The sequence below is a fragment of the Nannobrachium achirus genome (genome assembly GCF_963921795.1).
Source record: "Nannobrachium achirus genome assembly, chromosome: 22".
Classification (NCBI taxonomy): domain Eukaryota; kingdom Metazoa; phylum Chordata; class Actinopteri; order Myctophiformes; family Myctophidae; genus Nannobrachium; species Nannobrachium achirus.
Window position 1 is genome coordinate 2,784,272 of NC_137829.1, and position 72,089 is coordinate 2,856,360.

The 72,089-nt window shown below is 42.9% G+C and overlaps 4 protein-coding genes across 4 annotated transcripts in view; 3 read left to right on the forward strand and 1 right to left on the reverse strand.

The window, feature by feature from the left end:
* The window catches only part of LOC308308149 (DNA excision repair protein ERCC-6-like), a gene marked incomplete at its 3' end in the record, with an annotated part of 10,556 nt that extends 5,792 nt beyond the window's left edge, over nucleotides 1–4,764 (forward strand). The window contains exons 7-9 of the mRNA XM_080753514.1: nucleotides 339–682; nucleotides 1,856–2,068; nucleotides 2,955–4,764. Coding sequence (XP_080609640.1) covers nucleotides 339–682; nucleotides 1,856–2,068; nucleotides 2,955–4,764 — 2,367 coding nt within the window. The remainder of the gene's footprint in view (nucleotides 1–338; nucleotides 683–1,855; nucleotides 2,069–2,954) is intronic.
* Nucleotides 4,765–9,036: 4,272 nt separating this feature from the next.
* On the forward strand, nucleotides 9,037–51,777 carry trappc10 (trafficking protein particle complex subunit 10). Its single transcript, XM_080752447.1, has 23 exons — nucleotides 9,037–9,202; nucleotides 13,200–13,281; nucleotides 15,201–15,336; nucleotides 19,550–19,749; nucleotides 21,377–21,572; nucleotides 22,470–22,581; nucleotides 23,187–23,434; nucleotides 24,957–25,103; nucleotides 26,365–26,479; nucleotides 27,844–27,920; nucleotides 28,085–28,176; nucleotides 28,952–29,092; nucleotides 30,107–30,216; nucleotides 30,309–30,844; nucleotides 31,905–32,046; nucleotides 33,214–33,372; nucleotides 36,565–36,794; nucleotides 38,006–38,106; nucleotides 39,544–39,667; nucleotides 39,856–40,020; nucleotides 45,651–45,831; nucleotides 47,051–47,245; nucleotides 50,103–51,777. The coding sequence occupies exons 1-23, from the start codon at nucleotides 9,142–9,144 to the stop codon at nucleotides 50,363–50,365; spliced, it is 3,813 nt and encodes a 1,270-aa protein (XP_080608573.1). The 5' UTR covers nucleotides 9,037–9,141; the 3' UTR covers nucleotides 50,366–51,777.
* Nucleotides 51,778–57,913: 6,136 nt separating this feature from the next.
* On the forward strand, nucleotides 57,914–62,415 carry gdf3 (growth differentiation factor 3; the record flags this gene model as incomplete). The annotated part of the gene is made up of 3 exons (XM_080753515.1): nucleotides 57,914–57,924; nucleotides 59,199–59,437; nucleotides 61,559–62,415. The coding sequence occupies 3 exons, from the start codon at nucleotides 57,914–57,916 to the stop codon at nucleotides 62,413–62,415; spliced, it is 1,107 nt and encodes a 368-aa protein (XP_080609641.1).
* A 2,124-nt stretch (nucleotides 62,416–64,539) lies between these two features.
* On the reverse strand, nucleotides 64,540–68,830 carry cnga4 (cyclic nucleotide gated channel subunit alpha 4; the record flags this gene model as incomplete). The annotated part of the gene is made up of 7 exons (XM_080753517.1): nucleotides 64,540–65,315; nucleotides 65,725–65,890; nucleotides 66,446–66,691; nucleotides 66,957–67,540; nucleotides 67,858–67,964; nucleotides 68,116–68,217; nucleotides 68,682–68,830. The coding sequence occupies 7 exons, from the start codon at nucleotides 68,828–68,830 to the stop codon at nucleotides 64,540–64,542; spliced, it is 2,130 nt and encodes a 709-aa protein (XP_080609643.1).
* Nucleotides 68,831–72,089: the final 3,259 nt, after the last annotated feature.

Here is a 72,089-nt window from a genome sequence, read left to right on the forward strand (position 1 = left end):
ATCTCTATTTTAACACCCGTCCTTGGTATCCTCTAAAATTGTAACTTCAATCTCTATTTTAACACCTGTCCTTGGTATCTGGGTTCTAAATGTCAAGGTCTGCCCACGTTATACAGTCGATACACATGGGACCAAGTGGACCTGTTAATTGTAGGTCCATTTGGTTCCATTTGTATGCTGTCAGAGTTGCAGATTATTCCCCGAAAGTCCCTGGAACGCACTTTGAGAACCACTTCTCTAAATTATAATGGCAAAATTAAACTGTTGCCCTTTTTGTTGGGGTCCCCATCCCCGACTTTGCCAACCACTAATCACTCAACCGTTTCCCCTCTTTTCAGGTCATGAGGTTGGATGGCACCATCAACAAGATGGCTGAGAGGGAGGGGCTCATCCAGAAGTTCCAGAAAGACGGACGCTACACGGTCTTCCTGCTGACCACCCAGGTGGGCGGCGTCGGCATCACCCTCACTGCTGCCAACCGTGTTGTGATCTATGACCCCAGCTGGAACCCTGCCACCGACGCTCAGGCCGTGGACCGCGCGTACCGCATAGGCCAGACCAAGAATGTGGTCGTCTACCGCCTCATTACCTGTGGCACAGTGGAGGAGAAGATCTACCGACGTCAGGTCTTCAAGGACTCACTGATTAGACAGACCACCGGAGACAAGAAGAACCCTTTCCGGTATGCTGTGGAATACATTTTTATTCCATTACATTTTATTTAGTGCCAAACCATTTGTCTCAAAACGATTTACATTGATGCAGTCGGGACAGAAACCTTGCGTCTCCATTTTTCTGCGCAACTTTTTTTAATGCCTAATCTAGATGGGCTGTGAAGTACAAAAGCTTGTAGTGGGAGAAATATGTGAAAAAGGTGTTCACTTCCGGCAGAAAGCGTGAAAATTTGCACCTAGGGGTATTTTTGTGCGCTGAATTCAAAAATTGACGGTCCCAAGCACTTTTCTCAAATTCACTTTTCTCTAATTCACTTACCTTAGGGTTAGGAAAAAAAGACCCCCCAAAAATCTTCTTTAAGTAGCATGTGAGGGGTCTTTCTAGGGGGTTTTCATGATTCTGAATCCATTCCAAGCATTTGTTTTGCACAAAAACATTCCTTGGGCAAGAAATGGACCCCACAAAACTATGGTTTAGTGATGAGTCGTCACTTTTCACAGTTGTGCAGGGTCCATTTCTTGCCCAAGGAATGTTTTTCGTGCAAAACAAATGCTTGCAATGGATTCAGAATCATGAAAACCCCCTAGATAGACCCCTCACATGCTATTTAAAGAAGATTTTTTGGGGGGTCTTTTTTCCCTAGTATGGTAAGAGCCACCAGATCCCATGGGAAAAGTGATTGGGACCGTCAATTTTTGAATTCGGCGCACAAAAATACCACTAGGTGCACATTTTCACGCTTTCTGCCGGAAGTGAACACATTAGCCTATTTTTGTTACATATTTCTTCCACTATTGTGACAAAATCCCATTTCCTGTGAAGTAACAGTTTTGGACATGTTTCTAACCGACTGCAACGATATTGAGTAAGACCTGACGTATGACCAGTTAAGTTTTAATTGCACAGTAGGATGATCACTGTCCTGATTCTGGCCCTGTTACAGATGTTGTCCAAAAATCATGCAGATCGGTACACAGTATCTCTGTAGCCGTTAAATGGAACGGGTATTTCTTACATTGATGCTCCTACATATTAGCATGCAAGCACCAGTTAAAGTTACTTTCCATCCCTCATATACTGTGTGCACAGTGCACATCCCATAACCCACACACTGCACATCATTTCGGAGCTCATATCTTTGAACGGTTAAGGGCTAGTTCAATATTATTTCTCTTCACAGGTATTTCAGTAAGCAGGATCTGAAAGAGCTCTTCAGCCTGCAGGAGACGCGCTCCTCCAATACCCAGCTTCAGCTGCAGGCTCTCCACTCCCAGCACCGCAGGACAGACCCTGAGCTGGATGAACACATAGCGCACCTGCACTCCATGGAGATGTTCGGCATCTCCGATCACGACCTGATGTTCTCACAGGTAGTTATTCCTCTGAAGCAGGGGTGGGCAACTTTGATGATGGCGAGGGCCACTATATTTCCACCTTCACTCCAGAGGGCCACATTGCATATTGCTACGTCCTACTTTGTCATTCTAGTATCTCATACAAAGAAGCTTTTTTTTTTTATTGGAATCTGGAATAATCTTTTTTTTTTAATTGGAATCCTGAAATGTAACATTTTGATTTAATTTCAAACTCATTTAGTTATATACTCATGTTAACTTCATGAACCTAAATACAAATACATTGGACATAAAAAATACATTTTAATACTACTCTACTAGTCATTAAGCTACTAATATAGACTGATGGAATTAAAGCAGGTCATGGTTGGAATTTTTAACAGCTGAAATCAATAATATATCAGTATTCCAGTATTAACCTGTGGGCTGCATTAAGTGAAGGTGGGGGCTGCGATGTGGCCCCCGGGCCGCCAGTTGCCCATGTATGCTCTAAAGGTTGCTCAAACCGATATTGCACTGTCGACACCAGTATAATGTAAAGTGTAGCCATACATGGTCATTCCTTATTGCACTGTATTTATTCATGCTTATGTTGAAATGGACCATATTCACACTGTGGCCATCTTGGATCACATGACCACATGGGGTGGCAACGCAGCCAATCCGAAGCTGTTGGGTACGGCAAGACCCGCCCGTGGAAGCTTCTGATTGGCTGCGTTGAAACCCCATGAGGTCATGTGATCCAAGATGGCTGCAGTGTGAATATGGTCTATTGCTGCCAACATTGAGCTTTAATATGTTGTTGCACAGTATTTAGTCAACCACAACACTGCAAGATTTTTGGACCACTTTAATTTTGCTGCTTGAACCGGTTTTGGGATGTGACAATGAACCTTCATCTTCATTCTTTGAGGTGGTGGTCAGCGACGAGGAGGAGGACGAGGAGTCTCAGCGCTACATCGAGACCAGAGTCCAGAAGGCTCAGGAGCTGATGAGGGTGGAGTCAGAGCTGCAGGCTCAGCTGGCAGAGAGCATGGGCTCGAGCACAGAGCCAGCCTGGCTGAGGCAGGATGGAGCAGCAGGGTCCACTAGAAAACGAGAGAGGCCAAGGGATCCCATCACCTCCCATGACTATCCGCAGCCTGATGACAACACAAACTCTCCTGTGATGGTGGACCTTGACCCGTCTGGATCTGAGGAAGATGACACCAAAAATGATCCTGTGGTGGTGGACCTCGACCCGTCTGGATCTGAGGAAGATGCTGCACAAAGTGGGAGCATACAGATGGTCGACGAAAGTGTTGTAGAGAGCCAGGCTGGAACAACGGAAGAGCAACAGTCACCCAGAGATGTGGCGTTCCAGTCCGATCCTGTACAAAGTGGGAGCGTACAGATGATCGATGAAAGCGCACAGATGGTCGACAGTGTTATAGAGAGCCAGGCTGGAACAACGGAAGAGCAACAGTCACCCAGAGATGTGGCGTTCCAGTCCGATCCTGTACAAAGTGGGAGCGTACAGATGATCGATGAAAGCGCACAGATGGTCGACAGTGTTATAGAGAGCCAGGCTGGAACAACGGAAGAGCAACAGTCACCCAGAGATGTGGCGTTCCAGTCCGATCCTGTTGAGGATGAACACGATGCCGGGCAGAATACAAGCACACCGATGATCGACCTCACTTGGGACGTTGGTGTTGCAGAGAACCAGCCTGAAGTAAAACATGACTTGCCCAATGATGTATCCATGAATGGGGTTCTGTGTGGGGACGAGGCCGCCAATGTCTCAGAATCCATTTGTGAGGAAGTCATGGACTCTGCAAAAAAGGACGCCAGCCTCGCCCTGCCGAGAGACACTAGCATGTCTATAAAAAATGAGTCTGTCCTGCAGATGCCTTCTGCTTCAAGTATGAATGAAGAGGGTGAAATAAACGTGAGCCACAATTCCCCCCAACAAGGTGGCTTTGCTCTTGAACTGGAGTCCAGCGATGATGACATGTTCACAGGCGACGACGTGGACGACCAGAAAGTTGAAGCCCAGCAGTCAAAGTTGCTCTCCCGTCTCCAGTTGGAGGGCACTTTTGATGTGGACAAGTCACTCGCCAGTGTCCATGACTCCAGTTTTCCTGCCGATGACCCATTGGCAGGCTCGTTTATAATGGGCAAGAAGAAGAAGGCAGCTGTGATCTATGACAGTGACGAGGAGGAAGATGACCACATGCAGCAGCCAATTGTTAGCCCGTTAGAGGGACCGTTTGCTCCACAACTGGTAACTTCCAGTTCCACTCCTCTCAGATCCACCCCTCTCAACTCCACCCCACTCCACTCGAGGAAGAGCAGGGCAGGCAACATCTCTGTGGCCTCCAAGCACTCTCTTGTCAAGTCCTTTATCGAAGACCTGGAAGATGGCAGCTCAGGAGAACACGAGGAAGGGAGTGGAGAGGAAGACCTTGAGGAACAGGACAGTGAAATGAACGAAGGCTCCGAGGAGGAGCTTGAGAATGAGGAAGGCTCGGACGAGGAAGAGGAGGGTGAGGAAGGCTCGGAAGAGGAGGGTGAGGAAGAAGAGTATGAGGAAGGCTCTGAGGAGGTTGAGGAAGAAGAGGGTGAGGAAGGCTCAGAGGAGGAAGAGGAGGAGGAAGGCTCTGAAGAGGAGGGTGAGGAAACCGAGGAAGGCTCCAATGATAGGCTCGACACCAGTGAGGCACAATCGGTTGGAAATGACGGCATACATTAACATACCTGTACATCTGCTAATTACAACAACAACATTTGTAATTAAATTATTTAAAAAAGTTGCAGTTTGGACAAGCATTGAAGTTAGAAATTGGTGTTTCTTTTATATTTGTTTTAAAAAATAAAATCTACTTTTGCATTATGCCCTAGTCTGTCATTTCCTTTTTGCTTTATGGAAAGTGGTTTGTTTTTGCACATGTAGGCTTAAGTTTTAGAAAGACTAAGATAATTAGGGTAACCATCCTTAAATTTGAAAGAACTTTGAGTCAATGACTCTGCAAGATAGTCTTATTCTCAGACTACAGTTATTTAATTCAAAATCGATCGTTCTGAAAAAGAAAAACAATGCTCCCCAGCTAAAAAAAATGGCACATGTATTATCTGAGTGTTGTGACTGTCTGCTATAAGCGTTAACTTCCAACATGGCTGCTTAAAAGTAACACTTTAATTTCTCTGTAGTGGTAGAGCAGGTCAAACACTGGATATTTTAAGCATTGCTGTTGTGACTTATTACTACTTCCTGATTTAGACAGCATATGCATTGCCAGCCTCTTTAGCTGCGTACACAATTTTTATGCCAGTGGAATACCAAAGATGCAATGAAGTTATGCATTACTATGCTCACTGATAGTAAATTGAACTCGTGTGTAAGAGTATAACAAACCAGGAGTGTTTGCACACACTTTGGTAACAGGCCAACAGGAGGCTATTCAAAATATCAAGAGATACTGGTGTGTGTTGACACATTTTCTAACATGAAAATAAACACTTCATTTTGATCAATAAACATAAGTTAGTTAGACCATGAACCACACTTCTTCAAAACATCCAAATATACTAGTTTATATCTTTCTGGTTTTACAAGCTCTAGTACTTTCTGATATGGAAACACCTAAACTCAATGAAGAACATGGAAATAAAATATTACCAATTCCAACCAGTGAACCATGAAGTGTGCTACCAAAACACTCAAGCACCTACAGTAGCTCAGCACAATTTCAGCACTTAACCTCTGAGAGGCGCTAAAGATCCATGGGAGGAAAGACCAAAGGCCTCAACAGAAACTTCTTACAGAATACCACTTTGCCAGATGAGTTTGGTGTAGGCTCTGAACCTACACTATAATTGCGACCGAAGGCAGTTTACTATGAGAAACGGCACAGCATGTCTGTGTCTGTCTGTCTGTGTATGCTTTTTTACAGTCTATGGGTTTACTGCTCTGACATAACGCTGACTCTCACGCTCTCTCTCACTGTGAAGTCAGGGGAACCAAATCCTGCGTTCTCTGTGTAGAAATCCATGCCGTACACCATTAATCTCCAGTATTGCAGTGATGTTACTAGGTTTTCAATGTAATGGGTCCCGGGACCCACAGGTGGCCATTCAAATGGGTCCCAGAAAAGTTTTATGAGTCCTCAATACAATGTTTTCGAGCGCTGTGAGCTTGTAGATCGGCTATTTTCAAAATGTTTGCCTATTTTTCTTATATTTATTTTACAATTTGGCTAATGTTTGAACTTAGAACTACTAAAACTACTAAAACATGTGCCCCTAATGAATTCGGGTGCGCAAAATGGCTTCGGACGTTGGTGGAATCAAAACATTGGCGTTTCTATCGCCTGTTTAAGACTTTCTACGTGGATTTTATTTGTGTTAACGTAGGGTAAAGTAGGATGCTTTCACCCATGAACAATGGCGGTGTCTGTGGAATTTTAAAATGTTTTTCTTTTACCGCGACCCGGTAAATTATTTTAACATGGACTCCAATGGAGGCGCATCCCCGGGACCCCAGGACCATGACATGAATGAGTCCCTGGGCGACTTGAATGAGTTTTTGATGCGGGATGTGCACGTAATGACATCACTGAATAGTATTGACTTGATTGTTTAGTTCAGTGTGGTATCAAGCACCGAAAATAGCTGCCCAGGTATTTTCACCAAAAGGCCCTTTTAGAGAATTTAGCCCCTGCCTCTCTACCATTCTCTACATGTCCCTGAGCAACATAGTCCAATAACCGAACAAGTACTATTTCCAGTTTTGGAATGGCTTGGCGAAAACAAGACATTTTCGAGAGGGCTGAAAAATGCTAAGGGTTTAAGTGGTTAAGGCTCAACTTGTCTCTAAACTGAGAGATGAAGAGAATACCTGCCGGCGGCTTCCATCTTGTTGACAGATCTATTCTTAAGCATAATTGGCTTTTGTCCAATCTTCCAGACGATTGCACCTGACCTACTCCCCTTCATAACCGCCATCATCAACAGTTCTGTAACTTCAGGCTGTGTCCCAGCTGCCTTCAAGGCAGCCAGAGTATCACCACTCCTCAAGAAATCAACTCTTGACCCCTCGGACGTCAAGAACTACAGACCGGTATCCCTCCTATCCTTTCTTTCAAAAACCCTTGAACGTGTGGTCTCTAACCAGCTTTCTCTCCATCTCTCACAGAACAACCTGCTGGATCCCAACCAGTCAGGTTTTAAACCGGCCCATTCCACAGAAACGGCACTCCTAGCTGTCACAGAAGCACTCCATGCTGCCCAGGCTGCCTCCCACTCTGCAGTCCTGATACTTCTGGATCTATCAGCAGCATTCGACACAGTGAACCATCAGCTGCTCCTGGACACCCTTGCTGACCTAGGCATCACCGTGCACTTAAACCTCTCCAACTGATCCAAAATGCCGCGGCACGACTGGTCTTCAACCAGCCTAAGTTCTCACATGTCTCTCCCCTTCTCCGCAGCCTCCACTGGCTTCAGGTTGGAATACAAAAACTGAATACAAAACTCTGATGCTGACCTTCAAAGCAGCCAAAGGTATGGCTCCTCCATACCTCCAAAACCTGATCAACCCCTACACCTGCCCTGGTAGTCAAGGGCCCCTATGCACTGGCTTCATAGACCTGGTCCATAATCCGTCCATGCTTCCCACGCATGAGAGCTGGGTTCAAATCCTGGCGGGACATTTAATTTACACTAGCAGACTTTTCCCATTTCTGAATGTCATTTAACAGCCTTTAATTGCTGACACTGTGCAGAATGATAAAGATGTTTTTCATTTACTACAAGGACCACAAAAAAGTCTTGAAACGTGTTTTTATTATCCTTGATGTGGAAGCCATGTAATTGTCTTCATTAAAGTGAAAAGTCCAATTGTAACAAAACAAAAAAACAAAAGTTAACCCACAAGGTGATGGTTGAACTGTCCATAGCTAAATTCTGTTGGCAGTGGTGGAAAACGTACTCACAATTCTTACTTAAAGTAAAAGTAGGCTACCAATACTGCAAAATGTTACAAGTAAAAGTCCGGAATTGTACTTAAAATACAAAAGTATTTGCATCAAAATGTACTTAAAGTATCAAATGTAAAAGTAGGCCTACTCATTGTGCAGAATGTCCCATTTCAAGTTTTCAAATGTATAAAAAATCTTTTGAAAAAAGCAGATCTACAAGCTCAATGCATTGCATGATGCATTGTGAGTTTGTAGATTGGATTGAATGTTTGACAGCTGCTGAAAGTTTGGGCCCATCCACTTACTATACACTATACTAGTATAAAGGTAAATAATACCCACACAAAATCTGCTTAATGTAGCATGTGAGGGGTCAAACTAGGGGTTTTTAATTATTCTGAATCCAATCATTAATTTGCATGAAAAACATTCCCTGGGTTAAAAAAAAAAAGGCCCCCACAAGACTGTGAAAAGTGATGACTCATCACTAAACCATAGTTTTGTTGGGGGCGTTTTTAGCCAAATTAATGTTTTTTGTGCAAAATAAATGTTTGCAATGGATTCAGAATCATGAAAAACCCATATTTAGACCCCTCACATATACTTAAAGCAGATTTTTTTTTTTGGGGGGGTATTTTTTCCTTTATAGTATAGTGGATGGGCCCCAACTTTCAGCAGCTGTCAAAAATCCCCCTTTGCAAATGGATTTTCTGATTTGTTACTCTGAAGTTTCCAAACATGTATAGTTTTACAAATCCCCCGAAAATGTGAACAAACCTTCATGTTTGGACATATTGAACTGGACTAATAAGTAAAATGTACTTATAGTTACCTTTGGGGGTCCCCGGCCGGGTCGTTTCAGAAGCAGGCAGCCCACGGTCCCTTTAATGACGCAGGGTTAACGTCACGTGCTCGCTGCGAAGGAGGTGTTCCAGGAAGCACACGCCTGACGCACACGCACGCGCGCGCGCACACACACACACACACACACACACACACACACACACACACACAGACAGCAGGCCCCATCCATCCATCGATTCATCACAAGCTGCACACACAAGCACTTCTGGGGCTACTTAGTACTTACTAATAAACAAGCTGATATTCCGTGTTGGACACTTTGATGGGGGGCTACCGCTGATCCACCCATGGAGCCTCAGGAGGAAAAGCCCATCATTTATACCATGGAAAACAAGCCGATCGTGACATGTGAGTTGTTGTTTCTGTTGTGTCTCTTAGTCTTATGTTTTACAGCCCTTGACAAGCAGCAGCTATATAGCTAAAGCTTTAGCTCGGGCTAACGTGACACTTGGGAGCTATACCCGGGGATGGGGTTCTGTCTGATCGGGGTGACCCCCCCCCGGGTGCCCGGTCCCGGGGTTTATTGGTGTCTGTATAGCTGGTCATGTCGGGCTTGTTTGGACGCCGATCGGTGCTTATCGCCACCATCGTTATTATGGTGTGGTGGTGGTGGTGGTAGGCTAACGTGCTAAGTCGGCTAACAGGGGCCTTGCGTTGCGATCGTCTGTTCCTTGTACGTCACACGGCCGGTTGCAGCAGTTGGAGCAGCAGGCAGGCTATATAACGTTACCTGCTGCTGCTGTCACTGTCACCAAGCAGGACCTTGCTCTGAACATAGACAGTCAGACTGACACACACCGCGCAGAGCAGAGCAGACCAGACCAGACCGACGGCTGTCTGTCTCTCTTGGAGCAGGGGCTGATCTGACTGACTGACAGTCCGCCATTCTGATGATCATCATCTGTCACTGTGAAATTATCATGTAACCACTTGGAACATCTCTGACTCTCCGAGTGTTTCCAAATGTAACCGAACGGATCAACGCCGGGTGCGTTAGGTTGGTTACATTTGTACACACACACTCAAGGGTTCCGAATGGATACATTATTTTGTTACATCTCATTAATAGCCTGCCATTATACACCAGTGGTTCTCAAACCTTGACATTTTAAGGTCTGCCCTTAACTCTGACAGTGTACAAATGGAACCAAAACCAAATGGACCCTGACAGGTCCATTTGGTTCCATTTGTACACTGTCAGAGTTACAGACTCGTGAGGGTCAATTTAGACACCCATAAAGGAACCTAGAGAGTCCCTAAAATCCACTTTGTTTGAGAACCAGTCCACTGCCTTACACTCTACAAATGAATACATCATAAAGTTAACACTGAGGATTCTACCTTGTGGCCACTCTCATGCAAGCTGATTATTATAAGATGGGTTATTTTAGGAATTGACCCGGCTGGTGCGGCCATGCAGCTGCGAATTCACACTGGGCGCTGTAGGCTGCTCCATTTTTAGGATTGAACACTTTTACGGGAGTCTATGGAAGGAAGGCTCTGGAGTCTGGGTTTGTTGTCAAATAGGATTGTGACTCATGTAATGTAACGCCCAACATGATTGCTAAATGGGTCTATTGCTATGCAGTTACATTGTAGTAGGCTACCGCAATAACATGCCTCAAAACTCATATGCTGAATAGTTTCAGGCCAAAGAAGTCTGAGTTTTGTGGTGTTAAGCTTTCAGATGTGTGACTTGTGGGGTTACAGTGCTAGCCGCAAATTGCAACACTAGATTTTTTCAATCTGATGAATCTAGGGTTACAATACCTCCCATTGGGACTCAATGCATCAAAACTTTTTTATTTATTATTATTTTTGTGGCTATCTGATTGTATTAAACATCGTCAAACTCACCAATATTGCTGCTCTATGGAAAGCTTGAATTATGCTCTTTCTATATGCAAATTGTTTGTTTCAGAAAATCCACCATAGACATGTTATGAGTTACTTTCTGTCAAGAAATGTGAGCAGTCATGTTTTTTTTTTCTTTTTGAACTTTGGAAGCACTTGTCTTCAATACCGCAACGTCCTGCTGCCTCCTGCATTATGTGACATTTAGAACCAGGTGGTACACTGGACCCTTGAGTGATTTCCCACGAGCGCTTCCAAACTCCAATACTTGGAAAAAGTATCACCTGAACTGAATTTCTTGACAGAAAGTAACTCATAACATGTCTACGGTGGATTTTTCTGAAACAAACACTTTGCAGATAGAAAGAGCATAATTCAAGCTTTCCATAGGGCCGCAATATTGGTGAGTTTGACGTTGTTTAATACAATCAGATAGCAAAACGTGTTGATGCATTGAAAAAAAAATCTAGTGTTGCAATTTGCAGCTATTACGGTGCTATACTGTATATTATTTTAAGTGCCATTTTTGAATGGAGACCTGTTGGTGCTTAATTCCATTTGACAGAGACAAATGCACAGCAGCCCCAGGTAACCTTGCTCTTTAGTATACCAGTGATTCTGTAGGATAGCAAATGGGCTATTTACACTATTATGACACATTTATCAATGCCTGCCTGTGTGTCTCTGCTTTCACAGTTTACCTTGACTCAGCGTGCCTTGTGCTAATCTTGTGCATCCTTACTGTCATTACCCCCATTGGGGAACTTTGGGTAGTGGGATTGAGGGCAAATAGCTATACCCATGATGAAGTGTGTGTGTGTGTGTGTGTTTCATAGAAGTGGACATGAACTTGAGTCTGGGAAAGGCCTGAGGAGGAAGGAATTCCAGTCTGTCAGTCAGCAATGGTTGTGATGACGGATGAGACCAAAAGTAGACAGCTGTGAGGGGACAGGCAGTACCTAGTTCTACTGCCTGTCCGTCAGGCAGAAAAAGTTAGAAGGAGAGTAGACGCAAGTTGGCACCTCGACAGAGTGCAGCCTAGGTTTGAATTTGTATGCTGAAAAGTGACTGTTTCACTTCCATTCGTGGTGCCGGCAGTGTCTCAGGAGTTAGAGCAGGTTGTCCAATGATCCGTGGGTCGGCGGTTAGAATCCCGGCTCCTCCTGTCCACACGTCCAAGTGTCCTCCTTGGGCAAGACACTTGAACCCCACATTGCCTCCAATGAGTTGGCCGGTGCAAGCTTGCCAGTTGCCACCATTGGTGTGTGAATGTGGGAAGTGGAGGACGCTGGTGTCGAATGTTCGCTGCTTCACCTCCCAATGTATGAAGGAATGAACCATTGCAAAGCGCTTTGAGCACTTGGAAAAGTGCATAAAATGCAATTAATTATTTATAAAATTATTAAATTTCAATTCAAGAAATATGAATGAAGCAAGCGTGTCTACAAAACATGGACTGGAGCAGCATGCACATGACACTTGGTGCTGATCAGTCCAGTGGTTTGCGAGAATAACTCCTGACAAACAGACACACTAACAGCAGACCCATTTCTAGAAGTCTCAACTCTAGTCTAGAGCCACGCAGTAAAATCAGTTGCATGCTCACAGGGCACAAGTTGTAACCCGAGTCTCGAAGCTGTCATTTTGGTTTTATGCCACGCCACCTAATAAATAAATCCAACCACTTAGTATCTCTGCCAGGCCGAACGCAAACAGGGAGATTGTGTTTTCGTACCTGTCTATTATGTTTGTCTGTCTGGTTTGTCTCCAGTGCTACAAAATGTTGGACTGATCAGTGCTACTGCTGCATTTCTCTCTTGTACACTGGCAGTAGGCCAAGCATATACCCGAGTGCACACATGTTCTTTTCACATAAGTATCATATTGCTTAAATAATGTACATTTATTCTATAATGATGTAAGAAGTCGGATCGTGCAAGAACCTCTCTAGTCAGATAGAGTATTAGTCAGATATGAAAATAAAACACTTTACAAAAGTGGAGCAGGAGGGGAGCAGTAGTTTAAAGAAAGTTCCGTCCTGCACATTGCAGGCTGGTAGGCAAGTGGTTTTCAAACTGAGGCGCACCAAAAGCAAAGTCACAATCTCGAGGCACACAGTTTTCATAATCCATGCTGCCTCTATGTTATCGCTCTGATTACTATGTAAATATTTATTTGTATTTACTAATGCCAAATAATTCTTTTAATAATATATTTGTGGGGGGATTAATTCGCCTCTGTGTTGGGAAATGAGTGAGGGCAAACTGCTTATATACTATATACTGTATATATTTCAGTAATAAAGCGTGGTTGTTACAAAATCCCAAGGCACACCTGGCCTTGTCTCACAGCACACCAGTGTGCCTCGGCAGTGTGAGTCGGCACACGGTTTGTTAACCACTGCAGTAGGCTATATCATGCAGCGCTGTTGAAGGTTGTGTGTTATTGGATATCAGTAGATCATGATCCCCCCCCTCTTCGTTCCTCACAGGTGCAGGAGATCAGGGCTTGTTCACGTCCCTCTACACCCCACTGGCTCAGCAGCTTCCCAGAGAGCCAATGGAATGGAGGAGGTGAGCTTGGAACAATGTTCTTTTGGGACGTACAGTATACACTGCAAAATCATGACTGTTAATTGAAGAGTGTAAATATGGGCTCATAATGGTTTGCAGTGTAGGATAGTTAAAGCTGTAAGTTGCTCAACTAGTGGTCTGTAGCAGTTTTTTCGCCGTGGACCGGGCCTTCAGACCACCGCGTCCGCCTCGCCTCGCCGAGACGCATCCATAGAGGGGTCTCGTGTCCCTCTACGAGCAGCGGTTGGGGAGTTACATGCTAGACTTCTAGACCAGCGTAAACAAAGCTGTTGAAGCAAGCTATTTCCTGAAAAGACGCAAGATGCACTGTGATTGGTGTATCATGTGTGTATGATCCGCAATGTGATTGGCCAACGTATACACAACGTATACGGATGATGCAGATGACGTCATTTTTCCGCGAAATCCGGACCCCGGCCAGGATCATAGAAAACATATAAAGAGAAGGCTTTAGAAGCTGAAAATAACGGAGTGGGTGTTCTCAAACTTTAGCGATTTAACAGTTAGGACAATTTTAAGATTTGTTTTATAAAAAAAGTTACATGGTATAACTTTAAGTTGGCCAATGGCCTAATCATCATCTTCATACTATTAAGCCACCAGGTCTGTCCGCAAATTGCTTTTTTGCATAGTTTAACTAGCGATAGAGCAAATGGTCCCAGATTTGGGTGAGCTAAGCTTCAGATAGATAACCCCTTAGTTGAACGTGCCAAAAGGAGGTGTCAGGCTCTAGGCTTCTCTGCTAGGTCTATCAGACTCCTTGAGACATTTTCGCGTGACATTCGTGCCATATCGTCAACAAGGGTAACAGCGAATGAAAAAGAAGGGAAGAGGCTTAATTTGAAGAGGGGAGAGGCTGGCCCGGTGCCCAGAGGTCCTAGTGTCCTTAATGTAGCAGTATCATATCTGTATATCTTCTTAATTAATACGTTTGTGAAAGATACAGTATATTCCATGCATGTCCTCTTTTTATTGTTGTAGTTGAATTAGGACTGGGGGATATGAAAAAGAAAGAAGACCAATATACTTTACCAAATACTAATATTGATACTGGGACTTGAATATCTATTGTGACAAGATAATAAAATAAAAAAAGTCAAACATTAAAAAAAAAAAAAGCTAAAATATCAGATCCACAAGCACATCATGATGTGATTGCTTATATAGGGTTTAAGTGATCGAACTCCAAGTTGTTTGGACAGGAATCCACATACTGCCCGAGCACCTACTGTATTTTCAATGTATCTGCTTCAAGAGCAACCTTTTTTTTGACCACTAGCTTATTTTCAAACTATTCCCAAGGACCACACCACCCCATAACACAGTGCATAACAGTTATTTCTATGCAATACATTTTTTGTTGTTAATATCTAACATTGCTGATCTTAAACCTGAATTTATACTTGGTTGTGCACCGGAAATAGGATATGTACAAGCTCACAATGTGTCACAGCGGTGTGTGCTTATAGATAGGCTATTATGAGTGCACAACACAGCATGCAGCAAAGTTTGTCAAGCACTTAACAATCAATATTTCCCCACACTACACCTGTTAGTTTTCCTAAATTGGCGGAGTTGTGAAAAAAGTTGTAAAGATATTTTTGATACATTTAACCAAGGTAACAGTATATTTTCTTAATATAAAAAAAAACATTTTCCCATGAACCACTAGCAATCCATCGACCACTAGTTGAGAAACAGTTGTTGCATTGTCCCATTAAAATGAATGAATTCACACATCTTGTGTGTGATATACTATACACTGTGTACGCTGTCAATTTATCCATTTGTAAACAGTAACTCAGAGAGTGTACAAATGGACCCCATGCGAGTCTATTTTGTTTACATTTGTACACTCTGAGTCAAGGAGACTTAGTTTGCGTGTCTTCAATCCACAGGACGTATGGTCGCGCACCGAAAATGATCCACCTTGAGGCTAATTTTGTGCAATTTAAAGAGGAGCTCCTCCCCAAAGAGGGCAACAAAGCTCTGCTCACCTTCCCCTTCCTCCACATCTACTGGACGGACTGCTGTGTGAGTACACACGCACACGCACACGCACACACACACACACACACACACACACACACACACACACACACACACACACACACACACACACACACACACACACACACTCGTATACACTTTGCCAAACATCTCCAATCAATCAAGTCAGTGGATGCTTAGATGAATTGTGTTGTGCTTGTTGCTTTGTGCACTAGAGGCATTATTGTACCGTATACAAAGCTGTCAGGACAGAGAAGGTCGTATTAAGCTTGGTGAGGCTGATGTTACTAGCAAAGTTATGTCGGGTGTTGTCAAGTGGTAATCATGAGGTTTTATGACAGTCAATGTCATATTTCTAATGTAAAGTGAAAGTACACAATGAGATAAGTTTCCAGATGATTTAAATACGGCTCCTCTAAAACCAACATGATACTGTTGCAACAGCTAACCACCATAAATCTTAGGATTCACAGTGGTGTCGTATTTATCATACATACATGATCCATGATGCATCACAATTTCAGTGGTGTAGTTCATATCGTGTCCTCTTGTGCTTAGACGGACAAATGCATGCTTTGTTTCACATTTCCTCCTGTGCATAGATTTTGGTTATTGTGACTTTGTTTTATATTGAGACAAAGCAGGTACATTTACAAAACAGCACTGACCAGAGGCAAGGCATAACTAATAGTTAGCATACAAGTTAACCTATAACCCCAGTGTTAACTGACCCAACCACCTAGCATCCCTATTCTGGAAGGAACATGCTGAAAATAGCCAATCTACAAGCTCACAACGTGTCGCAATGCCAGAAAGACTAGTAAAATGGATGTTACACGGATGGACTTTAACTACTCTACTAAGGGCAGTAAAAGATACCAGCTGGCTTGGAACGGGAGGACTCAAAAGTGCTGATGGGGTTACTTTGGCATGGGAAGCTCCAAGATAGTAGTTAGTTTAAGGATGTTGGGAGTCGGCGTCTCGTGACCAACAACAGTGACATTTCAAAGCGGACACAACTCTTGTGAGCATGCGAGCTGGCCCTGCCTGTATTGCTGCTGGGCAATATATGGATAACATTTTAAAGCAATTGATATATCAATGCCATGCCTAAATAGTGTAATCTTTGCAGTGTTCTGTAAAATTTGGTAAATTACAAACTCTACCCGGGGAAACTCCAAGCGTCTTGGACTACTCATGCTTAGAAGAAGGAAGCATGAGGTCAGTCCGTTTCTCTCCCCAGGTTGGCAGAGGGAGTGTAGCGCCCAGGATTACATTAGATTGGCACTGGGTGAAAAATGGGTTGCAAAATCGTGGGATAAAAACTATATATATATTAAAAAAAATACAAACTCTACCTCGATATTGTTGCATGTCTTTTAATTACTACTAGAATCAAACTGCTTTTTAATACACAGTAAGTGGGAAGCAGCAGAGGAGCAGGAGATTATTCTGGCAATTTAACACTGTTGGAAGGTGTAGATCAAATCTTCATAGTGATGAGCTTGTTAACCCAGGAGATTAATAGCTCATTAACGGGGTGTTGATGTTAAAACCCATCGAAAGACTGTCAGTGATCTGTAGAATCCATGGCATGCATTCAGTACATTTGAACCCTGAACCTCCAGGTTCAAGATTGTGATATATGAACAGCCACACACATTGAATATGAGTTGTAGCCTATGTATGTACAATAGTTATTGCTGCAGGTTGTGCAGGAGTAGTTTGTGCTACTGTGTGTGTCTGTGTGCGTGCATGCTTGTGTGTTTGTAATATGCGTGTGTAACAGGAGAGCAGTTGTGTGATGTGACAAGGCTACTAGATGTTGGCTATCACTGGTGTGGGGAGGCTATTTTCGGCTACTATCAGGAATATATCTTTTGAACGAAGGGAAGTGAAAGTTAAAAAAGAGACTGGCTCGGCAGACTAGGAATAAATAGACACGTCTCATTGCATTGACATACAGTAGAGCTGGGTTTGGAATCCCGCTGTAAATTGATCCTGTGGCTGCTTAAAATATACATCTCTGTGTCTGCCTGGTACAACTTTCTTAACAGAATTAAAAGATACTGTATTTTATAATTTATTGAGCCTAGTTTGTTTCCTTTGTTACTTTGTTTCTCTTAAAACGACGATATACTTTATTCATTAATTAATGAATGTACATGCTGTATTAACGGCTTCAGCCCTTATACATTTCGACCATTTGAAAATAGCCAATCTACAAGCTCACAATCAAGCTCACAATCTACAATCTTTATTTTCTAAAGATTTGTATACATTGGAAAACGTCAAATGGGACATTCTGCACTATTACTTTGGGTACTTTAAGTACATTTTGATGTCAATACTTTTGCACGTTTTGTTTTTGAATTCCGGACTTTTATTTGTAACAGAGTATTCCCATGTTGAAGTATTGATACTATTACTTGAGTGAGTTTGAGTACTTTTCCCACCACTGGCTGTAATAGCAAAGCATAATGAACCATTAAGGCTCAGGCATTGGTTATGTATATTGAATATTATGTCTACGGTACCATGTAGCCTGTGTTACACAAATGTCAACTCAACTTCCACTTGATAGAATGTCCTGCTGTAGTCCAAGAAACAGATCTGATACAGTCGATTCTAGACTAGGCTGGTCTGTTTGGCTTATAGCTCTAGAGTAACATACATTTGCAAGTGGGCCCAGTTTGTAATTAGCAGCCCATTATTATTATTACAAAGTAAACATGCTTTCATTCATCTCCCACCACCAGAACTATAATATGTAACATGCCACGTTCCCAGACAGAGATATATTGTTCTATTAGGTTGTTTGCGCTAAAGCTTAGACCAGTTCCATATTACATCATTTCAGCAAGCATGAACAAACATGTCGTCGCTGTCGGGCAGAAACCTTGTATCTCCAAGTTTCAAATTTGTAAATTTTTTCGCAAAGTAAAGCACTGCTTCATCAAACAAGGCCATCGCACAAAAGTAGTGAAAACAGCTGATCTACAAGCACGCAACGCCTCGCGGTGCGAGGCGTTGTGTGCTTGTAGATCAGCTGTTTTTCACTAGTTTAAATCATTTAAAAAATGATGAATACAAAACAAATGGTTTTGGACATACAAGGTTTCCACCCGACAACGACGATGTGTTGCATTAGCTCATTAGGAAAGTGCTGAGGAAAAAAGAAGAGCATAATTTCTCAGTGCAGGACACGGCATCGAATATGGATACAGCGTGAATTGTAATTGCCCTGCACATTACAGATCTGCATAACGCATTTGTTCTGGGTTTTTGTTTAACGATGTGACCCCTAGAGTAGCCTGCCTGTGATGATCTCTCACATAATGTATCTGAGCACAGACAAACTGGTTGTTTACTATGACAAATATATTTCTAAAGAAACACACTAAATTGAATGCCAACCTCTCATCTGCTCTGCGCCATGTCGAGACTGGCATGGAATCTCTCAGTACTCTGTCTCACATCCAAGGGACATTGTAGTGCGAGCTTTGCAGCTTTATTCTGAGCTATTTGGAGCTCAGACAGATGTTTTTTTGTCTGCGCCCGGCCGTATTGCAGAGCATTATTCAAGGTGAGATACCAGTGCCTGCGTCACTAGCACTCTAGAGCAGGGGTGGGCATCAACTTTGATGATGGAGAGGAGAGGGCCACTATATTTTCACACTCACTTCAGAGGGCCACAATGCATATACAGTCAAACATAGCAGATCTTCAAGCTCAAAATGTCTCGCATTTTTAAATTCAGATTTTTATATTTTTACTATGTTTCACTGTGCATCGAGTGTGACAATGAAGCCTCTTTTTTGCCTTTTTTGTCTTTGAGTGATAGACACAGCTGATTTCCTTCTTTAGTGGCATGTCTAGCAATGAATACAATACGTTAGTTTTTTGCTAAATTCAAAACAAGTTTATTCTCTACTAATATATTTGCATATGCAGTGATACGTGGGCTGGGACACAAACCAGGGTCCTTCTGTTTCCCTGTGTCTCTAGTACCTAGTACCTACTCGGCTATGGCTGAGCAGGCCTCCCTGAAAGTGGTAAAGTCTGTGGGTTTTATAAATATTAAACCAACGAAAAGAGCTAGTGAATAAATAATACCTACACTGGATCTGTCGCAACACAGGTTATTTTTTTAAGAAATACGGTTTTGGACATGCAAGATTTCCACCCAACAGCGACGTTATGCTAATGTGATGTCTCATACGATTACGTACTGCAGGACACAGAGGCATACAAGGGCTCAGTGAAGGAGGACATGACGCGTTGGCAGGGAAGCCTGCGGCTCCACGGCTCGGCCGACTGGGTCATCGTTGTCGTGGAGACCAACGACGCCAAGAAGAAGAACAAGACCAACATCCTGCCGCGCTCCTCCATCGTGGACAAGATCCGCAACGACTTCTGCAACAAGCAGAACGACAGGTGAGGAGAGACATTGGAGGTTTAGGCCCGTTTTAGTGCTCAAACACTTTTCGGACACAGAAAAGGTGCTCTGGGCTTCTTACAAACTTAATTAAACTGACCTGGAATCCAGACTGACTTGCTCTGTTCAGCAGCCTTTTGTTTTCACTTTGCTTGACAGTTTGGGTAGGTTTGAGTTGAGCCTGATTTCCCAACATCACCTGTTAGGTAGGCACGTCATTGCTGTTTAGATAGTGCTCAACGAATCCCTGTAAGAGGGGAAGTGGCTTGAAGTTTACATTGGAAGGCTCTGGTCTCGCCCCTTTCACATGGCCAAGCTGACAAGCGAAGTGAAAAAGAAAAGTCAGCTCAACAGGACGAATCACTCTGGATTCCAGGCTTTGATTAAACCCTACCCTAGCAACCCTATTCTGGGACTAACATTTGGCGACAATAGCTGATCTACAAGCTCACAACACATCATCCATTTTCTGTAACTTAAGATGTGTAAGGGAAAAACCGGGGAAGAACGTTCTATAGATCCATGGGAATATGGCCAAATAAGTATAGGATTTAAGTGGTTCATTCATGCAGAGCCATTGTTCTTGCATTAATAATAATTAAAAAAAGAACACACATGCCTATTTATGATGTCACTGGTAGGCAGCTTTCACAGCCTCTGAGACACAGAGCGAGTCGACAGAAATGGCGACATCTTATGAGCATTATTGAGGACCAATTAAATGATGGAAATGCCTTTAGATAAAAACAGAGTTTTAAGAATTATTTAATAGAAGATAACAGATTTTGCTGATTTCAATCGTTTGAATCAACAAGTCGCTAAAACTCAACAGTGAATATCTCACATCCTCAAACGAGCTCCCGTCTCCGGGCAGCCCGAGAGATCATCTTCATGTTCGGACAAATGGAGGCCTGTCTGTAATTAACGCCTGTGAAGGAGGACACGTTGCTAAATATGGAGCTGCAGAATGTGTGCTCCGCCAGCCTCAGCCTGTGTAAATAACACATTCAGAACGGGTACACACTATTGTGTATCATTATTTTATGCTTTAACTATTGAAAAATAGCAGATATACAAGCTCACAGCGCGGCACCGAGTGCCGCGCTGCGAGCTTGTAGATCTGCTATTTTTGAAAAATCGTGAAAATTGGAATTTTGACCCGATTCTATAAGTGTCTTTTGAATCCTTCTAAGATTTTTGGAAAACCCTATGTTTCTGTGTCAGCAATCTGGCCAGCCATCGTCAAAGAAAAGGTCCTTTTCACTTAAATGGAGCTCAGTTAGTCTGTTCTTGAGAGACTACTATGTCAGTGGTTCTAAAACCTTTTCATGTGAAGGACCCCCAAAATGATATGTATTTGTCCCACGGACCCCCATCTCAAAATATCTAGTTCCAGGGACCACCCAGAAGCAAAATTTGAGTTACAAACGTTCGCTTTGAAAATACACACATTCAAAGATTTGCACACAATTTTCACGACTTTTTCAAAAATAGCAGATCTACAAGCTCGCAGCGCGGCACTCGGTGCCGCGCTGTGAGCTTGTATATCTGCTATTTTTCACTGGTTAAAAAGCATTCAAGAATTCTAGGCCTACATGCGATAAAGGTCATTCTTTCCCTTGCCAGGTGTGTGGTCCTGTCAGACCCTCTGAAGGACTCGTCCCGCTCCCAGGAGTCGTGGAGCTCCTTCCTGCTCAAGCTGCGCACCCTGCTGCTCATGTCCTTCACCAAGAACCTGGGACGCTTCGAGGACGACATGCGCACGCTGCGGGAGAAACGCACCCAGCCTGGCTGGAGCTTCTGCGAGTACTTCATGGTGCAGGTATGCAGATGTGTGGAATGACCTTGTGTGGTGTGGATGGTGGTCACTGTCAGCATCGGTAGTTCACGATTTAATGAAGATTTTCAGGTGGAACCGACCTGTGAAATAGAGCCCACCCAAACGATGCCAGATTTGAGAGTCTGATGCTGATACCATTTTGGAGAGTCGCTCGTCACCGGTTGCTGATGTTTTGACCCATATTTTCAATAAGAAATAAATTAATTCCCCCAAAAAGTTTTATTAAACTAGAAAATTCATGAAATGTTTTCAGCTGGCATAACACGATATACCTTACATCTGACTGTTAAACAGTAACTATGATTCTGGGTCCAGAACTGTGCATATCTATTACCTTATTTATTAAGCCTACTGATGCACATATTAGTTCAAACAATGTAAGTATAGCATTTTCATTTACTATTTTTCCCCTTTTAACGTTTCTCCAGAAAATGCGAAACATCAACTCTCATCATCACAAAAGGATTTCTCAGCTTCACATTCAAACATAAATATTACAAAATAATATACGTATTCCATTTGTAAGGCCGACATTGGCTATACCGATAGGATGACTGATTAATCATGCATCCCTAATCATTTTTACTCTTATGATCATGTACACCAGATGTAACAATAAAGAACCTTTTTATACATTGATTGGATTCTGTAGAATGGATAAGAGGAGGGCTTGAGTAAGCATCTTGCCAAGTTGCCACATTATTGAGGACATACTTGTTAATGTGAGAATACATGTGAATTTGCAGCAGCTACTGTAGTATGTATGTGTAAGCAAGTTCTTTTGCAGTCCTCCTAAAGGATTTTGTGTGTTTTGCAGTTGTGTATGCCTTGTTTGCATTTCTTAATTGGAATTGTATGTGTGTGTATATAACTGTGCAGGAGGAGCTGGCCTTTGTGTTTGAGATGTTGCAGCAGTTTGAAGATGCCCTGGTTCAGTATGATGAGTTGGACGCTCTCTTCACGCAGTATGTCCTCAATTTCGGAGCTGGAGGTACGGTAACCAACAAACATTGTCTCACTCTATGAACATACATCATTACTCCTTTGTAAACCTGCAACGTGGGTAACTATTTCCTCCGAACACTTTAACCAATGTGTGAAAACATTTTTGGTGAATGACAATTTCCCAATTCTGATCAACGATCAGTCAGAACACATACAACACACTCATATTGTCAAATACTGAATTATGTGAATAGATACTGTATACATTTCTAAGCGTAATTCATTGTGCTGTTGCTATCACATTCACTGTGATTAGTGTGGAAGTTGTTTTGGTTCAATAAGGGCATGTTTGAAAGACTTTTGTCTCGCGTATCCAGACTTTAAGAGATCACTGCCTACTGATAAGTCTGGTGAAGTTCTGATTCAGTGTGGGTTAGAGGTGGGTGGTATCAATTTGGAGATATAAAAACAAAACAAAAGCATTCCAGAACCAATGCGAAAGATGTAGGGCAGTCCTTCCTACTTTGGTCAGAGGCATTCAGTCAGTGTGGTGGCGAGGCGTGTCCTTAAAAAACAAAAACATGTTAGTATGTACTCTACTATTACTATACATGTCTCCTTCATCTTCTCTCTCTCTATGGCCTCCCATAGACGGGGCTAACTGGCTGGGCTCGTTCTGCGCCCCCGTGCGCAGCTGGAGCGGTCTGCTGCTCCGTAGGCCCATCGACATGGAGAAGAGGGACAGCATTCAGCGCGGGGAGGCCAGCCTGCTGGACCTGAGGAGTTACCTGTTCTCCCGGCAGTGCACCCTGCTCATCTTCCTGCAGAGGCCCTGGGAGGTGACGCAGAGAGCGCTGGAGCTGCTCCACAACTGTGTGCAGGAGCTACGCCTGCTAGAGGTACAGTAGAACCTGAGCGAGGCCGCTGTCGTGGGTTTTCTTTATTTTGGCTGCAACTATCAATTTGCTTATTTGATTAATCGAATAGTCGCGAACCAAGTTCATATAAAATCTATCTGTCGAGGAATCGACACAAAGAAATTCGAATAGATTTTTTATGATCGACAAACTATTAGTGTGATTAACCAACTTTATTTAAGTTTTTTTGTGCTTCGCATTGATGCAAAATTGTAAAAAAAATCTTGTAGATCTGCTATTTTTGAAATCGAGTATGTTTTATTATTGATTACATTGATTAGTTCGATTCACTGTTGCATCTCTAGTTTATATAAATTCACGGCTACCACATCTCTAGTTTATATAAATTCCTGACTACCACTATTCTGTGTATGTCAAGGGCTTTCAGTCAATAAGTATGTGTTATCCTACCATCATTATCCACCTCTCCTTAGTACTTCGTTTTTATCATAAGGCCACAGAGAAAGACGGGTCAGGCCAGATATCAGTCCCACTCACTGGCCTACAGCTTAATTCAATGTATTACTTTCACACCTAAATGCACTCCCCCTCTGTCTGTTCATAATGAAGAGCCAAGTTTCATGAAGTCTGTACTCTGTTTGGCAAAGGTAATTCCCTTGTTTGACTCCATATATCCTAAGGTGGAAGCTGCAGCAAATGCTACGTATAGATTTTCCAGTGATTGTTTTTCATGGTTGATCCTCTGTTACTCCCCTCTCTGGTCTCCTAAGTGAGACGCAAGCTCTGACGTGCATGTAGGAATATGATGAATATAAATGAGCTGCAGTTTTGCATGTATGCTTTTACTGTGCATATTTGAGATATTTCAAGCCACAGTAATCAGTTCTGTAAGAGCACAAGGCCAGCTAAAAGGAACATATAGCCTGAAGGGAAAACAGTGACTCATACATATCGTGTTGACTTTTCACAATTTTCAGTCTCGGATATCTGCCTTTATGGAAATTGGAGAGGGTAACTCGGGGCATGTTGTTGCTTGGAGTAGCGATGACTCAGTCGAGTCCACTGGCAGTGACTACACCCTCGCTGACAGCGTGATACACACTACAAACCAATACATTGTATATACTTATATCCCTAGCTTGTGTGTGGTTAGGATTTGTGTGTGTTCATCTCTAGAGAAAGGACCGATATATAAGTCCGGCCGATATATCGTAAAAAAAAAGACACTAAAGAAATCGGCATCGGCAATTATGCGGCCGATGTGTCCTGATTTACTGAATTTGAAAGTTCTGTTTGTGTTATTTTCTTTTATCCATCTAAATGTTATTTGTGTTCATTTTCATTGGCAACATATTGGTCAAAACATAAGTCATCAGTGGTCTATGACTCTCCAAAATCGGGATCTGCATCTGCCACAAAAATATGGCATTGGTCGGGCTCTAATCATCTCTCTTCTCTGTTGTCCCTTATTATGACCAGTGAGGAGAAAATAATGATAACGCCTTCTATCCTGATTTTGATGCTGTTTGTTTTTGTTGTTTAGGTGTCAGTCCTGGAGGGGGCGCTGGACTGCTGGGTGTTTCTCAGCTGTCTGGAGGTTCTGCACAGGATCGAGGGCTGTTGTGACCAGGCCCAGTTGGCTGCCAACTCCTCCCATACCGTAGGCCTGTGGGCTTATGCTACTGACAAGGTTAGCTTTGCCTTTTCCCATTTGTTCTGTGACGTCCCCTCTGACTCGACCTGCTGGTATGTTTGTGTTCTTTGCCTTAGAAGGTTGGGGATCATTAGAGCTTATGGGATTCACCTTGGCCATGTGCATCCCATAGTGTCCACTGAGCCATATCTCTCTCTCTCTCTTTTTATTAATTATCAAATTATTGTTAATTCAATTCCCTGAGTTGAGTCTGTTCAGTTGCTTGTTGTCATTATCGTTCCCGTTTCTGGACCTGGTTGTAACGGTCATTTGATAAGTTGCGAGCTGAAAGTTAATATTGTTGCATGTTTGGCATGGACCATGCAGTATGTTAAAAATGGGAAGAGTTACCTTCCATTTGAAAAATGTGACAGCTACTACTAAATGCTAACCGTCATAGGGGGCACGGTAGCGCTGTCGCCTCACAGCTAGAAGGTCTTGGGTTCGATTCCCACCGGGGGACGCTGTGGGCGCTGGGGGCGTGTTCTCTCCTCCACTTCATCAGCGCCCATGCCCTAGGTGGAGTTTGCTTGTTCTCCCTGTGTCTCCTAGGGTAGATACCCTCACAAAAACATGCAGTAATTAATCCTGGTCTCTATAATGCCTCCCCCTGGCCGGGGCGCCTGATGGAGGGGAAAGGAACTGGTTGGAATAACATGTTCCTTCCACACGCTACGTCCAAACCAGGGAAATCCCCCCTGTCTGGTGAAAAGAAGCAACTTGGACAACTCGTGCATAGAAGGAAGCATGAGGTCAGTCCGTTGTCTCCCCAGGCACGGCAGAGGGAGAGCAGAGCCCAGGATTACATAGGCAATTGGCACTGGGTGAAAAAATGGGTTACAAAAAAACATAACTGTCACCAGGGCCAGATCTACCTTATGGTGATTTGGGCGAGTGCCAGATCATTTTGACCAAAAGGGGGCCACTGGAAAATCTACAGTAGTGATGCGCTTCTGCACCACTTGGCATGAAAAGGCCTTTTGTTTGAGTTCCCCCTCCAGCCTCTAGATTTGACAGCCAACTACTGTAGCGAGTCATAGGCACAACCATTCCTCTGGGGCCAGGCAATAGGGTTGTGAGGATATTATGTCACTTTTAGCCAAATACCATTTAATTTTGCATGACACTCTTGTACAACGAAGTAGGCCATTGATTTATGAAGAGAGAAAAAAATAAGATTTGGAGATTTGTAATAAAAATAAAATAAAAAGTCAACAAACACCTTTCTATAATTGTTATTCTCTGGTTTCTTCCACAGCTTAAGTCACTAGGGGAGCTGTGTGGTTTGGTGTGTGATAAAGGGCCGACCTCAGAGGACCTGAACAGGACGGTGGATCTGCTGGCCGGCTTGGGGGATGAGAGGCCAGAGACTGGTAAGAGACACACACACCACATGTTTGCCCTGTCTGGTGGAAATCAGGCGCTGCAGTGAAGCTCAAGTACTGGGAATAACATGGGATAGAATCAATGTATACTGTATATGTTACAGTATGTTTGAAAAATCAGCTGCTTGTTTGCTACACACATTGCAGCGGTCACTCGATCCTATAGTGTACTGTAGGTTCACACAGTAACATTCGAAGGATCAGACCCTTCCTCAACCAGGAGTCAGCCCAGCTCCTTATCCAGACATCAGTCGGGAAAATATTGATAGTCAATAGCGTTGTTCCGATGTGTCACTAGTCCGACATCCCATTAGTCCGGTTAGGGTTAGCATTCATCAGGTTAGCATTCACCATCAGGGCGGCATAGCTCAGGGGTAGAGAAACCGTTATTAGAGCACGAAGGGTTCCCAGTTCGAATCCGGGCTCCCCCTGAGTTAATGTCGAAGAGTCCTTGAGCAAGACTCTGAACCCCTAGTTGCTCCCGGTGAGTAGGTTGGTGCCTTGCATTGGTTTCCTCCGCCACCGGTGTATGAGTGTGTGTGTGTGAATGGGTGAATGTAATGCACTATCTATGTAAAGCGCTTTGGATAAAAGCGCTATATAAATGCACCATTTACCATTTACCATCGTCGGACTTATGGGACGTCGGACTAATGACACATCGGAACAACGCTACGTTCCCACATCAGTCATATCAAAGCTTGACTAGAGAGTTGCACTCTCTCCTTACTGGCCTCCCGGCAAGTGCGTTTAAGCCTCTCCAAATGATCTAGAATTCCCGCAGCTCACTTGGTCTTCAACAGCCAGATTTTTCACATGTCTCCCCCCTTCTCCACTCCCTCCTTTGGCTCCCAGTTACTGCCCTCACAGGGCGCAAAAAACTGATGTTGGCCCACAAAGCAACCAAAGGTATGGCACCCCCATATCTCCAACACCTGATCCAACCCTACAACCCCTCCCACAGGGAAGCTGGTAGAACCTTCGCTAAAACATCCAGGACCCCGCTCCACACGTCCCAGACTCTTCTCCGTAATCTGAAGACTCACCTCTTCAGACTCTACCTTAGCCCGTAGCATAGCACTCGCTGTAGCACTTTCCCTTAGCCTCGACGACCTTGCAGGCTTATGCAATGGCTAAAATGTCATTTAGATGACATGTTATGTACTGTAGACTGATCCTATAGTGTGTATAGTTTCAAGATTATTGATTGTTTGGGTTATTCTACTATTAGACTTAGACTGACGATTCTCTGTTTACCTATGATTCTAGATTACTACTCTGGTTCAAGAGAGTCTGCCAAATGCCTAAATTTGTAAATTGTAACCTTTTTGGTCTTGTGTCTTTTTCTGCAGTTCACAGTTTACAGAGCCCGTACAAAAAACTCAAAGAAGCCTTATCATCAGTGGAGGCCTTTGAAAGGCACTATCTTGTGAGTACAAATATCCAGTTCGGTACCAGTTGCATGCTGCTTTCGGTGACATTTTCAAAGCCAATTGAATCATTACACAACCCCTGTTCTACTGTCTACTTCCTTTCATACCCCACCTCTCTTGGTCCACTTGACCCTCCTGTGTGCGTCCATCTGTCCATCAGGAGCTGTCTCACGCTGCTATGGAGATGTACAGGGCCATCGGCAGGTTGAGGTCTGCCAGGCTGGTGGGGAAGAGTCTGGCAGAGTTCTACATGTAAGAAATGTACTGATTAATGCTGTACATCATTGGTACTCAAATATTTGTATGCCAAGGATCCCCATTTGTGCCAGGGACTCCTATGAGAGAAGATTCGTCAAAATATTTCAACATTTTTCAAAAATAGCAGCTCGGCGCAATGTGACACATTGTGAGTTTGTAGGAATAGAGGGTATGCGCATGCATAAAGTGAATGGCAAATCGAGTGGCAAGGTGAGTGGCAAAGTGAGTTTAACATTGTTTAATGCAATCAGACAGGGTTCGTTTGGATGTATGGGCTGTCAAGGCCAGAAATAGATTTTTGACACTCATTAGGTGTTCCTGCATAACTTCCGGGTATAATAATGATGTCACACACATACCCTCTATACAAAAAATATGATTAAAAAAGTAAGGCTTAAATGTTTAAACTGTTCCTCATCTTGCTGGGGACCCCTCTTGAACGCCCATAAGGACCCCTGGGGGTCAACAGACCTCTCTTTAAAATCCAGTTCTGTACATTGTCACAGGCCATGTTACAACAGTTGTGTATAAGATAAGAGAAGTTAAGACATTCAGTCTGCAAAGACAGCATAGCAGTTGATATACACATTAGGGGGCAAGAAAAGGTACTGTAGATACAGCAGGGTAAAACATGCATCATCACATTCAACACAACACCTCAACAACTGGCAAAATATACAATATACAACACTATAATACGCAACACAAGTGATTAATCTCTCTGTGTGTGTGTGTGCGTGTGTGCGTGCGTGCGTGCGTGCGTCATCAGGAGGAAGGGGGAGCCTGAGCGAGCGGAGGGCTTCTTGCAGGATGCTCTGAGGTCGTATGTGTCAGAAGGCTGGAGCCTGCCTGTCACTCACACAAGGAAACAGATCGCTGAATGTCAGAAGCTGTTGGGCCGGACTGAGGAGTATCCTTCAATCACCAAACACATGGATGGTGTCCGGTTGTTAACTCTTTTACTGCCATTTAGGGTGTTTATAGTCTGCTCACGGCCATCAAAGTAGCTTACTTTTGCGATTTTATAGAAAAAATCACACCCAATGTGAAGTGAGAGGTGGTCGTGCTTGAATAACGTCTTCAGACTAGGATTTGAGTCTCGGATGTACAGGGTATGCTACTCACACACGTTTTGCTATGGCAAAACGCTGAGGAAAAAGGCTACAGACATACGACATATGACATCACTAGACAAACATGATGCTACGTACACACATTTTACTATGGCAAAACGCTGAGGAAAAAGGCTACAGACACACGCACAGCCACTCTTAGGAGCGCTCAAAAATAGCCATCCATTATTTCCAATCGCGGTCTTGTGTAAAAGACGGCTGCATCGCTCAAAAAGAAAACCACAGCAGTGTGGGTGCAGCCATTACGGAGCAAGAGGCTCCCCCTCCTCCTCGGTTTGCTCCAGTTTTCAGACATAGAATTAGAGAAAGTAGACCAAGCCTGAAAAAAACGACCAGAGAAGTGATCCCGCCGCCATTATTGTTTATGTGCGCTGAAGATAACAGACTAGCGTTACTGATGCGGCTTCTTCTGCAGACACCCTCATCTGCTCAGACAGGCTCTGGTGGGGAAAAGCACAAACGCTCGTTATGGCGCCGGGGACACGTGAAATAAGAAACGAGCATGCCCCCACCCACTGAAATCAGAATCATTAAAATCGCTAAAACGATAGAAAGCAGTAAATGAAAACATTTTGACACTTCTTCTTTTCTCTAATTAGAAATTTAAAATATTAACCCTTCTTGTAAAAAAAACTAAATTTTCCTTTAAATCATGATAAGGTTGAATAATGTTGGACTATCTATTTGCTCAGTGTCACAGTGTTGCAGAGTTTTAATGCAAGTTGAAGCTTGAAGCTTGAAACGTCCCAATAAAGAAAGTGCTCTTTGATTTCCTTGACGGCCCACTGCAGTTACCTCCAGACCTGTGCCCTGTTGGCAGGTGATGTCAACCTGACCAACGAGGAGAGGAAGCACTTTTGTCAGGAAATCCTGACCTTTGCCAGCAAGTCTGCAGACAAATGTGAGCCATCATTTTCCTCACCAAATCGGGACCGCTACCTCTTAAAGATTCAACTCTGTAACATTCTTCAATTCTGTCTTCTTCCTCCCCAGCCCAGAAAGTAACTCTCAGCATGAGCGCCTTCGCCCTGCTGACGCGGTTGCAGTTTCGCCCGGCGACGGCCTCCGTTCACTCGGGAGCCGCCCTGCAGGTGGAGCTGAGTCTGCGCTGCCTGATGCCCGTGTCGGTGTGCCTGCAGCAGCTGTCCGCTAGCATTCACTTTAGCCTGGAGCAAGGAGGGACTCACGGGAGGTCCAAGGGGCCTCAGAGACAAACGTTTCCAGGGACGGTACACTTCACGCAGGCGAACCCCTCAGGGGGTCCCTCTTCGTCATCCTCGGCCGCCGGTCCTTCATTAGAGCTGGATGAGATCCAGGACCGGAGTCCCTCGGACAACTCGCTCAACTTCACAGGCATGGTGTGTAAAAACACACACCTGGTGATGCGTCGCCACGACAGCGGCTCGTCGCCGGACACGCCCAACTGCATGAGCCCCCCTGTGGTGGCCATCGACGACGGGCCTCAGATGCTGAAGGTGCAGGACGTAACGCTGGAGCCGGGGAATAACAGCATCTTGTTCACAGCGCCTGTAAGAGCCACGTCTCTTTCCCTTGCTTTTACCGCAATCCTGAGCGGACGACAAGCTCTTCTGTTGGAACGGAGCCTCTGAATTGAGCTCTAGATCAGAGAATTTTATGCCAGCTAAAGTAACCTTTTATGTTCATTGAGTTCAATGGTCGTTTTTTTGTAACCTTTTCTGAAAACCCCCAAAAGTCAATTTTCCATCCCTTTTCTGAGAATCAGACAGAAATGACATCACAATATATAATATAAATGGCAAGACAGAATTCATCAAGAACAGAACGTTCTAGTATAAACCCATGAATTAGAAGTGTGCAAATGGCTTCCCACATGAAGAAGAATGAATACTTCATGTATTCGTTCTCCTTCATGTGGGACTGAATTAATTTCCCCCCTGATTCCTTGCAGCTCACGTCAGTGCAATTACACTTGCAATCTCCCATTTTTCATTGATCTAGTCCTTCTCACTCTATGGAATAAAACAACCGTCCCTCCTATTAACTCATTCCCTGCTAGGCCCGATAGTCCCGAGAATATTTTAATGTCTCTCCCCACCAGGCCCGATAGTCCCGAGAATTTTGAAAATTAAAAAAAAAAAAAAAAAATCAAAAAATGTGTTTTCAAAAAAAATGTTTGGACCCCAAAAAATGTAGTAGGCATGATAGCAATCGCGAAATTGCATGTTTAACCCCCATAGCAACCCCATCTTTCAAACATGGCAGCCATCTTTGTTTACATTTTAGGAAAACATAATGGCTGCTAGTTCATGAATGCCTAAACGGATTTCCATTCGGATATTTTTGTTTGAAGGCTGTGAGCAATGTGGACACACGTGGTGCATTATCTAGGCATGGACATGACATTATCAGTGCACTATGAATTACATGGAAGTCTATGGAGACAGAGGCATATGAGAGTACGAAGGTATTTACAAATGGCGGGGTATGAGTTAAGCTCCTGTCCCGTCGGATATACCGTGACTCTCTGCCCCTTACTTTTGATCATCTCTCCCCTCTCTCTCTTGTCTCTCCCTTATTAAACTTGTCTCTCCGTCCGTGTGATTGTAGAGCGGTGATTCGGGGACGTATACGTTGCGTCAGCTGTGTGCCACGGTGGGCCGGGTGCACTTTGTGCTGCCTCACATCTACCCGCTGGTCCAGTATGAAGTTTACTCTCAGGAACCCCAGCTGAGTGTGGAGCCTCTCTCAGGTCTGACTGCTGCATTTACATCACATATCCACACCAGGTCATACTAGGGATGAGACGACAAGCGATATTATCATTTGTCGTGATGGAAAACACTCACAATAATTTTATTGTGGAGATTATATTTATTGTGAAATCGTCCTCCTACATGCTGCATATCTGGTACCATTTAAACCCTCTATTGGTAAAACGTACTTATAATATAACTACTTGATGCAGTCTTTTTTTTTTCACTCTCTACCAAATCTCTTTCTCAAAAAATAGCTGAGCTTGTAGATCGGCTATTTTTTGGCAAATGTTCCTGATGGATATTGGGGATATTTTGCGATATCGTAAATTGCGATTTCTTTGGTCACAATAATCGTGAGATGAAATGTTGCATATCGTCCCATCCCTAGTTCATACCTGATACTGTCCACGCTTTGACACTTAGGATATGATGTGATTATGAAACAAAAGGGCTGCTGAACGAGGTTTCTAAGATACAGACATGAAGATAACCATAAAGTATAAACACACAAACAGTATATCGCCCAGCTTATATACTGTATGTACAGATCCATCTCATAAAATTAGAATATTGTGTGGAAAAAGCATGGCAGATGCCATAGCACCCCAAATCATAACTGACTGCGGAAACCTCCCACTGGAATTCAAGCAACTCTGACTTCAGAAGCTTGACATTTCTCTATTATAAATCCTTGTTTTGAGTGGTCTCGTGTAATATTGTAATATTTTGAAATATGGACTTTTGATATTCATGAGCTGTATGCCATAAAAAATCTAAATGTTATCAAAAAAGGTTTGGAATAACTCACTGAATGAGCAATGTATCTAGAATATGAGAATTTCAAGAAATATATGAACCTTTCAAGAAAATTATCTTTTACACAATAGTATTATTATTTAATTTTTTTATGGATCTGTATACATACATTCAACACCAGTAATAATCATCTGCTAATTGTGTTCTCATTCCAAGGATCGTTATAGTTGTTCAAATGAATTTCATATTCCCAAATTCTTCAATCATGTGATATAAATTGCCACAAACCCACTTTGCCACTACACGTAGTAGTAAAGTAGTACCTTACAAGCCGCTACAAGCAAAAACTGCAGCGCGCGGCTGTTGGCTGATGCTCACCACCGCACTTTGTTTGGTTTTGGCAGAGCCGCTGCTGGCAGGTCTGGCCCAGAAGGTGAAGTTCACTCTGCTAACGGGCCACTACGCCGTGAAGAAGGGAGACGCCCTGCAGCTCAGCAACTCTGACACCATGCCCATCCTGTCCTCCAGCACCTGCACAGCCTCCATCCTCAACCCCGCCGCTGGTCTGCATCACGCACGCACGCACGCACGCACGCACACACGCACACACACACACACACACACACACACACACACACACACACACACACACACACACTAGGGATGGGACGATAATCGTTATCGTTGATAAATGTATCTTAAAATTATCCTCCGTCATGCACTGGGACCAATTCACCTTTTATTGGCCCAGTTGCATACCATTTAAACCCTCTATAATTGGTAAAACAGACCTGGAAATAACATACTTTTTCTTTACACTACCAAATATCTTTGCCAAAGAATTGCCGATGTACAAGCTCAAGCTTGTAGATCTGCTATTTTTTGGCAAATGTTCTGCCCAAGAGAATGGGCGTTGATGTGATATTTAGATTAGCGCGATATCGTAAAAATATCGCAATAAATTGAAAATCTAATTTCCGTATCATCCCATCCCTAACACAACCTACACAGCCTCCATCCTCAACACCTGCCACTGGTCTGCACCCACTCTCAAGGCCCTGACACACTGAAAACGTTGGACGCTCATGTCATAAAACGCACCCATTGTTTTTAATGGCTGTGGCCACACTGGAGGCGGACGCACCAAAGCCTGTTGACTTGTCTTGCAGAGCACGGTTCTATTGTCTTTTGACAAGCACGTCTGTCTCTAACTAAATAGAAAGGTTCTGCATAGATCCTGAACAATAATAGGTTTGTGTGTGAAACTGCAGCGGTCCCGTCTTCCCTTTGCACGTATTTAGCGGGTGACCGATGGAGTGCATGCGGAATGAAGAGAGAGAGAAAGAGAAGAGAGTGAATGGAACAAAGGAGGTACATAATATACTGTACAACAGACTGAACAGAGGGTCTGTTTGTGTGCTTGTGTATGTGTTTTGGTACAGTACGTCTCTTTCAGGTCGGTTTAAATTATTAATGATAATATAAAAGAATATGGATAATAGTAGTAATAAGAATCAATTATTTATGATAATTGCACCGCCGCCAAATATCCAATCTGAACAAGTGGCCTGATTTGATAGCGTCAGTGATGTGTCAGGGCCTTCACATACACACACCATGGACACATTTTTGAATGGGTGTGGAGCGGTACACAGTAAATTCCTTACAAGTCCTATTGCTTTCATTTCTACAAGGATCTTTGTGTCTAGACAGGTAAACAGATACTGTACATACAATTTATACAATAGATATTTTAGCTACTATTGATTGTGAGTTCAATATTAGACTCACAGATACAGTTACATTAAAGCTATACTGTGTAAGATGCCCAACTAGTGGTCATTAGCCCTATAGCAAACCGCGGTCGCGTCCGCGTATTTCGGCCGTTTTTCGTACCTTCAGACCCCCGCGTCTGCCTCCACCTCGCTGAGATCTATCTTTTGAGGGGTCCCTTGTTCCTGTGCGTTCAGTAATTCCAGAGATACGGACTCCTTCACCCTGCCTGGTAGGCGAAATTACCTAGAGAAGGGATGGTACAAACGGGCGACAACAAATATGGCTGCCACTTCAAGATGCGCTGTGATTGGCCGGCAGTTGTATAACCCTCGCTGTGATTGGCCGGTAGTGTGATGACGCAATTTTGGCGCGAGATCCGGTCCCCGGCAAGGATCGCAGTTTACATATATAGAGAAGGCTTTACAGGCTGAAATTCACGGAGTGGGCGTTCTAAAACTTTAGCGATTTAACAGTTAGGACAATTTTAAGATTTGTTTTATAAAAAAAGTTACATGGTACAACTTTAAGTAATTTAGAACATTTTCAGAGATTTTGCTCAAGCGTTCCATATTAACCTATGAATGTTAAACTCTAAAGCATTATACAATTAACTTGACTGCACCCTGTCGAGGTGCCAACTTGCGCCTTGTATCAGGTCGCACTTGTTGGTTGGCGGTGACGTCGCCGCCGAGAACGCTGCTCTCTCATTGGCTAAAGGCCCAGCCAACAAGATATGCCCACATACAGGGGCGTCACACCAAATGCTGGGCCCTGGGTACAAGGATTCACTGCGGGCCCCCCATGAATGTTAACTCATTAAGTGCCAAAACCGAAAAAGTTCGGTTTTTTAAAACGTATTAAGGAATGCCAAAACCGAATAAATTCGGTTTAAAAAAAAAAAAAAAAAAAAATTGAATTTTTTTTTTAAAAGATTTTTTTTTGGACCCCATCAAATCTAGTGAACATGATTTCAATCGCGATTTTGCATGTTCCACCCCCATACAACCCCCATACAACTCAGGTAGCAGACCTCCAAGCTCACAACAGTGTAAAACATAATGGCTATTATCTCAAGAATGCCTGAACGGATTTCCAATCGTTTTTTTTTGTTTGAAAGCTGTGAACAAACTGCACAAATCCACCCCAATGCAATCCAGGATTGCATTGGATTTTTTAGAGCTCATTCTTCTCTGTTTTTTTCCCATGCATGAGGTGTGCAAGGGTTAATCATGGCTAAGTTGACGAAAATAAGGCTTCTAAAATGCTTGGTAGCCAATAGCTAACTTCAAGCTAACTTCATCCTCTTCCTGTACATGCACAAAGGAAAGTGTCCAGGCAAGTCATGGCTGCAGGGCTTCTGCATATACCAGCATATCTCTATGGGATTTTCTCTGGCACCTGGGGCACCCTCTAGTGGTGAACGGGTGGCACTAAAAGAGTTAACTATTGAAAAATAGCAGATATACAAGCTCACAGCGCGGCACTGAGTGCCGCGCTGCGAGCTTGTAGATCTGCTATTTTTGAAAAATCGTGAAAATGTTTCCATGTCAGTGATGCTCAAACTTTTTCATGTGAAGGACCCCCCATCTCAAAATATTTAGTTCCAGGGACCCCCCCAGAAGCAAAATTTGAGTTACAAATGTTCACTTAAAAAATACATATATTCAAAGATTTGCGCACATTTTCACGACTTTTCAAAAGTAGCAGATCTACAAGCTCGCAGCGCGGCACTCGGTGCCGCGCTGTGAGCTTGTATATCTGCTATTTTTCAATAGATAAAGTTACTAGGGCCCCTCCACCTTGGGCCCCAGTAACTCAGTCCCACTTTCCTACCCCTTGTGACGCCCCTGCCCACATACCCACAGACAGAGCTCATCACCCTACTTGTGTGCTCTGCTGGCGCGGTGAAATACATCACAACAAAGTTTTCAAAACATCATGCCCTTCCTCTCTGTGTCCCTCCCTGCCTGTGGCTGCAGAGCGCGTGGGCGAGAGCGTTCTGTCCATCCAGTCGTCTGAGAAGGTCACCAGCATCAGCCTGCCCCCCACCCCTCCCTACCACACCCTGGAGTTCCATCTGGAGGTCCTGTGCATCGTCCCCTCGGGACCCGACCGGCCCGCCAACGAGAGGCTCACCAACGGGGAGATCCGCCACCGGCCCCGGAGCTACAGTCACCCCGACACCCCCATGACGGCCATCGACCAGAGGGTAAGGCCATCAAAGGCACACGCACTCGTTTTGTGTGGACTTGCTTTTTTCCATTGCCGGAACTAATTGACCGACCTTGGTGCCAAGGTTTTATTATGATGATTTAGTTAGCATTTGCTATCATAAAGTATCATACAGAAATACTTAAAGGAGTAGTTCACCACTTTTCAACCTGTCTTCATATAATAGGTCCTCACTAATGTTCATGATAAAATAGCACAATTTTTTTCTACTCAGTCCAAGTCTCCTAGGAGAGCTGTGGGAAGTTCAGAATCCATAGTCTTGTGACATCATCAATTAAAAAAAAATTTTTAATCAATATTTTTGAAAAAAATATTTAGATTTTTATTATCGCGAGAACAATGGCTTCCACTTTAAAATTGCAACTTTTCAGGAATAGAAAGCCTGCAGTTTCTATAAGCTGGATTGGCAATCGATGATGTCACAAGACTATGGGTTTCTGACCTGCCCACAGCCCTCCTCTGAGAAAAGAAAAAAGCTATTTTTGAGTGAGGACCAATTATATGAACAAAGGTTGAAAAGTGGTGGAGTGCCCCTTTGGTTACAGTATCCAGCCTGTGTATTTAACCCATTTAGGCCTAGAATTATTGACTGCTTTAACTGTTGAAAAATAGCAGATATACAAGCTCACAGCGCGGCACCGAGTGCCGCGCTGCGAGCTTGTAGATCTGCTATTTTCGAAAAAGTCGTGAAAATGTGTGCAAATCTTTGAATATATGTATTTTCAAAGTGAACGTTTGTAACTCAAATTTTGCTTCTGGGGGGGTCCCTGGAACTAAATATTTTGAGATGGGGGTCCGTAGCCAAATACATATTATTTTGGGGGTCCTTCACATGAAAAAGTTTGAGAACCACTGACATAGTAGTCTTTCAAGAACAGACTAACTGAGCTCCAGTTCAAGTGAAAAGGACCTTTTCTTTGACGATGGCTGGCCAGATTGCTGACATAGAAACATAGTTTTTTTTTTTCAAAAAACCTTAGAAGGATTCAAAAGACACTTATAGAATCGGATCAAAATTCAAATTTTCACGATTTTTCAAAAATAGCAGATATACAAGCTCGCCGCGCTGTGAGCTTGTATATCTGCTATTTTTCAACAGTTAAAGCGGTCAATAATCCTAGGCCTAAATGGGTTAACATTCACTGGGGGATGGTTACAGTATCCGTGGTTCTGTTTTTGTGTCCTCAGATGTCCATAGACTGTCCCTGGTCTATCTACTCTTCTCTGTTGGCTCTCACCTTCTACATCCCCTTCAAGACCAAACACTCACTGCTCTCAGCGGGCAACAGGTGAGCAAGACCCTTTCTTCCAAAATAAGGCATTTGTTTTTATTTCTTTGCAGGAATCTCTGTTCATTCTTCTGCTTAAGCGGAAGCATTTTTTCTAAAGCGATGCAGTCAACGTGTATAGTGTGTGCATGCGCGCACACTGGCTGCATGCGTTCATAACATGAGATATGTGTACTGCTGCAATTTGTTATACAAGTTTACGTCACAATATTGATATCAAGATATTTTGATTGAAAATATTGGGATATTATATTTTTCCATATCGCTCAGATGTATGTACTGTATATACAGTATATGAGTCTGTGTGAGTGGTATGTTTTGTTTATGTGCACAATTATAATGCACTAGTCCTGTGCCCTGGGGTGTGTGATGAGTGATTGAATGTAGGAGTCTCAGAAGTAAAGTTAGAGAACCCAGACCGGGGCCCGTTTGGCAGAATAGTCAACATCGATGTCCAGTTGTGCAATACCCGTTGTATCCTTCTGGCTGGCTGGCACTCTCTTATGCCCAAATATGGTGTTCCGTGTCCAGGCCAGTCTGTGATGTCATCTCCAAATTTGGGCACTGTAGTGATGTTAGTCAGTGATGTCAGTTGGGCTTTGTTGATGTCAATTGGGCATTGTTACCATGGTGGCGACACTGTTTAGTATCAGTGATGTCAGCATGCAGACAGATGGTCAGACAGCTGACAGACATTCAGTAAATTAAAGAGATATTCCACTTTCAAAAACACTTTTGGTCATTTTATTGTCTAATCAGGCTTTTATGAACACCCTGAACAGTTTTTAATTTGCTTGATTCAATATTTAGATATTTGATGTAAATGTTACCTGGCCCTCCAGGCTCAGGGCCTCTCCCCACACACACCCATTGTAACTTCAAACTTCATTTTAACCATGATAGATTCATTAAAAACACATATTATTTTTTCTGGTGACTCATATTACCCTCCTAATACGTGAGCAGACCGTGTTTTTTTTCAATAACTTTTTTCATTTATGTTTTATAAAATATTATTGTATTTAATTTTTTCCATTTTCCCAAAGAATTATTAAAAATAAAAGAAAAAAGTTATTGAAAAAACACGGCCTGCTCACGTATTAGGAGGGTAAAATGAGTCACCAGAAAAGATAATGGATGTTTTTAATGAATCTATCATGGTTAAAATGGAGTTTGAAGTTACAATGGGTGTGTGTGGGGAGAGGCCCTGAGCCTGGAGGGCCAGATAACATTTACATCAAATATCTAAATATTGAATCAAGCAGATTAAAAACTGTTCAGGGTGTTCATAAAAGCCTGATTAGACAATAAAATGACCAAAAGTTTTTTTGAAAGTGGAATATCCCTTTAATAGTAAGATGTGTTGAATAACGGTCCTCGTCTTCTCCATGTACCCCCCCCCCCCCCCCTCCTCCTCCCCCCCCCCTCCCCCCACAGGAAGTACATCCAGGTGTGTGTGCAGAACGTATCGGACGTGAACTTCCAGCTGGAGGATCAGAAGCTGACGGAGAACCAGCACACGTCACTAGAGCTGAGGTCCCTCAACACTACAGCACAACAGGTGAAGAGAACAGCCAGTCAAACTGTTGACCTGTGTTACGTGTCCTTTCCCTTTGAAATATTTAATGATTAACTTGAGTTTTGGTCATTTTTATTATGTGACCCGTTTCAGTTGTTTTGGAGTTCTTATAAAACTGAATCTTGAACGTGTGTGTGCGCGTGTGTGCGTGCGTGTGCGTGCGGTTGCAGCTGGTGTGCAGTAAACAGTGCATGTTCTGCCTATGGGAGGTGAGGTGGAAGGCTGACCTGCCCTCCTGTCTGCAGTGTGTGTTCTCTGCCAACTTCTGCCCTGTCAACCAGGACATCTCTGCCTTCAAACCCTTCCACCACCACTTCCAGCTGGAAAGAGTCACTGTAAGTTCTTCTCCCAGGCAGCAGCAGTGGCCAATTCAAGGCTCCATGTTAGGGGTTGTGACTTGAGATGGACAACATCAAATATCACAATGCAATACCTTTTTCTTTCCAAATAATTTCAAAAATTTAGAAAATCTGGCTCAATAGCGCTAGTCCTCCCACTCAGGACAAAGGTGGTGCTGCAGCTGGAAAATGCTCTGAAAGCCAGGCAGAAATGACACAGGCTTTGTATTCAGGAGTGGTAATAGCCTCAAACCTTTTGAAAAACATTTTTGGGACACAAACATTATGCATGGTGTAGAACCTTTAAGTGATTCAAACCAGTAAAGAACATCACTTATACAATATCTAGTCTCATATATCTATATATTGCCCTGCCATAACTGGAATTGGTTCAATGCTCTGCATTGTATATTTCCTTTGCAAACCTATGTATGGAAAATTACAAACGAAATCTATACTATCAACAGCTACTGCTGTGCTGCTTGAAAAAAGCTTTTCTTCAGCTACTGCTTTGATGAAGCTCAGGCTTACTGACCATTAGTTTTCTTGTTTAAGCCTATACACGTTTACACTGTTTATACCCTATTTGTATGCTAACCAAGGTTGACACGGCTAGTGAAATAAATCATGTTAAGGCTGGTGAGAGATTACAGCTAGGAATGAAAGTGTTGCTGTTTCAATACCCAGTATCAGTGAATTCCCCTTCAACAAGGACATTCAACCCATTTGTATGTGTACCTACCTACATTACTCCAAGGACATTCAGTATTGGCTAACTAACGTGCAAATGTCTGTGATAAAACCAACACTATAAGATAGATAAGATGAACCTTTATTGATCCCCAGGGGGAAATGGATGCATGTACTGTATGTACTTGACAGCATGCATATACTGTACATAACGGCATAAATAGTACATTATAGCACAAAAGGGTTGTTTCTGTAGGTCCAGCGGTTTGCGAGATTAGAGACCTGCGGACGGGGGCAAAAACATAATCTTCCTCCCCCTGCCTCTTCATGGAACCGTGACACCAACATATCCACCTGAACCATGAATGTTGTCACACCTCTACCTGGAACACATGAGCATTAGCTTATACAGTAGCCGCAGTAGTGCAGTATATTTATTATAAATGTTATCAAATGTCAAATTATCAAAAATTTCAAACATGCACAAGAAGTACAGGGCCCGCACACCATCTTCAACTTGCCAAAAAAACTCTCTTTATTTAATGCAACGTTTCGGTCAAAGACCTTCTTCAGGCATCTGATCTCAGATGCCTGAAGAAGGTCTTTGACCGAAACGTTGCATTAAATAAAGAGAGTTTTTTTGGCAAGTTGAAGATGGTGTGCGGGCCCTGTACTTCTTGTGCATGTTTGAAATGATGTTGACCCCCGCCTACGCACCCATCGCTAAGCTTTGATCAGGTGTGCATAAGACTCTGTTGCAAATTATCAAAAATAAAAACAGAAATAAGCCCACCATAAAACACATCTAATTCGATGTATAATCTAATCTAAGGGCAGACATTAAGTTGTCCTTTGCATTGCCTCACAGGGTGTATTTTATCCTACGCATGCTGTTTATAGGGGAAACCACCTATTTTCAATATTGAATTAATATACCTTAGAGGAGTTGTGTGGAAATTAAAAAAAGGTTCCCCCCCCCTTCTGTGTTGCCTAGAACTGGAGGATTGATTTTGGGGTTTGTATTGCAAAGTACACCGTGATGACATCATCTCGGTGTACTTTGCAATACAACCCCAAAATATTTTTAAGTAAGCGTTGCCGAGCCATGAGGCCCATATCTCCTGAGCCCATCTCCTGTTTCTGTACACCCCCTGGACATGCCGCTTGTATGTCGCAGGGACTTACCCCCAATCCAACCCTTGCATTATTATTACACATGCTGTTTACTGCCACCTAAGAGCCTGAGAGATTGATGGCCCTTTCACACCGAACACGGTTAGTGCTGCGCTTGCTGTCGGGTACAGTGCACTGTTTGGGGTAGAACACGGTTAGTGCTGCGCTTGCTGTCGGGTACAGTGCACTGTTTGGGGTAGAACACGGTTAGTGCTGCGCTTGCTGTCGGGTACAGTGCACTGTTTGGGGTTGGCATGGAGGACAGAGCAAAATAGGCTGAGTTTTCAAAACTTCTAGCGGTACTGTCAGTCACTTCATCAGGCATTGACACTAAGGCTTGCCCACCTGCCCCCGGCAGGTAAATAAAACGTCAGGGCAGGTGAAGTTGGCTTTCAGGTTGCCTGACAGGGCAAGTGCTCATTTGAGAGGGGACACAATGTCTATAAACACAACATGAGATATCTGTCTAAACACCTGAACGTGGCCAGTGCACTGTGTCTTCTGGTCTGTGGAATGTAAAATAAGAGCACTATTTACCTATAATGTGCTGTTTTTACTGTTGCTACATTTAAAAATATAAATTTTAAAAATATAAAATAAGTGTGAAACCATAGACATATTCAATCATAGCTAAAGTATTTGGATTTGGAGGTATTGAGGTATGACATTTTATCGCACAGCCCCTGAAAGTAAAGAAATAAGTGTTAAATTGAGCAGTAATTAAAATCGTACCTATCATTTTATAATGGACAATTTACTTTTCGGGCAAGTGGGCATTACCTTCGGGCAAGTAGAATATGACCTGTACTTGCCCGATGGGCAAGTGCCTCTGAGACCTTAGTGTAAACCCCTGCTTCATCACTGTCCAGTACACTGTTTCCCAAACCGTGGGTTGTGACCCATGTGTTGTTCACAGACCAATTCTTATGGGTCACGACTTGAGTAAAAATCCCATTTCTTTTCCTACAAAACATTAAAATATATATCAAAAGATGCACACAAAATGTGTTAATTAATTAATTAAGTTTAGTGCATTGGTTCTCAGCATCAGGTCTGGGGACCACCAGGGCCTGAAATTGATCTTTACTACATATCTGTATTACAGTATACAGAGTGTAGGAATGAACCATATCTGTAATACAGTAGCCTGTATATTATACATATCTATATATATTACATATCTGTAATACAGTATACAGAGTGTAGGAATGAACCAAATTGATCTTTACTACATATCTGTATTACAGTATACAGAGTGTAGGAATGAACCATATCTGTAATACAGTAGCCTGTATATTATACATATCTATATATATTACATATCTGTAATACAGTATACAGAGTGTAGGAATGAACCAAATTGATCTTTACTACATATCTGTATTACAGTATACAGAGTGTAGGAATGAACCATATCTGTAATACAGTAGCCTGTATATTATACATATCTATATATATTACATATCTGTAATACAGTATACAGAGTGTAGGAATGAACCAAATTGATCTTTACTACATATCTGTATTACAGTATACAGAGTGTAGGAATGAACCAAATTGATCTTTACTACATATCTGTATTACAGTATACAGAGTGTAGGAATGAACCAAATTGATCTTTACTACATATCTGTATTACAGTATACAGAGTGTAGGAATGAACCATATCTGTAATACAGTAGCCTGTATATTATACATATCTATATATATTACATATCTGTAATACAGTATACAGAGTGTAGGAATGAACCAAATTGATCTTTACTACATATCTGTAATACAGTATACAGAGTGTAGGAATGAACCAAATTGATCTTTACTACATATCTGTAATACAGTATACAGAGTGTAGGAATGAACCAAATTGATCTTTACTACATATCTGTATTACAGTATACAGAGTGTAGGAATGAACCATATCTGTAATACAGTAGCCTGTATATTATACATATCTATATATATTACATATCTGTAATACAGTATACAGAGTGTAGGAATGAACCAAATTGATCTTTACTACATATCTGTAATACAGTATACAGAGTGTAGGAATGAACCAAATTGATCTTTACTACATATCTGTAATACAGTATACAGAGTGTAGGAATGAACCAAATTGATCTTTACTACATATCTGTATTACAGTATACAGAGTGTAGGAATGAACCATATCTGTAATACAGTAGCCTGTATATTATACATATCTATATATATTACATATCTGTAATACAGTATACAGAGTGTAGGAATGAACCAAATTGATCTTTACTACATATCTGTAATACAGTATACAGAGTGTAGGAATGAACCAAATTGATCTTTACTACATATCTGTAATACAGTATACAGAGTGTAGGAATGAACCAAATTGATCTTTACTACATATCTGTATTACAGTATACAGAGTGTAGGAATGAACCATATCTGTAATACAGTAGCCTGTATATTATACATATCTATATATATTACATATCTGTAATACAGTATACAGAGTGTAGGAATGAACCAAATTGATCTTTACTACATATCTGTAATACAGTATACAGAGTGTAGGAATGAACCAAATTGATCTTTACTACATATCTGTAATACAGTATACAGAGTGTAGGAATGAACCAAATTGATCTTTACTACATATCTGTATTACAGTATACAGAGTGTAGGAATGAACCATATCTGTAATACAGTAGCCTGTATATTATACATATCTATATATATTACATATCTGTAATACAGTATACAGAGTGTAGGAATGAACCAAATTGATCTTTACTACATATCTGTAATACAGTATACAGAGTGTAGGAATGAACCAAATTGATCTTTACTACATATCTGTAATACAGTATACAGAGTGTAGGAATGAACCAAATTGACCCATAACCAAGGGTCCATAATTTAACTCTCGTCAGAGTTGAATGAACGCTGATGAGTTTACATTGTAGATTGGGGTCCCTAACAATTTAAACAATATATATATATATATATATATATATATATATATATATATATATATATATATATATTCCATTTGTACACTTTTAAGAGTTTCCGAGTAAAGGCCCTTTCCCACTGGGCGTGATAATGATAAAGCTAATGATTAAAAAAAAAATAACGTTTTCAATTGAAGTGGATGGTACCGTCCACACACGATAAAGCCGCCAACATATCGTTAACGTTATCACGTCCGGTGGGAATGACGCTTTAGTGTCCCCAGACCAGAGGGTGAGAAACGGTGGTATAGTGCATCTCATCCTACACATGCTCCTTTAACCCATTCAAAACGGGTACACATTATAGTGTATTATTATTTTATGCTTTAACTACTGAAAAATAGCAGATATACAAGCTCACAGCACGGCACCGAGTGCCGCGCTGCGAGCTTGTAGATCTGCTATTTTGAAGATCTGCTATCTTGAGAGACTACTATGTCAGTGGTGCTCAAACCTTTTCATGTGAAGGACCCCCAATTTGTCCATGGACCCCCATCTCAAAATATCTAGTTCCAGGGACCACCCAGAAGCAAAATTTGAGTTACAAACGTTCGCTTTAAAAATACATATATTCAAAGATTTGCACACATTTTCACGACTTTTTCAAAAATAGCAGATCTACAAGCTCGCAGCGCGGCACTCGGTGCCGCGGTGTGAGCTTATAGATCTGCTATTTTTCACTGGTTAAAGCATTCAATAATTCTAGGCCTAATATCCTGTGAGATTAACTCTGCTGTACGTTTCTCCCCTCTGTGACCTGTCCTGAACCAGACGCTGTACAGTGTTCGAGGTGAGATCCTGCCTCCTGCAGGGGAGCAACACTGTCGCTCTGGCACCCTCTGTGGGCTGGAGGTGTCCATTACACGACTGACAGAGCCTGGCGAGGGGGAGACGACGGAGGAGGGGAAGGCGGAGGCCGACGGCCTCAGGACCACCAAGCTCATGTATGAAGGTACGCTTGAGGGAAGAGACAAATAATATATAGAGACATTTATAGATTGTATTTATTAGTGTTGGACCCAGACCGATATAATGGTTTGGCTGATATAACGGCCGTTATTTGACTTTTGTGACGCAGATTTGATCGCAGATTTTTCCCAAAACACTTTCAACCTGGCGTCCTTATTCTGGGCATGTCATATATAGACATTCAGAAATGTGCAAAAGCTCTGAACAAGCTCTGAACAAGCTCTGAACGCGACAGCTTGTAGATTTGCTATTTTTGGGGAAAAGTGGTTAACTCATTGAGTGCCTTTATTAGCGTATCGTAGAGTGCCGATCCCGAACAAGTTCGGCTTTTAAAAAAAAAAAAAAAAAAAAAATTTGAAAAAAAAATTTTTGAATTTTTTTTTTTTTTTTTTTGGACCCCATCAAATCTGGTGAACATGATTTCAATCGCGATTTTGCATGTTCCACCCCCATACAACCCCATCTAACATACAGGGCAGCCATTTTTGTTTACATTACATGTAAAACATAATGGCGATTATCTCAAGAATGCCTGAACGGATTTCCAATCGGATTTTTTTGTTTGAAAGCTGTGAACAAACTGCACAAATCCACTCCAATGCAATCCAGGATTGCATTGGATTTTTTAGAGCTCATTCTTCTCTGTTTTTTTCCCATGCATGAGGTGTGCAAGGTTTAATCATGGCTAAGTTGACGAAAATAAGGCTTCTAAAATGCTTGGTAGCCAATAGCTAACTTCAAGCTAACTTCATCCTCTTCCTGTACATGCACAAAGGAAAGTGTTCAGGCAAGTCATGGCTCCAGGGCTTGGGCATGCATTACCAGCATATCTCTATTATTCTCTGGTCACTGGGCACCCTCTAGTGGTGATAGGCTGGCACTCAATGAGTTAATAACATAAAACATTTTATTGCATTTTTATGTTTATTGTACTTATAAGTTAAAGGTAGGTCCTGAACTATAAACCTTAATGCAATCTCAGGTTTTTCAAATTGATTTAGAAAATGTTGACAAAATACCGGTCAAAACATTAGTAATCTGTGATTTAGGACTCAGTATCAGGATCAAATCAGGATCAGTATCAGCCCCTAAAATCTAGCAACGGCCTGGGCGTTGTGTGTGTGTGTGTGTGTGTGTGTGTGTGCTGTGCGTGTGCTTAAATGTTATTCAGACCACCTGTGCATCTCTGCTCCTCCTCACAGTGGCTGACAGCAGCAGCAACTGGGCTGTGTGTGGGAAGAGCTCTGGCATGGTATCCATGCCCCTGTCAGCCAACGCCACCCACAGAGTGCAGATCGAGGTGATGCCGCTGTTCGCCGGCCACCTGCCTTTCCCTAAGATCAAAGTGTTCAGGTACCTGCCTCACACAGCAGCGCCTGCCATCCAGCCTGACCCTGGTAAGTCCTCTGGCTTCCACTGCTCATAACTCACCCTGCTGGAATGCTCACATACAGTTACATGTTTTATCAGGGCTAGGTTAGCAATGCGCTCTTGCTTTAAAGATGGGGTGCCATGATTTTTTCCCCCTCTAAAACATGATTAGTAACTATTATGATTATACTAGGAGGAAGATATTTTCCAAAAGAGTGTACAGAAAGAGTTAAAATGATGTGTTTATGTGGCCACACCCACCAGTTCATTAAGTATGCTTGGTGAGATTGATACCAGGAGCGCTAGTTTTCTATTGACCGTGACGGAGGTGCGCCGTCTCAGGCGACCTTGAGCCACGTGAGACACCGCCGAGCGAGCGGTAGCGAGCGAGTCGCCGAGTCGAGCGTTGCGAAGGTCGCATGATGAGCCGACTAGAATGTGTAAACCGGAGGGACAGAATAGTAAATATTGTTGTGGCAACTGCTTCTGCGACCGACTGCCGCTCAAAGGGACTAGCTGCATTCGAAAACGAGTGCTCCTGGTCTAAATTTCACTGGGTCTCAAAACACTAACATACATTCCTTTTTTTATTGATCGAATAGTTGAAAAAAAAATAGATCAGTGAATCGATCTGAAGAATTTCTTCTATCTAATCTATTTAATCTACTAAATTGATTTGTCTGATTATGTTGCTATCCCTTCACTTGTACGAATCAGCTACACATTTTAGGTACACATTGAGTACACATTGTTTGCAGGGAAATACGTTTTCCTTTCCAATTGTCTTCCAACAGTATATATTACTGCAGCTACGACAGCAAGAATGTCCACTGAAAACTAAACATATTCTAAATTCACATGAAAGTCTGTTAAGATTTTGATCAGATAATCTAATAATTTGGACACTCAACTTGTCTTTAGCTAAAACATATTAAGGAAGGACATGTTTTTGTCTGGTACAGTATATAAATACTGTATATATTCCTCATGATTTACACATGTCCAAATATAAATGTTACCACAAGAAGACCCGACCGTTATGAGCTGCTATAAGACTGTTATCTTTGCCGAAGCTTTTAGTACTTGTCTCAGTTTATTTTGTTTATCCAAGAATAACAGACTCATTAGATAACATTTATTATCAAACCCTTAGATAAGAAGTGTGTTCCGACCGACGTCTTCTGAAAGTAATGCATTTCTTAAGCTAGATGATGTTATACGTTCTCTTCCTCCCCATGTGATTTCACAACAGTTGAATAAGCTGCATGTTGAAAACCACTTTGGTATCTCGCATTCCATACTGTCACTGTCGGGCAGAAACCTTGTATCTGTTTTTTCATAAATCAATGCTTTACTTCGTCATACAAGAATGTTGTGCAAAAGTAGTGCAAATTTATGCTATTTTAGATTTTTAAGTGAAAATGTCTTTTAATCATATGTAACCAATGGAAGCTATTAACACATCTGGTGCCAACCCCGAGTTTCCCGAGTTTGTATTGATACCAACGCTGTGCCAACCCCGAGTTTCCCGAGTTTGGGCAAAAAAGATTTTTTTCAAAAAAAAAATTTGGACCTCCAGAAATGTATTAGGCATGATCGCGATCGCGAAATTGCATGTTTAACCCCCATACCAACCCATTCTTTCAAACATGGCAGCCATGTTTGTTTACATCTGTAGAAAACATAATGGCCCATAAATCATGAATGCCTGAACGGATTTCCAAGCGGATTTCTTTGTTTGAAAGCTGTGAACAGCATCTACACACGTGGTGCATCATCTAGGCATGGGCGTGCACTTTTTACACAATTGCACAATTACATGGAAGTCTATGGTAACCATGGCAACGCGAGACATTGAAGAGAAAAAATCATTGCAACATAAGTGTTAACAAGAGCTTGTGACAAAATAATTACTAAATTGAATCCATATTTGTTCCATTATCTTTTGGACTTTCCACCTAAAAGTGATGTTGGCACTGTTGGTAGTCAATTTCCTGCCCTTTAACACCTAAGTAATCAGATGTAGTGCAGTTGGACAGCCTTTAGCCCTCTTCTTGTCCTGTGCCACCCACATGGATTAAAGTTCTCAGTCACCACGACTGATTTCAGTCCTTTGAATTCCACAGAAGCCAGCATGAGTTCTATGGAAATAGCCGATCTACAGGCTCTCAATGCATCTGCGACCCGTTGAGACCTTGTAAATGGGCTATTTTCTGTTATTATTTTAACATTAGAGCATTTGAAGTGGTCAAACTAGCAATATTTTCTGAAATATATTCCATAAAATGGTAATAGTCCTGACTCCTGGATATATCAAAGCAAGCAACGGTTAAAGCCTCAAACTGTGATTTCTTTACCTGGTTGGCAGTATGTGGAACAGCAGAAATAATGTCACTAAAACATTGTCATTTTACATATTGTGTTAATTGTTTAGGACAGTGGTTCTCAACCTGTGGGCCAGGACCCCCAGAGGGGTCTCCAAATGATTTTGGGGGGTCCCCAGATGTTTAGCTAAATGTAACATTTATTTACATTGTTTTCTGTGTTTGACAATTTAAGGACTTCAAAGACAAACATCGGTCAAATTGTCAAATATTAGAGGCAGCAATTGTGAAAATAGCTAATTTCACAATGGAATAGATCGAGGCAAGCTAAATGTTATGCCAAAACCAACAATTCCAAGCGCTTGTGCAGGCTGGGCGGTCCCCAGTTCAAATGTGATTCTTTTGGGGGTCACGGCCTGAAAAGGTTGAGAACCACTAGTTTAGGAAACAGCTCTAGTGTGGGTAGGGGCTCCTTTCATACTATTGCACAAATCGCACATTAGGACACGGTCATACATTACAAACACTTTTATTTCACTTTTAATCACTGGGCCCACAGACAGCTGCGTGGAGAACGACACGCTCTCCCTGCTGGACAAGACCCTGGACGACCAGGCGGACACGGCCAGCATCCGCAGCCGGGGCAGCGTGCACTCGCTGGGCAGCGGCTCGGAGCAGCAGCAGCAGCAGCAGCAGCGGGGCCTCCCCATGCCGCGGCTGGAGCCCTTCAGCCCCGGCCAGGTCTTCAACCACAGCCACGCGCGGCAGGTCCTCGTGCTCCCCGCCACCGACGACCACATCCTGGAGGTCAACGCCACGTGACCCCGGTGGCCCCGGGAACCATAAACCTCCACCCCTTCACAACACTTCATGACACAACCCCTCCTCTCCACTTCTTAGACTGACATCACTAAACGCCGCCTCCCGCCCACACGCCCCCTCTCTCTCTCTCTCGGACCACAGCCCCAACCCCAGGAGTCACCACCCTGGGCGGACTCCAGTGGGCTTGAGCGCACGGGGCGCCGTGGTGGTGGTGTCCTGGGTACGACATCCAGGACCTTTTTTTTTATGAGGCTCTGATTGGGCTCTTCTGAGGCTCCCCCCCCCCCCCCCCCCCAAACCCTTGAGCATGAAGTTTTCACACCACTGGAGTCATCGGGAACTAGAACACAACAAAGAAGGAATGACACCTGCTGATAATTATTATTATTATTATTATTATTATTATTTTTGCGTTCGTCAATTTTCTTGACCATGAATTGTATATAGCTCATTGGATAGATCTATAATTCTATATATTGACTGTTTATTCTTATTGGCCCCCCTCTCACCCCCACCCACTCCCCTATATCGCTCTGTCAAACTCAGAACAATACTCAGCTGTCCCAGGATGCGTTCGTGGCCACACCTTGCCAAATCCCCGTTCGCTCACGTGCGATTGGAGAGCTGATCGAGATGCAGCGTCGTCATCCCCCCCCTCCTCCTCTTCCTCCCCCAGAGCGACCGTGTTCATTAGACGCACCAAAGCCCTAGATAGCCTGTGTTACGTTGTACACCTCTACTGACTACTGAAGTACTGTACTTTTAACTGGGGTGTTCAGTATGTATCTGTACGTGTGTGTGTGGTGTGTGCGTGCGTGCGTACGTGTGTGTGTGTGTGTGCACGAGTGTGTGAGATTCGTTTTTCAGTAAAAGATCAGCCAGTGGACAGTGTCTATCTGTTGTCTTAATCTAACAATGGTTTGTTCATTATGTAAGTGTGTATATCTATTGCGTATGACGTGTATATGAGGGGTGTGCGCGTCGATGAATCTACGTGTCCAAGCTATGCACTTATGCCATAGGTCTCGAATAAATGAATGGAGATGCTCATCATTTAATTTATTCAATCACACAGTAGTAGTGGTCCAGGGACCCTCAGGGTTCCTTGGGTGGGGTTCCAAATGGACCCTTAAAGGTCTGTAACTCTGAGAGTTTACAAATGGAACCAAATGGACCCGTTATGGGGGCCCTTGAAATAAATAAAAAAACAGTTTGAGAACCACTGCATTCACTGATTCGAAAGAGCGACTGTCAACTTAACTGTTGGTCTACCTAATCCTTATGTTCTTGCCCCTCCCCCACCAACACTGTAATTATACTGCTCACCTTTGGTCACTGTACATACTGCTGTGTAAATAAATGTGATTTAAAATCAAAATCCTCTTTGATTGCCACCTATATTAAAAATTCATTGGAACTGATCTGGTGTTGTGGTGCTTTGTGACACGTGTTGTCCACGGAATAATTACAGATGGTCCCTGGGAAATGTTATTAAATTAAAATATTTAAAATGTTATATATTGTGCTAAATTAAATGTATCAGAAATATTTTTCAGTATTTCATGATTCCATCAAGTTGAAGAACAGTCTCAGGGGAAATTAAATCTTGACTGTTAAAGCAGCACCATGTAACTTTCCTCTTCTACCCTGGATTTAAACCTTGGTTCCTGTACAAGTGCTGCCTTTTTTACCTTTGAACTAATAGAGCTGGCCTGCTTTCTCTGGGGTTAAATTCCATCCCGACCATCAGGTCAAGATTTGTGCCAGAATCTGTCTGGGTGAGAGATCACATTTGACACAATCTACGTAAATGTCTCAATAGAAGATCAGGGAGAGAAGATATAACCACACCAATTGTTTAAATTGTATTAACATACCGGTACTCTTCCATACAGATTGGACAAAATAGAAATGTATTCTTTAATTTTTAAGTTCTTTTCAAGGGCATCACTGTGCTTAATGAACAAATGTGGTGTTAACCTTCTCCACAGTTATTCTAATCAAACTCAGAACTCTGTCACCATGATGAAAACCATAAATCTATATAAATTATGAAGACGATGTAAAAAATAAAATCTACACAATTCTTTGTGACTCAAACATGGCAAACAAGCTTGATTTGGCGCAAGAGATGAGAGAAGTCAGAAGCTATACTGTAGCTCCAACATCTGGCTTTAATTGTCCGGTCAAAAACCGAGGGGAAAAGCGTGTTCAAAAATGTCCAGGGCTTGTCCGGGGCTTAAGTAAACCGAAGCGTGGCCTACATCAGGCCTAGATATGGCCTACATCTTGGGCACAAATGCCTCAAAGTTTGTTGAACACCCAGGGTCCCATTGGCCAAGCTTCGCAGGACGCGCTGTGATTGGCTCGTGGGACACTTGATGAAATTAAATTAACTCATAAATAGCACTGCTCACTTCACACTATGTGGGTGTTTAGGTATATACTGCAAAATATGCTATATACTGTTAGAACAAACTTTTATAGTATACTGTATGTATACGTATACTGTACAGTATGTATGGTGCATATACTATAGATACACTTGTGTGGTTAAAGAAAACAGCAATACTTGACATTAGTATCGTAATTATGAAAATTACAGTATGTACAAGATACCTGACATCAAATATCAACAGGACAACATTTCAACCAGACCTCTACACTCAAACAAGATCCACTTTTGTTGGAATGTTGCAAGATAAACGACATGACATGATAACTTCCCATCGTAGTAAAATGGGCAGTCCTTTTCCTTCTTTATTTCCTGTTGACGTTGCTTGACTTCTTGGGCTGTTCTCTGTGCGTGTAGTGCGTGTTGACTGTGGGCGGATGATGTGCCGCATGATGCTCCTCGGGGTGCGAGTAGGCGGGGTTGGGGATGGACACCAGGCTGGTGAGCCGCGGCTCCTGGAGCATTTGCGCGGTGGGGTTGAGGAGTGCCTGCGTGCCGCTCGCCCGGCCTCCCTTACACTGTCGGTGCAGGCAGATGCTCAGCACCACGGCCATCAGCAGCAGGGCAACACAGCCCCCGATGAGAGTGTACAACGCGATGGCCTCGCCGTCCTGGGGTGTCAGGACGGGCACACAGCGCGTGTGAGACGCCGAGGCGCCGTTCTGCGCGCTCACACACACGCTGTATGCGTGTCCCGCCTCCAGCCCGAAGACGGTGGTCTGCCTGGCCCAGGAGCTCACGCTGGCGTTGCTGACGGCGCTCCCGTCCTGTCGCAGCACCCAGACCAGGAACGAGGTCAGGGTGGAGTACGGGGCGCACCATCGGATGCTGGCGGCCCTCGGCCACACCCTCATGACCTCGAGGGCCACCACAGGCCCGGGGGCCATGGAGGGGGCGGAGCTCGCCCCGGGACAGCTGCAGCTCCACCCCTTGACCTCCTTGACCTCTGGACAGGGCTGCTGGAGGTGCACACAGGGGTCAATGTCACACAGTGGCTCCTCCTTCACTGTACTAGGCTGTGCCTGTGTTTTAACCGTAGGTTTGTCCACCGACGCGGGAGGTGCAGAGGTTGGTATTGGAGTGGTTGTGTTTGCTGGCATTGCTGCAGGTGAAGGAAGTAGGGAATATAATTCCTCAGGTTGCATTGTGGGGGTGGAAGGCGTGGGAGTTGGTGGTGGTGGTGTTGACGTTGGCAATGCTCTTGAGGAGATCAAAGACGGGCTATTTGCCATGGTCATATGGGCCTCTGTAGGTGGCGGAGATGGTGTGGCAGGATTAGCATTTGTTGCAGGTACAGTGGGGGTGTTAACCGCTGACACGGACTCTGTAGCTGCCTCAGCTGTCTGTGCCACCGTGACATTTCTGCAAGCAGATATTTTAGTAAATAAACGTCAAACAACAGACAGTTAGTATATGATTCAATATATAAAGTGCAATACTTCCATGACTTCTAAATTCCTAGCCCTTGGAGTCTTACAAGATCATGTGCATACCATAACCAACATCCCTTTTCTATATTTGTAAATAATACCCTGCAAGTTGTGTGTATACACTATTATGTGTATACCTTGTACAGCATATTCTATAGGCCTATCTGGCTAATAAATTATTCTGTGCCATATTCTGCACATTCCCCATTGTGGCTCAAAAGTATTTACACTAACTGTACCTGTATTTAAGTTTTCAACTTTATATTACTAGCTATTAAGTAATGTATTTATTTACAGTACATCCATTATTGTTGTTATTTTTGTTATTATTAATTGTAATTAATTAATAACATTTAATTATTATATAAATGTTATTATTAATTTTGTTGTATTGTTTTCAGCACAGTCTGACAGAACATGCCATATCAACATTTCACTGCTTGTACCTGTATGGGGGAGTGAATGTTGAGTCTGGAGTGCTTTGTTGCGTTGGGGAGGGTGCAGGGCTGCCGGGGTCAGATCTGTCACCTCGGAAGTCGATCAGAGCAGGGGTTGGAGATATCTGCACCTGGCTGGGGACAGCTGTGCTCCATGTTATACACATAGCCAACATCCAGCAACAGCTCAGCCAAAGACAAGACCTCTCCCTGGAAACCATGAGGGCACACACACACACACGCACACACACACACACACACACACACACACACACACACACACACACACACACACACACACACACACACACACACACACACACATGCATGTACACAAAGAAGGAGGGAGACAGAGGGAGAGAATCTTAATGCATGTTTTGAGAAAAATATTGAGACATCTTCATAAAACCTCCTTTCACACACACACACACACACGCACACGCACGCACGCACACACACACACACACACACACACACACACACACACACACGCATGCACAGCATGTGCACATGCACAAATACACACTCAAACCTGTGCTTACCAGGATATCATCTTTTCCAGGATAGTGGTTGGTTTCCAGGATATATTTGTAATGTTTGAAATCAACACAGAACACTGTAGAACAGAGTCTCACAACAGTGCCGACCAAACTCTGTCTGTGCTGAGAGCTCTGCTGTTTTATACTGCTGGCAGCCAAAGGAATGAGGGAGCTGCCTCAAAAAGCATTCACACACACGCACGCACGCAAACACACACACACACACACGCACACGCACGCACGCACACGCACATACACATACACACACACGGAATCTGAGGAGCATAGGTCTTGAGAAAATTGAGACATCTTCATAAAACAAACTTCATCTTCACACACACTATCTACCCACCACCTGCAACACACACACATGCACATGCGAGCGCGCGCGCACACACACACACACACACACACACACACACACACACACACACATACACACACACACACAGAATGAAACATTCATCTTACACATTCATTGCATTGTTTCCCTTACATACTGTACTGTAAACTCAACCCATATGTGTTGCGTTGGAGGGCTGCTGTAGAGTTGCAGGAACTGGCAGAAATACCTGTGTAAAGAATACCAAGTTACAAGTAAAAGTCCTGCTTTCAAAATACTTCAGTATAAAAGTATTAGCATCAAAATATACTTAAAGCAGCATTTTATATTGGACTACAATTATTGATTATTAACCACTCGGCTACCTAAGCCCTATTGTATACTTAGGAATTTTGAAAATAGACTATCCCAATCAATCAATCAATCAATCAATAGAAAAAATATATATTTTGGGGTGAATTATTATTATTATTTTGTTGTATTAATAATTTGATTAAGTATTAATCATCTATCTAACTCTAAACATAATTAAATTCAATCAAGATGAATCATCTCTAACTGTAAAATAAATGTAGTGGAGTAAAAATGTAGGCTACTGTATGCACTTCTCAGATGTTGCGGAAAAGAAGTATAAAGAAGACATAGGAAATACTCAAATAAAGTAACCGTATAGGCCTACCTCGATATTGCACTTTCGGTAAGTTCTCTATTGAATAAATGTACTTAGATACATTACACCAGTGCAGATTCTGTCTTCAGGGGCGTCACAAGGGGTAGGAAAGTGGGACTGAGTTACAAGGGGGGGCCTTCATTATTTTATACTTTAGCTATTGAAAAATAGCAGATATACAAGCTCACAGCGCGGCACCGAGTGCCGCGCTGCGAGCTTGTAGATCTGCTATTTTTGAAAAGTCGTGAAAATGTGTGCAAATCCTTGAATATATGTATTTTTTAAGCGAACATTTGTAACTCAAATTTTGCTTCCGGGGAGTGGTCCCTGGAACTAAATATTTTGAGATGGGGGTCTAGCTGTGGCCAAATACATATCATCTTGGGGGTCCTTCACATGAAAACGTTTGAGCACCACTGACCTAGAAACATAAGTTTCTTGCACACATTTTCACGATTTTTCAAAAATAGCAGATCTACAAGCTCGCAGCGCGGCACTCGGTGCCGCGCTGTGAGCTTGTATATCTGCTATTTTTCAATAGTTAACATTCATGGGGGGCCCGCAGTGAATCCTTGTACCCAGGGCCCAGACTTTGGTGTGACGCCCCCATGTCTGTCTTGTCTCTGGACGGACCACAGTGATGGATGGCTGCAGGCGTTCCTGCGGCCTCCAGGTTGCCTAGCAGCAGGGTCACGGTGGGGTCGCCGTACCAGGCGCCCACCGCCTCGGATACGGAGCGCCGTCCATGAAGGCCCCTGGCCTGCATATCTGAGAGCCAGCTCATGCTGATAAGACCAGAGCGCTGCAGTGAGAGGATTCACACTCAATCAAAACACACACACACACACACACACACACACACACACACACACACACACACACACACACACACACACACGCGCGCGCACGCACGCACGCACAAACACTTACACATGGGTGTTTGTATTACTGTAATTGTGAGGACTTCATCATTTTAGGGCATTTTAGAGCAAATATAAATCATAATAAATGAGGCCTATACTGTAACTCTAACCTTAATCCTAACCCTATGACAACAACCTGGATATCTTCCCAATTCTATGCCCAATCATAAAACAACCGTTTATTAGGGGAACCAAGAAGGTTGTCCTCAACAATCTCAAATTCTACCATACTAGTGGGGATGTTTGGCCTTCACAACATAGTATAGTAATACAGGCACACAGACACACACACACACACACACACACACACACACACACACACACACACACACACACACACACCATCTTAAACTGATGGCAGAACCTTTTTAGAGGTGTAACATTTGTCGATAAGACTGATCCTTTTCCTCATACTTCCTCAGTGTTAGATTAACTCACTGTGTATTGTGATACTCAGAGATCCACACAAGAAATCCACAATCTATAACGCCACAAAACATTTGAAAACTATTGTATGAGAGACGAATGTCCCTGAAGATCAGAACACTTTATCAAGTATGATGTTAAAACAACAGCACATGGTGCTGTGACACAACAAGAAAGACATGGACAGGGACGTGCAGAGAATGTTGAAAATGACATTTCTAAAAGGGCCTTTTAGTGAAAATATTGAAAATAGCAGACCTCCAAGCTCACAACGCGTCGCAGCGCGAGCTTGGAGGTCGGCTATTTTCGGTACTTGACACCACACATGGACATAAGGTGCTGAATGATGAACCTACAGGTAACAGGACAATCAGGCAGTGACATGCCCATGAGGTTGAAATAGCATGTGTTAAAAAACTAGCAAATAATGCCACATGAATGTTTCTTTGAAATCGTATAGTCTTCTTTAGTAGCCTACCTACGGTATGTCGATATTGCATGAAACAAATTATGCTTAATTTATGTGATGAACAACAAAATAAATATAGAGCCCCAATCTACTGCTGACCCCTCTCCTCCTGTGACTCTGGTGTTTTGATTGATTTATTGATTGATTGATTGATTGAATACTTTATTAGAGGTTTGCATAGGAAAAGGTACAGACAGTTCACTGGTCAACTAAAAGGATAAACACCACAAAAAAGCTTTTGGACTTGTTTCAATTGGGGTCCCTTTTTACAACTAGTAGTTCGAGTAGTTTACCCCAAAATTATTATTTTTTTCTCTTTTGAATACTCATGCCATTTAGACTTGAGTTCAATAATATTTTTTTGTATTTGTCACATTCTTAAGACAATAATTTGATTACAATAGATTTAGCCCCATTGATTCCGGATGGGGACTCAAATGCATTTGGGTCCCCATCCGGGATCAATGGGGGTAAATTTACAAAAATTTGTCTTAGGAATGCAACAAATAGAAAAAAATATTATTGAACTCAAGTCTCCATGGCATGAGTAATCAATAGGTTAAAAAAAAGAAGAACTTAGTATTTGTACTTTACTTGAGTATAAATTCCAATTGCTTTGCGTTGCAATGCATTGTGAGCTTGTAGATCTGCTACTTTCAAAAGATTTTTATACATTTTGTAGTATTTGTAGGCTTGGGCCTACATTTTAATACTTGAGAAATGGGACATTCTGCATAATGAGTAGCCTACTCTAAGTACATTTTGATACCAGTAGCCTACTCAAGTAGGCCTACATTTTTAATTCTGACCTTTTACTTTATTTACACATTGCATTTGCAGTATTGATACTTTTACTAAGCGTCCTACTTTTTCCAACACTGCTTCTCATTAGCATAAACTCTCTGTCACCTGGGTGCCAGCAGACACCATGGGGGGTCACATGATCAATCCTCCATGATCAATCAGCTGCGTGGATGGACGGGACGCGGGGATTTAAATCTGTCAACACAAGGAACCAGAAACATTCACTGGAGGCCTGCGGTTGTGAAGAGCTCAGTCAGTTCCTGAAAAATATGACGTCTTTTATAGGCATTTCGTTGTGTATAAGCGTTTTAATTTTGAGCGTCTGCGCGCTTTCGAGTGTGGAGGACTTGACGACCCAGGAGCACTTGTTTTTAAGCTCTCTGGGTCTGTCCGGGCGGCCGCAGCCCGGGGCGGGCAGACAGCAGCACAGGAGGAGGGTTCCCTCCGTGCTGTGGAGCATGTTCGGACGGAGCACCCAGAGGCCCAGGGAGAAGGAGGCCAGAGACAGCACTGACTCCTGCATGGTGTCTGAGTATGGAGTCCGGGGGAATATCATCCGATATGTGCAAGATCAAGGTATAAACAGTGGTTCTCAAACTTTGACATTTGAAGGTCTCCCCATAACTTTGTCTTTGACACTGTACAAATGGAATCAAATGGACCCGTTGTACACTGTCAAAGTTACAGACTCAATTTAGACCCCCATAAAGAAACCCAGAGAGTCCCTGAAATCCACTTTGAGAACCATCACTGCTCTATTATATAGTCTACAAGTAGTGGGGAAAAACTAAAAGTAGGCTACTCAAATTCTCTACTGTAAAAGTATCAATACTGCAATTTAGAAGTCCAGAATTCAAAAGTACTTAAAAGTAAAAGCGTATTGGCATCAAAATGTATTAAAGTACCAAAAGTACTCATTATGCAGAATGTCCCATTTCACAAGTTTCCCATTTCCAATGTATAAAATGTATAAGCCTGCAAATCCTTTGAAAATATTTTCAAAAATGTAATACAGTAGGGCAAGTGGTTTGTGTAATTATAATCAAAACCTACAAAGTAACTAACTAAAAGTTTCAAATAGCCTAATTGTTGTTTAGTAAAAGTACAATATTTGTCTCTGAGATGTAGCCTATTGAAAATTGGAAATACTCCAGCAAAAGAAAAAGTACCTCACAACTGTACTTAAGTACAGTACTTGAGTAAATGTACTTAGTTACTTTACACCACTGATCTATTATTAAATACAAAAGTATTACATTTTAAAGCAGCAATCAGTGGTGGAAAGTAACTGTTACAACTTTTTTTTTTACTTTACTGGAGGAGGCTACTTCCCATTTTCAATAATTTTACTTCTACTCCGCTTCATCTCAAAGGCAAATATTGTACAGTTACTCCACTATTACTTGTTGATTTGTATATTTTGATTATTACAAGATTACGATCTACAAGCTCACAATGCCTTGCACGCTGTGAACACTGTAGGCCTATATGCTAATTTTCAATAAAGGATTTCTGTAATACATTTTCACATTTGAAAATTGGTGAAATGGGACCTTCTTGCAGCATACTTTTACCTTTGGTACTTTAAGTGCATTTTGATGCCAATACCTTTCTATTTTTACGTAACAGAATAATTCTACCTTGCAGTATTAATACTTTTATGTAAGTACACAATTAGTAGGCTACTTTAACATGATATATACCATGCAATGTCATCACTTGATTTCAAAGACAACTTGTGGTATTTGGACCTCCTGGGGTCCTTGGAAGGTTTGGACCTCCAGCTCCAGGGGTCCTTGGAGAAGTTCCAGGGGAACTCAGCTAAATGATTGATAGTAGAAGCAAATTGACCCTTGTCTTTCATGTAACTGAGGAGTTTTCTGTGTAGATTGTGTTTGGATAGAGATAAAATTGTTATCAAATGGGGGTCGTGACTTGTGGCTTAATTCTTATTAAAACTATTGTCCTTGAAATTAAAACATTTTTGAGAATTAATTCATTAACCACTTTCAACCTTGTGGCATCCTATTTTGAACATGTCTTTTTAGGCAAAGATTGAAGAAACAAATACCCAAAAATTCCCAAATGTTAAAAATAGCAGGGCATTGCGATGCAACTGTGATGTGAGCTTCTAGATGGGCTATTTGTCGTATGACACTATAACGGTATACCGGTTAATATACCAAGTCAACGATAACAAGTTAAACTGCCCAATGCCCATGGGTATTGTCAACAACTCTGCAAGCTGTGGGCCATTATAAAGGTTCTCATCATCAAAGTGACCAGGGGACATCAATTTGTCCGTACAAAAATGTGTCCTTGGCAAAGACTTTGCTTTGTCCGTGGCAAATTTTAGATTTTTTTTTTTTTTTTTTTTTTAGCCAATTACTGAACTCCAAGTCTCCAATGACACTGATTTGCTATGACACTCTGCTATGAGTCCTAGTGGTTCTCAAACATTTTATTTGCAAGGAGGACCCCCATTAGCCCCATAACTCTGAGAGAGAGTCCATTTGGTTCCATTTGTACTCAAGAGTTACAGACCTGTTATGGTCATTCAGGGATATCTCTTTATTTGTTTCTGTTAATATTATTGTCGTTTTCTGTGGCAACATTTTAATTTTGATAAAAATGTCCACAACAAGGCGATGACCCCTGAAAGTGACTAAAGTCAAGTGTCCTCCTAATGTTGTGTAGGTAGAGTGGTGTCTGGCTGGGGAAGCAGCTGCCAGGGATGTGTGGAGAAACATCTTTTCTTCAACATGTCTGTCCTCCAGGCCGTGGAGCAGCTCTCTTTGGCTCAGCTGGAAATCCGGTTCCAGTGGGACGTGTTCAGCTCTCCACACCCCTTCCGGGAGCCCCACGCCCTCGGCGTGTCCCTGTACCAAGTCCTCAGAGCCACACTGAGGGGAGCGAGTCACGAGGTGAACCGCAGGCTCCTCCTGGCCCAGTCCGTGCAGCTCCAGCCCGAGTCAAACTCTCTCACTTTAGACCTCACCTCCTTGGCAGAGAGCTGGCGGAAACCGGGCCGCAACTATGGTCTGGTGTTGGAGCTGCAGCCGCCACACAGCACAAACTCGGAGGAGCTGCTTCCGTTTCACCCAGGTAACTCCCTTCCACTGGAGTCAAAGTCCAACATTCCAGAGATCCAGGTCTCTGTTGTGGCCGTGTCCCTCAACCCCCAGCAGTGTCGCTCCAGACAGCGGAGAAGTGCCCTCCATCTCCCTGTGACGCCCAGCAATGTGTGTAAGCCGCGGCGCCTCTACATTGATTTCAAGGACGTGGGTTGGCAGGACTGGATCATAGCTCCGCAGGGCTACATGGCTAACTACTGCCACGGGGAGTGCCCGTTCCCGCTCAGCGAGAGCCTGAACGGCACCAACCACGCCATCCTGCAGACCCTGGTGCACTCCCTGGACCCGCACGGCACCCCCCAGCCCTGCTGTGTGCCCATCCGCCTCTCCCCCATCTCCATGCTGTACTATGACAACAACGACAATGTGGTGCTCAGACACTACCAGGACATGGTGGTGGACGAGTGTGGTTGTCGATAAGCCACAGGAAACTGTTTACTGTTCTAAGAGCAGGGTTCAGTGGTCTCCAACATTCTGTTGGTCTTATTATTCATAATATGTACAAATGGATCCAGAATTGCCCATTTGGTTAACTTTGTTTGAATTACAAATGGATAAATAAATAAAAATATTTCATTTTAACAGTTTGATTAGTTTAAAGGGAGTAGTTTTAAAAAATAATTTTGTTTGGAAGGAACTTTGGAAATATGTGTAATGTGAATTCTAATGTTTCTTTTTTTTTTCTAATAAAATGTCATCCTATAGATTTCAGTAGTGTGATTTCTCCTGCTTTACCCAGAGAAAACTACCATAAAAGCACTCGCATTTGGCATTACCAATGGTCTTAGATCTGGAGCCCTGGGAACCAGAGAATGACTTCCCACTAATGGATCCACCCTGGTTTAAATGGTAGTAACAGTATGTAGCCAATAGCCATGTTACCCACAGGCAGAGGTGGACTGGGCATCTGGCATATGCCCGATGGGGCCCACTATACTTGTGGGCCAGAGCCATTTTTTTTCTTTTTCTTCTTTAAACCCTTTTTTTGGGGGGCTGGACGGCCAATCCTTCAGTTGCACTGCCCACAGAGCAGAGAGACGTCATATTATTGTCCCACTGGCTTGTCTTATCTGAATACCGGCCTAGTAGCCCAATCACAGGCTACTGTGGCCCAGGAGTCCCACCCAAGCTGATACAAGCCCACAACGCGTCGCTGCCTTCTTGGCGTGTTGTGTACTCGTAGATCGGTTCACGCTGTGGTGTGTCCTGTCCGTCTGAGCCAAGATGCCTGGGATGACTTTATGTCCCAGTCCAGCTCTGATCTGACCGGGGGATTGAACACTGACCTCCCAATCTGAAGGTGGACACTGGACACTCTTATCCACAAGGCTGGTTGTGGTTAAATGCATCTAGGACAAATTCTGTGTGTAAAAATTAGGGCTGGGATGCGATTCATTTTTTTAATCTAATTAATTACAGGCTCTGTGATTAATGAATCACAATTAATCGCATTTTAATCGCACATCGATATTTGAGCTGAGAAGCATTTTAGTAAAACACATTTTGTTGTACGAGTGAATCAACAAGTGAGTTTTTTAAATCAAAATTTCGCATCCACTGGGCCAAGCAAAACGCTCTGATCGGCTACTTCTCCCTTTGCGTTTGTTGTCTCTTCTTGGTTGGTGCATCACTATGATCAGTATGCCCGAAGCTGAAGGTTCTGTGGTGCAAAAACTACGAACGATTAAAATGCGTAATTTTTTTAAATCACGTTAATTTTCTGTAATTAATTAATCGCAATTAATCAGTTAAAGTCCCAGCCCTAGTAAAGATATAATAAAAAATATACTTGGCAACACAAATGTGTTCTGAAATCAGTCAAATTCAATATAGTTTAATAGAGAGAGGGGGGTGGGGAGGATTTAAAGACAGTTAAATTGGTGAGGAAAATAATACATAATTGGTTAAAGTGCCTTTAATCGTGTTATGTATTCAAGTTGTGGTAATCTCAAACAAAATGCAGAAATAACTGTACATTTGTAATACTATAAAGTCTGTGACTGAACTATTATTATTCAGATCAATTTATACAACACAGCTAATCTATTATACATGATAATGGTGTTACTGTTTTTTAACAATGACAATACTTGATTTGAGATCATGGGGGGAAAAAACAATGGCTGTTTTAAAGGGCATATTGTATTGTTTTACTTTTGGTCACAAGGGGGCGCAAATACACTATAGCTGTGGTAATATGAAGTAAGTTACTATTCACCTGTGTTGCCTATTGATCAATCTGGCTAACCATCTTCAAATAAAAGGGAACGCCCACTCTGTTTGTTCCTGCGTAGCTATCAGTCTGTCTTGAGAGATTACATATTGATTAGTAGCCTATTTAGTCCATATTTGACATATTTAACGTTCAAAATTAATGAAAAGAAGGTGCACTGTCTCTTTGTATCAGAATCCTTGAAATGGCACCACTTTGAAACAGTCATAGGTTGTGAGGATTTCTAGCCAAATCTGGGGGGAGATAATGACACCAGACTTATTCTGAATGTATTTATTATAATCTTTGACCTTTATCCACATTAGCTCAGCTCATCCTTCTCCACCTCTCTTTTGTTCAACATCTGTTTCAGAGTTCTTGATGTCACTGCTGTCTGATTTGTTCTCTCTCTCTTCTTTCTGACCTTCATTCCCACTCTCACCTCCATCCCCTCCGGCAGGTCGCTCATCTGTTTCCATTTCATCTTTCATTCTATCACCTCCTTTATTGTTTTCTGTTCTATCCTCGGCTTCCTCTGCCATCCCCTCAATATACTGAGCTTCTTCCTGGGTCTCCCCTTTTGTATTTTCTCCGTCTCCCTCTTTGGGCACATTTTCACTATCCTCTCCTTGTCCTTGCATTTTAGTCCCCTCCTCTCCTTCTGCCTCCTCCCGCTCCCCTTCCACCTCCGCTCCCACCCCTTCATGTCTCTCCCCCTCTCTTTCTCCCTCTCCTCCGTCCATATCTTCATTCTCTGGTGGTTGATTCTCAGTTTGCAGCTCCAACAGCGCCACCCTTGCAAGTATCTTGGCATTGCTGGACTCCAGCTCCACCATAAGTCGGGCTAGTTTGGTTTGTAGAGTGTCCACGGTGTTCTCCAGCCTGCTCAGCTTGGTCTCCACTTGCTCTGGCCCCCCGTCCACCCCCTCCACAGACTCGTCCAGCATGCCCATCTTGGTGAGGATCTGTCTGCCCTTTTCTTCCAGGTGCCGTTTAGCAGCGGGGAACTCAGACAGGACGTCAGTGAGGTCCTCCTTGGACAAACTGAACAAGTCTGAGTGCCCGATGCTGCGAATATTGGCTGTGCGGCGATTGCCTGATTTGTTGCCTAAAAGTACAAAATAAAAACAAAAGAAAGGTGTTTGTGAGTGTATTTGTTTATTTTGTGTGTATGCAATGTGTACAGTAGGTAAATGTTCTAGGTTTGTTTAATCACATGAACCCTAGCCCCCCTTTTGGGCATGTTATAATAATTGAACATTCTGCTAAAATAGCAGATCTACAGCTTCAGCTCACATTGTGTCACAACATGACATGTGACCCTGTAATCAGCATTTTTTGCTAAAGGGATAAGGTCTACACAGGAAAAAAAGGAGGGGCCACATTTAGACCCCTGGGGGACACCAGTCAACAAAGTATATATGGTTTAAGTAGTTAATTTATTCAAATAAAATGGTTAAAAAATGCATTGATGGAGGGCAATCTTGCTAGTGTTCATAGTCACTATAGTGCTTTACCTTTGATGTTGATGATACTAATCTCCCCAAAGAAATTGCCATCACTCAAGACGGCAAACTGTGTCACCCCATCGTCTGCCACTACTGCAAGTTTGCCTTCTTTGATGATGTACATTTCATGGCCCACATCACCTTTCTTGCAGACATACTCTCCTGGACTGTAAACCTGCAAGACCATGCCAAAGGCAGACAGCAGTGTGAGACTTTCAATGCAGAATTAACAAGTAAATATTCTAAATATAAACTGTCAAAACAAACATTATTCTTAACTACTGGTTAAATTCCACATATCTTAATTATGCCAAAAACAACGATTACCAGAAGTAATCGTGGATAGGCTCTCCAACTTAACTTAAAGTCAAGACAAATGTATTTATTGAGCATGAATAGCAGAAGAAGGTTGGTGTCCTGCACATTGTCTTCAAATACAAAACTTTTATTGATACTTTTCGGTCACTCAGAACTTCATTCTTCTACTATCAAGTTCATTACTCTGTCTGCACCTGTCCCTCTCTGTTGGTGTGCAAAAGGACCCCTTTCTTAAATACTTATTGAACATAAAAGTATATATATATATATATCCAACATAACATACTGCACCCCACCTCCCCAACACAGGATACAGAAATGCCACGAGAGAAAGAGATGTTTTCTCAATAAAGAGAGACAAACAAACAAAAAAAACTGATGACCCCATGACCTGTAGCTTTTCAATGCTGACCTGAGGTGTGAGTTTAAGCACAAGCTCCTCCAGCAGACTCTTCTCACAGTTTTGGAAGATGGTGACCTTGGAGAGCGTGGGGAGGTGGACGCTGACTGCGATCTCTGTCTGCAGCTGGACGGGCAGCTGCTGCAGGATCTCGTTCTCTCGTGTGATCTTCTTGTTGATGTGCAGGTGCTGGTACCAGTCGTTGACGCGCTTGCGAAGCTCCTTGCTGATGTGACGGCTACGCAGGTAGGCCTTCACCTGACATGGTGGGGAAAATGACAGTTAATGTACTTTCTTTCAGTACAGTATGTCAGACATTATGTTGAACACCAGAGGACAAGTGAAACAAGCAGACTGAGGAACCCAAGACACAAAGCTTCCACGTATTTGCTCCTGTCTACTTTCTACATATAAAGTGTGACAGGTAACTGTGGTCTAGCTATTTCTTACACTTAACTTCTACTTTCCCACTGACAATATCTGTCTCCGTCTACTCGATTCAGTCTTGTTCTCCTGTGCTCACCAGCTCATGGTTGGGGAAGAAGACATTGTCACGGTCCCTCAGGCTAGTAATGACATTCCCGACGTTGCCCACGATCGATGCAAACACCAGCACGGCGATGAGCAGGTCTGCGATCATGAACATGAACTCCTCTTCCCTGTCCGGGAGGGGTGTGTCGCCCACTGTGGTGAAGATCTGGGCAGAGAACCAGAAGCAGTAGAAGTACTGGCGACGCATGGAGGCGAACACGGGGTCGGTGATGTTGGGGTAGACCCAGCGGTCGGCTCCGAAGCCAATGTAGTTGGACAGGGCAAAGTAGAGGCAGGCGTTCCAGTGGATCAAGACAAAGATGTAGAGCATGAGTTTGGAGATGCGGAAGGTGTTGGGGTAGGAGGTGCGCGTCTCCATGCGGTCCAGGGCCTCGCCAAGGCGTGACGTGCGCAGGAATCGGTTCACCCTCAACAGAGGAGTGTGGATCCCAAAGTGGAGGTACAAGAGGTCTGTGGGCAGCATAGAGAGCAGGTCCCACAGGAAGCGATAGGAGTGCAGATAGTGCTTCTTGAGATGGGCTGGGTCTTTGATCAGAATACCCTGCTCCAGGTAGCCTGTAGAGGGCAGCACAGAACATACGTCAATAACAGAGCAATCTGAGAACCCATCATTTATTTGTACTTCTTTTATTTTCAGAGCTGAATCTGTCTTGAGTTAATAATAGAGTCCACAGTACTGTAGCTACTCTTCCAACACAATGCATAGTTTTGATGGCATACTGTTGCAAAGGCAGCATCTATCTAGATCTAGCTCTTGTATTCAGAGCCTCCTCAACATTGTGGACAAAATCAATAAAAAGCATTTTTTGTATTTTGTAGCTACGTAAAAACGAAGAAGTCGACAGATAGGTTGAACATGCAGTAGCATTTACCTGTGCGAAATTTGATGATCATGTCAGCCACATACATGAGGTCGGACAGGTAGTCCAATGTAAGCCACACAGCCAGGTATGTCACCTCAATGTCTTGGAAACATGTCCTGTGAGATACAGTGTTGATAAAGCCTAAATGATTAAAATGTTCTTACATGGTCTGGATGAAAAGTGAAAACAAGCTACCATAGGCCGATACTTTGTTTATAAAGGCCTGGCCTACGCATTAATGTTGTGTTTATGCTGCAATGTAGGTACCTGCAGATGATAATCACCCAGTTGTAGAAAATGGGAACGATCATGACCTGTAGCCATATGTAATAGAACTGTTCTGACGGGTCAACCATCCATTCTTTCCAGCTGAGGGAAATGAGAGGATGAGGTGGGAGAGAGAATGGCCATTTAATCAATCAATGAGCCTGCATTGAATCAATTATATTATACCTATATTACATTGTATGCACTTGAGTCAAAACTTCATTCAAACTCAAAAAGTAATTGTAAACATGTGATTTGGCTACCTCATTTAATATGCATGGTTTTACTAACACAATATGCATAACTGAATTACAAAGGACCCCACTACATGAGAAAACGATGTCTATTTTAACCCATTAAAACCGCGAAAGCATCTGTGTAATTTTTGACGTCACTGTTGGCTATTCAAAAATAGCAGATATACAAGCTCAAAGTGTGCGAACCACTGATTTAGAAGGCATTAGTAGAATCAGTCTCAAGTTTTAAAGGGTCAAGGACACCAAAGTGTGTATCTTTGAATCTTAGCAAAAACATATCTAGTCAAGACTAAATCAATAGTCACTTACTTCACTTTGACCTTTGCCTGTTGAGGATTGTTATCTTTCTTCTCCACCTCCTGATTTTCTTCTCCCTCGCTCACTTTCTGCATCTGACGCCATCTGAACAGCCTCTGCCACCGGTTATTCCTGACACTATTGTTAATCATTTTATCCATTCTCCTAGGCTTAGCCTGAGAATTAGTCTAACACACTTTTTGCAGGTTGACCCTCTTGTTCAGGTGTTCTCTGGCCAGGGAGCAGTGCCTGCTTAGCTGTACATCGCTGCCTACTTGCATAATCCCGTTGGCCTGCATCAGCCAGCATTGCTTGGTTCACATAACAACAAAGCACCTGGTGATGCTGGTCTCCATGGAAGTGAGCCACAACAGATGCCCTGTATCTTCTGGGGATAGTTCCTTCCCCTTGAAAGCCCCATAGGTCCTTGAAAGCCCCAGAGGTCCTCTAACGCGAATCCTGGAGCTCATTGTCAGTGACTACTGACTACCAGAAGTGTAAACAACAAACCACTGTCATCTGAAGAGGCATGATTTATGGTTCTAGGGTATAGAATTCTAAAGGTTCTTCAGCCTGGGGATCCAAATTAGAAATTAACCGTCCCCCCATGCACAGGAGTAAAGTAAAAAATCACACCTAGAGTGAAGTGAGTGGTGCTGTTATGAATTAATTTCATTAAGCATCCCGCAAAGCTTGGCCAGTGTGACCCTGGGCGTACAACAAACATTGAGCGCTTTGTGCCAATATTTAGGCCACACTTCAGAGCCCCGAACAAAGCCAGATGTTGGAGCTTTAGCTCCTTCACAGGAGCACCGCTCAAAAGAAATCCTTTGAAAGGATTTAGACCAGTTCAGTAATGACTGAATGCATACTGGATTTCAGAATATTCTGTCTGTATAATTGTTCCCCTCCTTTTTCCTCTACATCAAATCTCTTCACCGAAAATAGCCATTCCAAGTTGTGACACGATGTGAGTTTTTAAATCCTTTTTTCAAGCTATTATGACATGCCCAGAATAGGGTCACTGTGGTTTGGTTAATGCACATAACAGGGTAATGTTACAGGTAGCCTAAAGTAATAGGCTAATACACTGTATACAGTCCAGAACCCGGAACCATGGTGGTTGGTGGTAGTGGAAGGCTGTCTTTTTGTTGTAGGCCTACCCTCCTACGAGGCCCTTCAAATGATTGATGTGGGTTTTGCACCCCAACTCCTAAACTTCAGAAAGTAAAGCAAATGTAAATGAATCAAAAATGACTGACACACTACTGGTCTAGTATTAGACTACCATCATGTGGTTTCAGGCTCAGCATTATTTACTGTAAACTACTTGCATGCAACACAGCACACTTGTCTTGCACACATGGCAACTTGAGCAGGTTAACAAAGCTGTATAGCCTGTAAAATCCTCATGTGGTAATGTAACTGTGTACACATGAGGAACCAAATGGGCTCATATGATAATAACTCTGAGAGAGAACAATGAGAGTGTAGACTCTGATATCGTGTTAATGTAAACCTAGCCTTTGTACACTCTAAGTTAAATTAAATGTGAAATTTGGAACTTATTTGAATGAATACAAAAACATTTTAAGCAATATGTAGCCTATAAAGCACATCTGCAGTGATGGTTATGGTTGGCTGGAGGCCAGGCCGAAAGGCATGGCCGAGACTATATTTTGCACCCTGTCCGGCGTCCGTCATACCAGCTTGGTTCGCTGCTAAACTGTGTACACACACTCCCTGGATGCCAATTCAGAACCTCTGACTGACCCACATTTTTCACACAGGCCTGTTATAGCGCCGCCATGAGGCCGATCTTTTCTAGTCTCGCGTGGCCAGACTGTTGCCTCCGCGATTTGGTCAAATGCTCCCAGCATACAGTCTGGCAGACGGAAATAGAAACGATGAGTGCGAGATGAAGCGGAAGTGAAGCCCCCACGTCACTTCCGTTTCAGTCTCACATCACACATATTTATCATTATATAAATACAAATCATATAAGCATGTTTAGCTTGCTGCTTAGCAGAAATGACATTTTAAAATATATTTTTTTGAACGTTAATGCCCGTTTTCGATACTCGCCGTTCGGGAGCTGCTGTTCCAGACTCTAGCATTCAGAGATTGTGGAATAGTTGTCTGGCTACGCAAGACTAGATCTTTTCTAAACACATTTTTTTTGCGATACTCCTACAGATATTGTGCATAAATCTTCAAGGCCAAGGAAGAAATGCCACTTATTTTTTTTTTTTCAAATCAGCCTCATGGTGGCACTATAACAGGCCTTTTCGTGTTTTATTTATACCTATATTAGGCTACCTATAATTCCACCCAGAGGTCTTTGCCCTGCATTTTTCACATCTGCCTTTTAGCCGGAGCCGGAGGCTAACTTATGTAAAACAATTAAAATCGGTACACAGTAGGCCTATCTCTATAGTCATGTGATCAAGACGGATCTGTCCGATATTTCATATTCCATCCTGGGCAAAGCAGGTTTGGTCAGTTTAGAACAAAATGCCTCAAATCATGAATTTGGGCCGAGGAGAAAAAAGGGTGGAGAAATGCCACCCTTTTCATCACTAGCCTGGGCTGGCTTCCAATTTCGGGCTTTTGATCCGGTCGGGAGCGGAAGAGCTCCTACGTTTTTCTGTAGTCCAAAACGGACTACACTTTGGCCGGAAACAACGACCGGAAACAGTTTTAACCTGTACTTGCGCATGCGCTAAACTGGGTTGAAACTGTTTCCGGTCGTTGTTTCCGGCCAAAGTGTAGTCCGTTTTGGACTACAGAAAAACGTAGGAGCTCTTCCGCTCCCGACCGGATCAAACGGCCTGTTTAGTAAACGAAGACCAGGCTTTCTCTGAGGGGAAAGCCTGGTGAGGCGAGGTTATTTCATCACTAGGCCTAGGAGCAATGCCACCCTTTTCACATTGGCGTGTTATAGCGCCACCAGCAGGTCGACTTTAACTAAACACATTTTTGGAACAACATACCTCAAATCATAAATCCGGCTGAAGAAGATCATTTCACCGTTTTCACTTTGGCCTATTATATAGCGCCACCAGGAGGCCACAATAACCTACCTGGCCTGGCGGAGACCTGTCCTCGGAAGGGCACTGCTTGTAGTTTCCATTGTTGTCAGTATTAGCCTACTGCCTGAAACAATGGGCAAAATATTTTGTTCAAGCTGGGTTGGGATTCCCTAGATTTGTGGTAGGCTACCACAAATCTAGACCTGTTCAAATTACAAAAGGAGCTTCTATGAATGATGCACTGCAGATGCGCTATTTTCAAAGAATGTTGAAAGAATGTGACAATTGAAATACATAGGCATATAACTATGGAGCCAGATCAGTCTCAATAATCATGAATGTGTGTCTCCAGTTTTGTAATTTGTGTGCCCACATTTTGAACTCACAT

Bases quoted from the DNA above. Each gene is read 5' to 3' on its own strand.
- trappc10 (XM_080752447.1), top strand. From the start codon at position 9,142: ATGGAGCCTCAGGAGGAAAAGCCCATCATTTATACCATGGAAAACAAG. The intron at 27,921-28,084 runs GTGAGTACAAAT...TCTGTCCATCAG, and splicing joins CCTTTGAAAGGCACTATCTT to GAGCTGTCTCACGCTGCTAT. The intron at 30,217-30,308 runs GTGAGCCATCAT...CTTCCTCCCCAG, and splicing joins CAGCAAGTCTGCAGACAAAT to CCCAGAAAGTAACTCTCAGC.